At 32.5% G+C, this 71,750-nt stretch overlaps 5 protein-coding genes, 1 long non-coding RNA gene and 1 pseudogene across 7 annotated transcripts in view; 5 read left to right on the plus strand and 2 right to left on the minus strand.

The window, feature by feature from the left end:
* The first annotated feature begins 2,302 nt into the window (after positions 1–2,302).
* Positions 2,303–5,656, plus strand: LOC114164119 (uncharacterized). The gene is made up of 6 exons (XM_028048647.2): positions 2,303–2,579; positions 2,865–3,128; positions 3,219–3,392; positions 3,498–3,604; positions 3,996–4,327; positions 4,714–5,656. The coding sequence occupies exons 1-6, from the start codon at positions 2,430–2,432 to the stop codon at positions 5,268–5,270; spliced, it is 1,584 nt and encodes a 527-aa protein (XP_027904448.1). The 5' UTR covers positions 2,303–2,429; the 3' UTR covers positions 5,271–5,656.
* A 2,174-nt stretch (positions 5,657–7,830) lies between these two features.
* SCPL29 (serine carboxypeptidase-like 29) lies at positions 7,831–15,000 on the minus strand. The gene is made up of 10 exons (XM_028048147.2): positions 14,658–15,000; positions 14,426–14,533; positions 14,122–14,217; positions 13,794–13,886; positions 13,448–13,533; positions 13,099–13,362; positions 12,865–13,004; positions 8,896–8,991; positions 8,319–8,424; positions 7,831–8,202 (listed from the first exon to the last, which is right to left on the minus strand). The coding sequence occupies exons 1-10, from the start codon at positions 14,926–14,928 to the stop codon at positions 8,041–8,043; spliced, it is 1,422 nt and encodes a 473-aa protein (XP_027903948.1). The 5' UTR covers positions 14,929–15,000; the 3' UTR covers positions 7,831–8,040.
* A 4,575-nt stretch (positions 15,001–19,575) lies between these two features.
* On the plus strand, positions 19,576–22,445 carry LOC114163809 (putative LRR receptor-like serine/threonine-protein kinase At2g24230 pseudogene; annotated as a pseudogene).
* Positions 22,446–28,219: 5,774 nt separating this feature from the next.
* On the plus strand, positions 28,220–45,688 carry LOC114162307 (Tetratricopeptide repeat (TPR)-like superfamily protein). Of its 2 annotated transcripts, XM_028046151.2 has the most exons (24): positions 28,220–28,797; positions 28,957–28,983; positions 29,076–29,137; positions 29,873–29,965; positions 32,445–32,517; positions 32,593–32,892; positions 33,649–33,713; positions 34,017–34,148; positions 34,387–34,428; positions 34,508–35,020; positions 35,102–35,259; positions 35,571–36,090; positions 36,266–36,328; positions 36,413–36,514; positions 37,734–38,054; positions 38,140–38,232; positions 38,324–38,425; positions 38,512–38,616; positions 39,015–39,148; positions 39,805–39,988; positions 41,643–41,774; positions 41,862–41,974; positions 42,851–42,929; positions 43,059–45,688. In XM_028046151.2, exons 1-24 carry the CDS (start codon positions 28,728–28,730, stop codon positions 45,150–45,152), a joined length of 5,577 nt encoding a protein of 1,858 aa, XP_027901952.2. In that variant the 5' UTR covers positions 28,220–28,727; the 3' UTR covers positions 45,153–45,688. The 2 variants fall into 2 exon arrangements, with proteins under 2 accessions (XP_027901952.2, XP_027901953.2); XM_028046152.2 differs by lacking the exon at positions 28,957–28,983 and having other exon boundaries at positions 28,221–28,797.
* A 65-nt stretch (positions 45,689–45,753) lies between these two features.
* On the minus strand, positions 45,754–48,374 carry LOC114162309 (heptahelical transmembrane protein 2-like). Its single transcript, XM_028046153.2, has 4 exons — positions 48,021–48,374; positions 47,847–47,915; positions 47,691–47,769; positions 45,754–46,602 (listed from the first exon to the last, which is right to left on the minus strand). Exons 1-4 carry the CDS (start codon positions 48,170–48,172, stop codon positions 45,922–45,924), a joined length of 981 nt encoding a protein of 326 aa, XP_027901954.1. The 5' UTR covers positions 48,173–48,374; the 3' UTR covers positions 45,754–45,921.
* A 4,272-nt stretch (positions 48,375–52,646) lies between these two features.
* Positions 52,647–53,926, plus strand: LOC146883487 (uncharacterized). The gene is made up of 5 exons (XR_014984411.1): positions 52,647–52,979; positions 53,051–53,143; positions 53,229–53,329; positions 53,412–53,630; positions 53,816–53,926. It is a non-coding gene; the product is annotated as an uncharacterized LOC146883487 (long non-coding RNA).
* A 4,670-nt stretch (positions 53,927–58,596) lies between these two features.
* SDG4 (SET domain group 4) overlaps positions 58,597–71,750 on the plus strand; it is a 15,555-nt gene continuing 2,401 nt past the window's right edge. The window contains exons 1-10 of the mRNA XM_028046475.2: positions 58,597–59,004; positions 59,083–59,229; positions 59,606–59,770; positions 60,201–60,227; positions 60,422–60,539; positions 60,720–60,813; positions 61,252–61,345; positions 61,493–61,571; positions 61,773–61,944; positions 64,174–64,254. Of these exons, the coding sequence (XP_027902276.2) occupies positions 58,741–59,004; positions 59,083–59,229; positions 59,606–59,770; positions 60,201–60,227; positions 60,422–60,539; positions 60,720–60,813; positions 61,252–61,345; positions 61,493–61,571; positions 61,773–61,944; positions 64,174–64,254 (1,241 nt within the window). The 5' untranslated portion in view covers positions 58,597–58,740. The remainder of the gene's footprint in view (positions 59,005–59,082; positions 59,230–59,605; positions 59,771–60,200; positions 60,228–60,421; positions 60,540–60,719; positions 60,814–61,251; positions 61,346–61,492; positions 61,572–61,772; positions 61,945–64,173; positions 64,255–71,750) is intronic.

The following is a 71,750-nucleotide window of genomic DNA, read 5'->3' on the forward strand; positions in this document are numbered from 1 at the left end:
AATTAATATATAATAAACTCTATTTTAAATAATATTTTTTTAAATAAAGTTCATACAAAATCTACCTCAAAATAATATTTTTGTTCATTGTATGGATAAGAATATTTATTTGTAGTTCTTGATAAGACCTTCACACTAAACTAGTTTTCACTACATTTAATGTTGATGAAGTATGATGATTGACCCAGTCACAAAAATAATAAAAGCAAATCAAATAACCAACACGTAAATTAAAACTTAACATATATCAAACCAAGTACAATATAAGGTTATAACTTACATTCAATCTCAACTAGGAAGAAGTTAGTTGCTCATAATGATCTTTACGAGAAGTACATGAAGTAGTTTTCCTCCTTCCATAACTACAAAAGACATAAAAGGGCCTATTGGAATTTAAATTACAATTAGAGCCTATCGGAACCTAGGTAGTGCCCAACGTCAACCACCTTTAGAGTTCACTGTCAAGTGAGCGCCTAACTATCTCAGGGTGGCGCCCATCCCTATAACCACTGAAGTTCACTGACTTCAAATTTCAAGGTAGTGTCTAACGGTACCAACTCACTGTCTAGTACCATATTGAAAAAATCAGTGAACATAAACATCTCAACTTGTTCAAAAAGTTTACTCTAATTGGTACTTTTATCCCTTTTATAAATCCTAATTAGTGCCAAAACAATTTTAAATGTACCATTAGAAGCCAATTACACAAACTCAAATACTCACATTCAAACATTTCATGATTTCAAACAACAATTAAGAACATATATAATTTAGCATAATTTTCCTTTACCAAAAATTCATTCAACATAATTCTTCACAAATTAGATCTATCAAGCAACTCAAACCAAATCAACATACAATCTAATCAAGTATAAACCTACAATCCAACAACAAGCACAACAAGCAAACACTAGTACCAGTTTCCCATACCTATAAGGTAGATAACTCTTTAGCTTAAAGTTACTTCTTATAACTTTAGTCCTTGCGAGATGATCTAACTATACATACAAAACTGTAATTAGAAATCTAAACATATCTTTATGATCATAGACAAATAAAAATGCACTTTGAGTCACATAAGTTAATAACAACTCACATGCAATTAAAAATGCAAATTGACTTAAAAAAGGAACAAAAAGTAAACTTACTCTTCTTCACTCTTATCAGATGGATGTGTACAACTTTTTTGTTAGGATCAATCATATGGTCTTTGATCTTTAAAAGAATGACAAATAAGATTAGAAATTTAAAGATAAGATAGAGAGGAACTTTAGAGAGAAGTTATAGAGAAGTGACCATTTTTATGAATTAAATCTCAATTCATTGAAATTTTATTTATAACTTTGACCTTTTATTAATTAAATAATAGAGTGTTAAATTTTAAAGTTACAACTAAAGGAAGTATTTCCTTAAGTCTGCATTTTGATCTTGAAAGTTTGATGAGGACTTAATTAGGATGTAGAATTATGAAATTTTAAGTGTCATATTACACTATGAAATATTATGAATGTTAAAATTTTGTAAAGATTGTAAAAATATGAGAGATATGATAAATATGAGAGATATGTTACAATAAATACTTGTTATTTTATTTTATTCATATACTTACTCTATATATATATATAACAAAATGTAAGGGAATATAAAGTCAAATAACTTTAGATCATCTTTTACTAAATAAAGTCACAAAATTATTGATTCGAAAAATTTTTCTTTTCAAATGTGAATAAGTGTGGACTTAAGCGAATGTTTACTATAGTCTACACTATTTTTTACATCTTACAATTTTGAATAATAATAATAATAATAATAATATATTTTTTATATTATTATTTAATTATAAATGGTGATAGTTAAATTCTATAATAATAATAATTATTATTTTAAAAATTATATTTTGTTTCTTCATAAATACCTATTAAACTCCTTTAGTAAGTCTATTTCTCTCTCTACGTATAAATTAAAATAAGTATTTTGGAATATGATCTTTTAAAAAACCAAAATATTAATATTTTTCTTCAAAATTTTATTTAGAAAATTTTTCCATCCATTTTTTTTATTTTGTTTACAAATTAAAATTTTATTATTTTAAAAAATAATTAAATTATCAATAACCAACTTTTTTTTATTCCACAATATTAGTTATTAGCAATCTATTACAAATTTATAATCTAATATTCTATATTTAAAAACACAAACAATTTTTAATTATTATAATATAATACATATACTTAAAATATTTATTTTTTGTTTGTAAAACTTTATTTAAATAGAAAAGGAAATAAATATTACGTGGATACAGATACCCTTTTCTTCTTCAACGAACAACCATTTGGAAGCCCAGCCCATCGCTACTCTTCGTTTGCAATTAGGGTTTCCGGTATCTCCAACACCTTCTTCTCAGTCTTCGATTGCATTCGTTAGTGTTAATGGTTCAGCTCATGAAGAATTCTGGGAAGGCTGAAACCATTTCGTGCGGTGATGCGAAGAACAAGAACACCGTCAAGTTGGAGATCGTCGAGGACCCACTGGAAGAAGAGCATGCCCCCCTCAACAAGCGCCACAAACCCTCCTCTCAGGTATTTCCTAACCTATTTATCTAACTATCTATCTCCCTTTCAATCGCAAGATCGCGTTTTTAGTGACCTTACTTGGGTTCAAAAGATTTGTTTTTTTCATTGTTCTCTCATGTTGAAATCCCTCTTTTGCGTTGCCAATTGCTATTTCCAGACTCAGAAGCTGCATTAATTTACATGTTATCTCAATTGCCTAACTGTATTTTCCCAAATCATAGAGCAAGCGCTTTGTATTGTTTAGCTGGAGAGGTTGAAATTTTTGTGTTGTTTGTGTGACCAATCGTGTAGCAATGGAGTGCTTCCAGCGATGCTTCTGTCAGTTCTCCTTCCAATCTGAATATTCTCGACGAGCCGAGCCCTTTGGGTTTGCGCCTGAGAAAGAGCCCTTCTCTGTTGGATTTGATTCAGATGAAGCTTTCTCAGGGAACTGCGCAGCAAAACGAGAATTTAAGCTCTGCAGTGAAAAGGGAGAGCAGGGCTGCTACTGCTGCTGCTGACAAGCTTAAGGCTTCAAATTTTCCGGCTTCGCTTCTGAGGATTGGTTCATGGGAGGTATATTTTGAGATTCGTTGTGGCTGTTATGTTTTGGAACTGTATTTTTGTTGTTCAACTTTGACTGGCTGAAGGTTCTACTTTTGGCAGTATAAATCGAGATATGAGGGTGACTTGGTTGCGAAGTGTTACTTTGCTAAACATAAACTTGTCTGGGAAGTTCTTGAAGGTGGTCTAAAGAGTAAAATAGAAATTCAATGGTCGGATATCGCGGCACTTAAGGCACATTGTCCTGATAATGGGCCTAGTACATTGACTGTTGTGGTAATTTATTTATCTGTTTTAGCTGCTGGAATAGTTCTTTATGAATCATTTGTGTATATGTATGGGCTTGAGATTAGTGTATAATTTTTGTAATTATTGTCTCAGCTTGCTAGACCGCCTCTTTACTTCAGGGAGACTAATCCTCAGCCTAGAAAGCATACACTATGGCAGGCAACGGCGGATTTTACTGATGGACAGTGTGGCAAACATAGGTATATTCTTTAAAACTGTTTTCTTCTGATATGTGGGTGTGGGTTAAGCTTTTGCCCTTTGAAAAGTTTGATGGTTTTATTCATTTATCATAAGTTGTGATGAAAAAATAGCTTTTCGATAAACCCATTCTTCACATTTACTGCTGTGAAATTTGAAAAGGCAGTGTGAAGTGTTCTGAAGTAATTTAGTGAATGAGGTCAAGTGCCTGTTTTGTATTTTGTTGAATCCAGACTACTCAATATGCATATAATGGAGCACTTTTAATCTTTGATCTGATTTATTTTTCGGAGCAGGGAATGATTTAAGTTTGGCAGAAATTTAATTTTCGGTAAAGTTTTAACAAGTTTAGGACTTTGGGGATGATCGAAAATATGATATTGTGGTTTGTAGGCTGCACTTTTTGCAATGTCCACAAGGGCTCTTGGCAAAACATTTTGAAAAGCTTATCCAGTGCGACATGCGCCTTAATTTCTTAAGCCAACAGCCAGAGATAATTTTGGAGTCACCACATTTTGACCCACAACCTTCTGCATTTGAGGACCCAGAAAATTCAAAAGATCGTGATCAGCTTCAAGTCAGTGGTAAAGGATCCTCCGCATCTTGTTTTCAAGACAGTGGATCACCTGTGGCGTCCCTGTCATCGTCACTTAAAATTGAACACAATGATCCACCTGGAATCACGATGGATAGTCTCCCGCAAGATGCACATTCACCCAGTTCAGGTATTAATACAAGAACTAAGTTCAGTCTGCCTTCGTTTCATGACCTACCCACTTTCCTCAGAAAATGTACAAATAAAAAGGAAACAGATGTTTAAAGATGAAAGACACACTTCCATACAAATGAACTAATGTGTTATATCCCGGAACATTCAGCTTTGATTTTCCATTTTTGGCTCTCCGTATTATTCCATTCGAATATGATGAGGATTTCCTGAGTAAAATATCTGTCTCTATAGTTGAGTTTGATTGATTAGTCATTTCTGTAGCTTGTTTGCCAGTCCATGTTTTTTCATGTTTAGATATTATTTTAGTGTATTTGTCAGTGTCATGATTTTTCTGGTGCTGTTTGGCTTAATTGTTTTATTTGTTTGCATTTTACACACAAGTCATGGACTGTAGCTCAATTGAAGGGAGTACAAGCTCTGAAACCGATTCGAAGGCCCCAAGAAATAGGGATCAGATAAAACTTCCTGGACTTCGACCTTCCATGTCAGTTAGTGATTTTATTGGCCAAATTGAACTTTGTCTATCAGAGCAAATATCCTCTGGGAATCCACCGTTCTCTGATGGAGGAGCAGAGTACAAGGAGATGCTGGAAGACATTGCACAACATCTTCTTAATGACAATCAGGTTGCAGCAACTTCTGATGAAAAGTCACTCATGTCAAGGGTTAATTCTCTCTGCTGTCTTCTGCAGAAGGAACCTGTAACTGTGCAGAATTCTCATTTTGCTGAAGATAGTACTATTGAAGGAGCTGATGAAGGAAAAGATCTCAAACCTGCCGAGGAGGAATTAAGGGATGTTTCTGGTGGCAAGCAAGCACTAGGCATGTCTAGGAAAGACTCGTTTAGTGATCTGCTTCTCCACTTACCTAGAATCGCTTCTCTTCCAAAGTTCTTGTTTAACATATCAGAAGAGGATGGCGACAGTCATGCCAGTTAAGATGTTCTCTTATTCCAACTTTCAAATTTGGCAAGTACGGAGCTACCTAGCAGTGTTTAGCTGCATAGGGAGTATGTTGTGTCTTTGTAGCAGTGCAGGTTTAATTTCTACCCTGGGAACCACTGGGATTTGGAAAAGTTGTTTTAATGAAGAATCCAAGTGGTGCCCATGTAAAAAATTGTGAAGTAGATGTTTAGCTCTGTATTTGTTTTTTTGAAAGATTTATTTGTGGGTTGTAAGTAAAATCATGTGTTGCCTGTTCAATCAGGCTATTATTCATGGTTGGTATCCCTGTCTTTCCATGGAATGGAGATAAGCTTGAGCTGACACTATCGCACTGGCAATCTCAGTCTGTAAATTCAAAATAGTAGTCTCATTATTCATCAGTCTCTGGAGTTTCTAGCTTTAAAAATTCTTTACCTTGGTTTTTGTTTGCCACTTTGTCGTTCATTTCTGATTCTTTAGCGCAAACAGATAGTGGAAAATTAAATGAATGATTTGTTGGAGCTAGGACTTTGAACTGAAGGATTAATAAAATCAGGAGTCAGATAGCTCAAAAATAATGATCTAAATAAGTATTTATTCTTTAATAAGCACTTTTTAAAATCATTATTTTTGGAAGCAGTTAGAATTTTCTTATTTATAAATGCAAAATATTATATATTTTTAAAATAAGCATATTTGATAAGCACCAATGAATAAAAAATTGCTCATTTTATTAAAAAGGTTGTTTTTAAAAATAAGCACTAAAATCGCGGGATTAAAATTTGGCACTAAATTAAGTTTAACAGCTATGACTGGTTTAATTGGTTGGAATCAGTATGATTGTCCCGAAAATTTTAAATTAAAATAATTGATTTATTCCGATTTAACTTGTTCTTGTTCTATTGAAGGTGTTGATTCAATATTAAGCCCACTAAGAGGTGATTCATCTAAATATATTTTTGGACTTGAGAAAAAAAAAAAGACTTTGAAAATACTCAATTTTATTTCAAAACACTCACACAGCTCTTATTCATGAGATTTTTGCCATTCAAACCTTATTTGCAAATGTAAGACTTGAATTCCCAGCTAAGGTATTAGCACACCATATTCTTATTCAAACTTAAGATGAGTTATTATGAGTTAATAGTTTATGCTTATTTTTAAGCTATTTGTTTTATGTGATAATTTTTTTTCTAATTTTTATACATATTTATTTTCTACGACTTACCTTCTTGAGATATCTTCTCCATTTTTTTTTAAATTGAAAACTCTATTTTTTGGTTCTTATAATCTTATTTCCTTCTTTGATAATTAATATTTTTCTAAGAGCCTCATTTTTTATATTAGATCGTTTAATTTTAAAATTTGACCTTCATAGGTTTTGTTTTCTAAAACTCTAATTTCACAAACAAGATATTTTCATCTCTTCTTTTGGAAATTTGAACTAAAATTATCAAATTTCTCTTCTAATCCATTATGTTAATACTTCAATCACTACAAGAAAAACCTAAATGATGACCAAAATTAATTAATCACTATAGTTACCAATTTAGATACTAATCTATAAACTAAAAATTATTAGTAACTAAATTAATTTTAAAAAATTCTAATTGATATCTAAATTGGTCATTTATATTAACTACTTAGGTTTTGACTATCATTACCAATGAAATGAATTGGTGACGAAATTAGTCTTTAGTTAATTATTTAGAGACCAATCTAAAAATAAATTTTTTTAGTAACCATTACTAGTAATTTAAAGTAGTTATGTGCAAACTAATTAGTTAAACTTAAAAAAATATAAATATAAAAAATAATTAAAAAAATTATGAAGTAAACAAACTTAACAAAAATTGAGATTTATTTGAATAAAATAACAAAATTAGAACAAATTTGAGAAAATTTTAACAAAAAAATTGAAAAAAAAAAGAGTATTTTAACCTATTAAAAAAGACTTATCATGTATAGACAAACATTCATTTCTTTCATATATATATATATATATATATATATATATATATATATATATATATATATATATATATATATATATATATATATATATATATATATATATATATATTACCAAGTCACTCTTTTTGCATGAGATTTATTAGTTTAAATTATTATGTCTTTATACCTATGCTTATTTATTCATAACAAATTATTTTGTTATTGTGAGAACGAATATAAAATTTGAATGTTTTAAAAGTAAAGATAAATTTACCAATTCACGTATTAATAATCTTTCGTACCTTCATTAAATTACTTCAATGCAGAGTTTATTTTCAATGATATTTAAATTGTATGCTGATGATATTCTTTTAATGTAGTATGTGAGAATTATTTTATTTAAATAGAATAATACTAAATCATATAGCTTAACAACAATTAAGGACATTACAATATGTATCACTAATATATTTTCATAATTTCATCAAACTGCCGACCTTTTTCATTTCCTTTTCTATTCATCTAATTTTTTCTTAACTTTTCCTAGTTGATCATTTTTCTCAAAAATTTTCTTGAATAAATCCATCATACCTACATAATAACTCTCTCAAGTCTATGGACATATATAAAACTTCCTCCATTTTATTTCCATCATTATATATATATGATGCTTTAAAAAAAAAAAAATAACACAGTGAACAGCACAAGTCTGACTTATGCAATATTAAAAAGAAAAAAGAAAAAATAGAAAAAATAGAGTCAATAGAGAACATTTTTAAACAGAAAATAATGCAACAGAGGAGGATCCCGTGGTAACAGCAAAGGGTAAATTTCAAGAGGCACTGAGAAGGTCAAGATTAGGCATTGATGTTCCTGCTAAGAAGGCCTGGAACATTGTGAGAGCAAGTTTTGGTTTATGCAAAGGAACTTCATGGCCTGCACCCCTTACAACCACAAACGTAAGTCCAGAATATTCTTGGGTCCATCCTCCTACCTGTTCCATTTATATAACGTAGCAGTGCACAAGAGTCGCAAGAACAGAAAATAAACTGAGAAACCAAGTTACAAGAAATTCAAGACAAAAAAATCAGTCATTGTGGAATGACTTACCTCCCCATCATCATACCATGCACGCCAAGGACTCACGGTAGGGAGCTTCAAAGCATTTATGCTATAGCGAGTAGACGTGACAGGTATAACCGTGTCCGTATTACCACTGATATAATCAAGGACATTGAAATGATTTTGTACGTTTAGATTATGTGAAATCATGAATTTCATCAAGAGAGGGTTTCAGACAAAATGTAATTAGCAAATTGTACAAGGCAACGTAACAGATGCTGAGAATCAGTTTCAAGCTCTTCTTGGCTCACTTTACATATATATGTATTACATCAAACAAACGAGTAAACCCAGGTATTAGGTTTAATTAACCATTTGATCCTTCTTACAAAACTTGTCCTTTTAGTCCCTACACTTAAAAAACTCCTTTTAGTCTGTACCTATATCATTTTTAATTCCTTTTATTCCTTTTCATAGGGACTAAAAGACATAAAAAAAATATGTATAGAGAGAGATTTAAAATGGTATGTGTAAGAATAAGAGGGATGCCTTTACCTATATAGACTAAAAGGGAATGATTTTGTAACTATAGGTTTAAATCTAGATATAAGAAAATAAGACTAACCTGAACACCCATATCTTCAGACCCACGTCAATAAGTTCTTGATAAATATCGAGCACTGATATTGGAGAATCATTCCAGTTTGTATTTACCACGTCACTGCAAAAAATGAGAATAAGAGGATTGTGTTGTCTGTAAGTTTGGTAAAAGAAACCAAACAGGTGCAAATAGAGAGAGATATAGACAAAAGGTACGACAATACATTCTACGTTGTGCCTACAATCCCTAAAGTTGCAACCAATTATCAAAATCTCCAAATGATGTAGTTGCAGGGATTCTTAAATTATTAAAGCGATAGTAAAAATAAGAAGAAATGAGAATATCAAGACATGTGTGGCCATATGAAAAGTGCCAAGACAAGATACATTTGTACATGAGGAGATATGGGTTTGGCACCGATTGAGAAAAAGATTAACAAAAAATCAGTTAAAATGACTTGGACACAGATGAGAACCTTTAGAGAACCACCTATGGTAGTTGGAGAGACCAAAGCCCTATAAACCCCATACTAGAGTCTTACATTTGGAAAAAAGAGCAAGAGAAAAATTCTTATAAAGGTCGTCTTTATCTCGAAGATGAAACTAGGTGGCATTCAACTTACCTAATGTTATAGGCATCCTTGACTTTTAAAGATGCCTTTGATTTGTTGGATATGCAAGACAAGAAAATTGGTATTGAATTGTCCAAAAATTATGTTAGTGTGCCAATAGAAGAAGATTGGAACCATGTTAGGTCAATTATAGTATTTTAAAGATGTTTTATGACTCTACAATACATACTTGTGGTTCTTCCTACATGATTAGTCACATGTATGCGAAGGAGGTGTTTGGCATTGGGGAAAAAATTTGACAATACTCCCAAAGTAATGAAGAAAAGATAAAGTCAATGGCACTGAATATGAAGGGTAACTATATAACAAATACCGGGGAAATGTTGATGGAATTAATATGTAACTCATCGTTGTTGTGCTTGATCCTAGGAACAAGTTAGATTTTATTAATTACCTCATTGTGTATATATTTAAACTTGATAAGGCAAGTCAATTGAAGTCAAAATTAATGTCATCTTTGATCTTTGAAAACATTTTATGAGCAATATCTAGGTATTGAGGAGGGTTCACCAGGTCGCCAACAAGAATTACAGTTAGATGATGAAGATTATGATTCTTTGAACTCAATTGTCCAAGTGATTCAGTTCTGAATTGCGCTCTCTTGATCAAGGTGATCAAGGTTTGCTTGTGGAAGGGTTTCACAAGTTTGTGTTGGGATCTTGTAGGGTTAAAGATCTGGTGTAAAGTGTTGCTCTTCTTGTTTTTCGTGTAAGGTGTTTATACAAAGTAGAGGTTAATGGATTAGGATGATTACACAACTAGATGTAGCCTCTTTGGGAGGTGAACCAGTACAAATTTTTATGTTCCTCTTATTGACACTATTTGTCTTATATTAGTGACTTGATAATTATTGCTTACCCATCTTGGATATAAAGAAATTGATATTGATAATTGTTAGATATCGTTTGATATTATTAAGATATTGTTAGATATTGTTAATCAAAATATCAAACAATATCTTTTATTTACTCTATTTATTTTCCCTTCATCGTCTCTGGCAGCGATCACCTGTGTCGGAATCGTCTCGTCCTGCTCTTTCTAGATATGGTCTTGTTGATTCAATCGGACCTCTTTGGTATTTTAAGGTTTTCTTTTTTCCTCTCTTCTCTTCTTCCATGGTGTCTTCCGCTACCTCTTCCAACTCAGCCAGGATAACCATAGCCAGTGATAATCCTGATGCAGAGGAAGATCAGGTAAGAGATGATAAGTACCACAACTTGTTGGAGACCAAAGCCAACAATGATGAATGGTTGCTGGTCACCTTTTTGGTTCTTAGAGCAAACTCATTTATGCAGGAAATTAAAAATACTTAATTGAAAAGCTTTTTTGCATGATAAACAAGACCATCATTCCTCCTTATCTTACTTTGTGTGTTCTTTGTTTGCATCTCCAATTTGTATGCGTCACAATCAGTATAGCATTGCTTCTTTTGTTCTTTGAACTCATTTCAATACTAAGTGTAGAATAAACATGTATTAGAGCCAGTTTTTCAATCCTGTTTTGCATTTGTGGTACGTTCTTGCAAGAAAATGCATATGACATCCGTGATCAAGAAGTTCAATGCGAAGAATAGATTCAACCATAGGACAATTAACATACGAGTTTTGGTCAAGAAGCAAGGGGGAGCAAGGGGTGTATGCACCACCTTCTCAAAACAAGTCAAACATAGAGAGGCAAGTTTTGGCACAAATGGAGGAAAAGGCTCATTCAACGTTAAGGCTAAAGCTAGAGAAGCTCTTCAGCAAGCTTTTGTCGAAGAGGAAATTGATGGGTCTTTTGAGAGAGGATCACCGGAGAAATATAACATCAATGAGGCATGAGTCTGGAATTAGCACCACCTCCAACCCAAAACCTTAAGGCAGTGGGTTTATAAAGCTTCATCCTTATATGGTGTTCAACTTTTTCATTTTCATTCAATTGGGACTTAGACTCACTTAAATTCTCAATAATCTCCCTTCAAGTGTGAGTCTCTTCACATTGGCACTTCCCCCTTAAGCTTTCACATCACACAAACCACGAGTACCCCTTAATTGTATCGCCGATCACATAACGGGACATGCATGCCTAACCCTCCATTAGGAAGACTTTCGATACAAAGACTCGTCTGAACTGGTCACGAAGGCAAACCTTCAACTTTGATGATAGGTCTTCTGAGAGAGGATCACCGGGAGATACAACATCAATGAAAAATTAGTCCACCCACACATAAAGGATTGTCACCACCTACAACCTAAAACCTTAAAGTAATGAGTTTATGGATCTTCATCCTTATATGATGCTTAAATTTTTCATTTTTACTCAATGAGGTACTTAGACTCACATTTTGATTCCCAACAGGAGGGTGTGTCACTCAAGGCTCATCTTGATGAATTCAATTCAATCTTGATGGAGCAACTTCAAGACATTGATATCAAGGTAGAAGATGAAGATGGAATGATGATTTTGCTCGCCTCTGTCCCATCGTCCTACGAGAACTTGGCAAGTTCTTTGAGCGTAGGAAAGGATTGCATTACGCATGAAGAGGTGAAGTCTAGCCTCTAGACAAGGCAGTTTCGCCTCAACATTTGAGTGTAGAAAATTTGTCGTCTTTTGGGTTGGTGTTCTTCAAGAAAAACCCAACGTCCAAAAGTTGAGGAAGACAAAGATTGATCCTAAAGATGCTTATAGGTATTGCAAGCAGTCAGAGCATTATAGGATAGATTGTCCAATATTGGGGAAATAGGATTAGGTGGCAGCTATAGCTAGAAAGTGGAATCATTTGTGATGATCATGTGTTGAGCATTGTCTTAAGACAACAGTAATTTGATAGGTGGGCATTGAATCCACATGAGTCCTCAAAGGGACTAGTTTACCATATTTGATGAGTTGAAAGGTTATAACGTTTTGATAGGCAGAGATACTTCTTGTAAGACAATTGGTGTGGCATAAAAAGTATCATCAGAAATCATACCAGGTGACGGAGAATGAGTTAAGAAATGTAGTCAAAGAGTAGGGCAAAGTTATCCAAGAGAAATGTCCCATTGTGTCTCAAACAAACACTTGGCGGCAATGAAATGATGAAGAAATTGCATGAATATGGAAGAGAAGGTGAATATGAGATATGTCCAGTGTGGTGGAGACGGTAAGGGATCATTAGTGTAATTTAGGGTGGATGTTGCCATCGGAGAGAAAGTGAGACAGAATATTTTCACCTGTGACATTCTAAACACTTTCTCATCCCAGTTCACCTAAACCTTATTTGGAGCTTACACCTTACTGTTTTTCCTTCTATATTTTTATTTTAAATTGAAACCTTTTACATTCGCATCAAATACTGTGGATGCAAATAGAAAATTTTCAAGTGCTTCTCAAGTGATCATTACCTGCAGGTCTCCCATGCAGCAGGCTTATGATCTAGATCAACATGAAGAACTGTTTGGACCTCAGGTCGATTGAAGTATGCAGTGGAGTGACTTTCGGTGCATGGATCATACTGTGCACTGAGACGGCGTCTACCAATTTTCTGTAGCATGACATAACACATCAATAATAATGATATGTAGTACAAATCTGTCACGTGCACTGTATAATCGTATTTAAAATATATTCACACTTACATTCTTTCTTCTCACCAGCCCACTTAGCTGACTAACATTGCCATGGCACGGTGGTGTATACAGACTGTATGGGTCTATATTTCCAAGTTCGTCGTAAGCAATGTCCCAAATTTTTTCACATGAATTTGATGGGTGTTCAACTGATTGAAAATCACAAAGTTGGTTCAAAAGCTTGTATGTTTGATCCGAAATCAAACCACTTGACCACATAAACTCGAACATCCCTAATTGATCATTATAATCATCCGTCAGAGCATTTCCTACCTGCAGCAGAGATATATGGATTAAACTAATAATAAGAAGTGACACAAATCAAATATTTATTTTTATGCAAAATTAGAACCCATACCATGAAACCTTTCAGATTTATAGCATTTTCTTTAGTAGCTGAGTTGTACTTAACAATAACTTGGCTAAGTTGAGGAACGTAATGTCCTGATACATGAGATTAATGATTGAACAATATCAATTAGGACATGTTAAAATCTATAAGACCATAATCAAAGAACTCGAACATCTACTCAAAACAAACAGAGCAGTATTGAAGTGCCAAATCTATTTCAGCTGACAACATAACCACTACTAGCAAACAATGACTTTAAAAAGAAAACAATGAAACAAAAAAACAGAAAAATCTAAAGAACAGAATATCAGTTACTTTCAATTTTAAACTTACGCTGAGCAATATTGTTTACCTGCATAGCTCTCACCACTAATTAAAAAGTCGCTTCTTCTGTATTGAGGAAAACGCTCAAACCACTTTAACAGAAATGATAAATTGTCCTCAGCTGCACATAAAGCTTTATTAATTTAGCTTGCACAAATTTACATATAGCAATATAAGGTGAGAGCTTTAGGGCAGTTAACCTTAACCACTCAGTCTTCTTTGATTCAAGCAAAACCAATATTAATCATCAATGTAAGACTGAACGGTAAAGATCCCTGCTATCACCTAATACGCGTGTGTGTACATGTGCAAATGTGAACCTGAAAAAACGGAAGCTGAATGAAAAATTGTACTACCTGTCCTCTTATCGCCATTGTTCAGCAGGTCGGATCCGTTAATTGAATATGAAAATCCAACTCCAACAGGAGTGTCAAGAAAAAGAAGGTTGGCATCTGAAAAAAAAATTAAAAAAAAGTGGTAAAATATAACTTTTCATATAACCTCTTCAACTTTCATCTTCAATGTTTTCTTCTCAAATAAGTTTTCCGATAACTTTTCCAAACAAATTTTTTTCTTCATATTTTCTCTCCTAAAAATTGTACGGAAAAATTTCTCCAAACACGACCTGAAAGTGGAAAGGAAGGTTGTGGTTCACCTCACCTCGGTTCCAAGCATAGGGATTAGGATGAAGAGTCTTGCCATCTGAATTTATATGAAAGGGTCCAATTTCCTCTGACTGTCCGTAAGCAATGGATGAACAACCAGGTCCTGCGCGCATGCACACCAAATATTTGATTTCGTGTCAATCGATCGTTAACAATGTTATACGTAGCAGCAGAAGAACTAAAACAAAAATGAATTGTTAGCTAGTGAAGAGCAAATTTGAACTCGCCTCCATTGAGCCATAAAACAAGGGGCTTGGAATGAGGATCTTCAAGAGCCTCGATGAACCAGTAGAAGAGTGCTCTCTCAGCATTCTCATCGACGGTGATGTACCCAGCGTAGTGTGCGAAGCTAACGTTGAAGGTTTGACCCGGGAGCGTACCGACCCGGTCCTTCTGTTGTTGGAGCAACGGAGGGTCCGTGGAGAAGGAGGTTGCAACACCGCTGCATAACAATAGAGTGGCTATGCACAAAATTTCAGACCACCCGCGTTGCGCCATTTGCCACTCGATGCAGGAGCTCCCAGGATCTGTTACTGGTTAGTTACAGATAAGTCACGCCCTTTACATTGATAGCATTCGTATGGGATTTTATATAAATAAAAAAATAAAAAAATATATATTATAGTTTTTAATTAAATCTTATTTTTTATATTTTTAAAAAATTAATTTAGCTTTTTCTTTAAGTGGGTTTGTACAACAAGGCAGTGAACGTTTTAATTTTATACAATTTCACTTCATCTAGTTCTCCTTCGCAACCATTTTACTAATTACAAATTATTATTTATTAAGAGTAACCAGAGTCTCTCTGACATATTTACTAATAATCACGTGGGTATACAACGTTTCTTAAGGACTAAACAAGTTATTTGGTGTTTACGAGGAAATTCTCATTGAGAGGATGTTACAAACAAACATTCTTTCTATCTAAAAATTTAACTTTATTGAGTGAAGAATTTATAAATATAAATTATCTCTAAAAAATTCTTTATAACATGCAATGATCCTACTTAGGAGTTGAATGATCCTACTTAGGAGTTGAAGCTTTATAACTTTCTTTATCTAAGAAAGAATTTACATAGAATATGTGTATGTATTATACATTTTTTATTGATTTTCCATGAAAAGACTTCCTTTTATGAACTTTCTAAATTGGGCCATTGATGTTTGTCTTATGGTATTGTTTTTTAAACATGTTTGTCTTTTATGTAACACATTTTATTGCCACGAATTGTGATAGGGACATGTTTTTTCTTTTAAAACTCCTTGCTTCTTCTAGTAACTCCATATTGAACATATAATCTCATATGATTAGTATGTTGTGTCAAAATCATTCTTAGGATGAGTTCCAATTTAACTTTTTACAACCCTTAGATGTATCACATATTGTAATGTGTCTTTGATTATTTCATATTAGATAAAGATAGGTCAAAACATAAAGAAGGAAAAGTTGAATTATATTTTAAAAAATTTAGAATCTTTTCATAATACATCCTCTCATGAAGCTTGAGTTGGTTGGCACTTGGATCAAGCCTAGTGTCATGAAGGCAAAGAGGAAAATTTGTCATTAGTTGTTGGGAATTTTTAGGGCTTTTGAAAATATGAGAGATATGAGATATATGAGAGATATATGTGATATGTTATACGGAGGAACATGTTTTTGTATTTTATTGATATACTCTATATATAGAGCAAAATATAACAAATATCAAGTATAAAATATTTATAATATCTCACTCCTAATCTAAAATAATAACAAATTTCTAAAACTGACACATATCTCTAAAACTGAAATATTTTCTAAAAACTAATTTAAATAAAAAAGATATTAAGTAATATTCTCAACATTAGTACTTGTCGCCACTCACCTCAAGTTCGACATCAACTCCCAATGACGATCTGAGTTAAGCAACATAGAACTTGCACTGAGTGTCATTTTACTCGTGTTAAGCACCACTTTCTTTTTAGTGCAGGCGCTCAGCTTGTAACATGTGACATTGGGCACTGATTATGATGACATGACAAATTTGACTAATTTCTCCTGATATTTTAAAGAAAAAGGGAATTTTTTTGATAATTTTAAAGTGAGAAACACGGTTTTGAAGATCTATAAGGTCGCTAGGGTATTTTGGAGTCATTTACTCTCCTATTTGATTATTCATCCTCTTTCATTTTTCATTTTTTTTTCTTTTTAGGCTCTTCATGACAATGAAGAGATATCTCATTTTGTTGAGGTCAGATGTAATCAACTAAATTTTTGTGTAACATGTATTGTTTTTATATCAAACTCTCGTTCGACTCTAGTATTTAGTTTTTATGTTTAATGTTTGTTGTGGTTTGATCATCCATAATTTAATAATTGATTCATTAAGTATTGAAAAATATTTTTTCTAATTTAGAAGTGAAATAAAATACCTAATAAAACTTTTGCTATGAAAGCAATAAATATGCTTATTAAGTGCTGAAAGAATTTATTCTTAATAAATAAACCTAGACACGTTCTATGGAATTAGGATGCCATATATTTTCCTATTCATTTAGTCTTGAAAGTGTTTGATACAATCCTGGGAAAAGTTTTATTTGTCTTTGCATAATTTTAATTATTTTAAATATTTATATAATTTTTTAATTTTCTTTTGTCTAAATTAACTATATATTACAATTATTGTCATGTATTACACAGTTCCTTTTAAATAACAATAATTAATTATTACTTATTATTATGCAATTGATACACTTGCTATTTAAATCTTGCTAAGAGTATTATATGTCTTTTCCTAATCTTAACAAACCACTTGTGTGCTACGATTAATTAGGAATTAACTTAGTGTCAAACATAAAATTAGTTGAGTTAACTTTTAAGTTAAGTAGTCTTATATTTACATTTGGATTTTGGATTTGATAATGTTTCTAAACACTTAAGAGATATTTTTTTCCTCTTTAAACCAGTCGCATGCTCCTTATAAAAGATAATCCACGCTTTTTATAAAATCAATTTGATATTTTGAGTTCATTTTGGAAGTTTTGAGAGTTCTTTACTCTTGGTTTAATTCTTATTTTGATAAACTTTTTTGAGGTTAGGGATTATTTTTCACTTATCCTTTAAAATTCATTACAAAGAGAACATGTTTTTTTCTATTTTTAAGTCTCCATCAATTTTCTAATTTCTTTCGCAAAATATTTTTGTTTTACATGTTATTTTTCATAGGTTTTTGGTGAGATATGAAATGGGATTACTATGAGGCATGCTTTTACAAGTTTTTCCTTCTACAACACCTTCTGAGTTAATCAAAATCCCATTAGCCTCCTAAACTCCTCATTAAGGCAAGGACTATCAAGTGATGTTTGTTTCTTAACTCAGTAATTAAACTTGTTGGTATGAAAAAGAAAATTATAGGAAGAAAGCAATAAAATTAATCTCCAGCAACTCTTTTACTATATACCATCCTTATTTTTATTAGGTTTAATTAGTCAGATGATACCCACTTTCGTTTAGATGTATCAGTTTGGTACTCGTTTTTAAAAGTGTGTCTATCGAGTTCTAACTTATGAAGAAGTATCTCCATCAGGTTCCTTTCAAGCAAAAATTACTAAAACTATTAATTTAATTAATGACTTTTACCACTAAATTTTAATATAAATATCAATACTTAATTTTGTAAATCATTTTAAATTTTTAAATATCAAATATCATTAACAGTGTTAATAATTTGTTGCTGAAAATGACCTAATTGAAGCGTCTTTTCAAAAGTTAAGACTTAATTAAAATATTTTTAAAAGTGGATATCAAACTGACACATCTGAATGAAAGTGGTACCGGTCGACTAATTAAACTTTTTATTACTAATACGTGAGTGGTTTGAATATTCTTCCCCTTGTGACCGGTTTTCATGATTTTTCTTGTTTCCCTCTATACTTGAGAGGAATGAATGATCATGATGCCCTTACAAAGAAGGACTTGCTTTATTGTATTCTTACTTTGAACCGTAACGGAGAAACAACAGCTTAATGGACCCAAAAAAAGTGATAAATACTCAATGAAGAATCATTGAATTCCCACCAATATTTCTTGATACATTCACCAACCTCTCCTCAACGCTATTCCCATTCAATTCCCTCTCATTTATGACCCGACCAGACCCCCACCTTGCTCTTTACTTTTCTTTACTCATTCATATTGTCCTGCATGTTTCACTGTCTCTACCTTGCTCATTCACTGAGTCAAAATATTAAAAATCAAATAAAAAGTCTTGTTTTGTTTCTTAAAGATCTAGCTTTGCTCCGTATGCTCAGCCACAGAAATAAAGTACCCTAGCTTTAAGCTTAAGACAAAGACAATAATAGTTTGTTTCTTAGTATCACATACTCACGTAACCTAAAGATTTAGTGGGTTCAATTTTCATTTTACAAATCAGTTTTGTGGAGTTGAATTATGTATAAAGTTTACTTCTTAAAATGGTATTAGAGTTATAGATTTGAGTTTATCCTAATGAGATATGATGTTTGTGAGTGCCCATTGTGCCATCCACTATATGTAGATTTGTTGTTTATTGAATCTATTATCCACCCGCTATCGAACACTTATCAGACTACCCATTAATATTTAGTCAACACACATCAGTTGTATATGTCTTGGCATGAATGGGTGTGTTGGAAGTTCAATCAACTAAATAAAAGGTCAATTTACAATAAGTGAGTGCAAACCTCATCTTACAAGTCCAGTTTGATAAATTTGAATTAAACTTAAAATTTACTTATTAGCATACTATCAGAGTCATGTTTGGACTATATTATAAATAAATCTGTTGTTTATTAGAATCTATTGAATCATTCGCTATCAGGATATTTGTTGTTTGTTGGATTTATTGTCCGTCCACCGTCGAGTCGTCGTCCTTAAATACCGATTTTATAAAGTTGAGCAAGGCATTACTTTAAACTCTACGAATCGAGTCAAAGAAGGCTCTCTCAGATGTTTTTTCGTAGAAGTCCACAACCTTTGTGTTATGTTACATCAGAGCTACTTCATTTTTTCCTTAAAAGATCTTGGTACTAGTAATTGCAAGTTGCAACCCTGTTGTAAGTTAACCCTTCTACTCTATTCTCCGCTACAGAAAAAACATAAAGCATAATTTTTTTTCTTTTTTCATCAGTATTTTCCTTCGAATACTCTGTGTTACAGATAGTGCATGGAGATATGGGATGTAGAAAAGCACTGGAGTATGCATAATTATTCTGGTGTTGAAGTTCTGAGAGGGGCATTTTCCAAGTTTGCCGTGAGTGACTAACTATCTTGCATCATTTCTCAGTAACCGACATCTCTCCTTGCTGATGGCTTTGGGAGTGTTCGGTTCAGTTCTAGTTCTGACACTCTTCTTCAAGCACTTATCATCCCAGCAACCAAACACTGATGATTTCTTTGTGTCTGAGTTCTTGAAGAAGATGGACTTAGCATCCTCCCAGGTTTACAACTTTTCTGCTTCTGTCTGTTCATTTCAAGGAGTTTCATGTGATGCCAAGAAAGAACATGTTATTGGGTTAGTCTTTTCTGGCATGAAACTTTCTGGTCCTATTCCAGACACCACCATAGGTAAGCTCACAAAGCTTCGATCTTTGGACCTTAGTCACAACAAAATCACTGACTTGCCTCCTGATTTCTGGAGTTTTAGCATGCTCAAGAACCTTAACCTCTCCGGCAATCAGATTTCTGGTTCATTGACTAACAACATAGGAAACTTTGGTTTGCTGGAAGTGTTGGACTTGTCCAACAACAATTTCTCTGGGCAAATTCCTGAAGCTATTAGTTCCCTCATGAGTCTGAAAGTCATCAAACTTGACCACAACTGGTTTGAGCAAAGAATCCCTTCTGGGATTCTTAAGTGTCGTTCTCTTGTTTCAATTGATCTTTCTTCAAATCAGCTAAGTGGGACAGTTCCTGATGATTTTGGTGCTGCTTTTCCTAATCTCACTACCTTGAACCTTGCTGGGAATAGTATTAATGGCAGTGATTCTGATATTTCTGGGTTGAAATCCATTGTGAGTCTCAACATATCTGGAAATTCCTTTCAGGGTTCTGTGATGAAGTTATTTCAGGGAAGGGTTGAGGTCATGGATCTTAGAAGAAACCATTTTGAAGGTCCCATTTCTCAGGTACATTCCATCTCTAATTACAATTGGTCTCATTTAGTTTATCTGGATTTGTCAGAGAATCAGATGCATGGAGAGATTTCCAAAAATTTGATTGAATCCAAGAACCTAAAACACCTTAACCTTGCCAACAATAGATTTAGCAGACAGAAATTCCCCAAGGTTGAAATCATATCAGGATTGGAATATCTGAACTTGTCCAAAACTAGTCTCATTGGTTACATTCCTGCTGAAATCTCTCAACTTCGTAATTTGAGTACACTTGATATTTCTATGAATCATCTAACAGGGAAAATCCCTTCACTAAACAACACAAACCTCCAAGTTCTTGACCTTTCAAACAACAATCTGAGTGGAGATATCCCATCATCAATCATAGAGAAACTCCCTTTAATGAAAAAGTACAACTTCTCTTATAACAACTTAACCTTCTGTGCTTTGGAAATCAAATCAGCCATCATCCAAAGAGCATTCTATGGATCATTGAACAGTTGCCCCATTGCTGCAAACCCAAGTTTTCTGAGAAAAAGAGCCACTGAAAATAAGGGAATGAAGCTAGCCCTAGCATTGACCCTCTCAATGATCTTCTTGATTGCTGGGCTTATGCTTCTAGCTTTTGGTTGCCTTAAGAAAACAAAACCATGGCCTGTGAAACAAACCTCGTACAAAGAAGAACATCATAACATGTCTGGTCCCTTTTCATTCCACACTGATTCAACCACATGGGTGGCTGATGTGAAACAAGCAACATCAGTCCCAGTAGTGATCTTTGACAAGCCACTATTAAACATCACATTTGCAGACCTTTTGGCTGCAACTTCAAATTTTGATAGAGGTACCCTTTTGGCTGAAGGGAAATTTGGCCCTGTTTATAGAGGATTTCTACCAGGTGGTATTCATGTAGCAGTAAAAGTTCTGGTGGTTGGATCCACTCTTACAGACAAAGAAGCTGCAAGAGAACTTGAGTATCTTGGAAGAATAAAGCATCCCAATCTTGTTCCTCTAACAGGATATTGTGTAGCTGGGGATCAGAGGATTGCTATATATGACTACATGGAGAATGGAAACTTGCAAAATTTGCTTTATGATTTGCCACTTGGTGTACTTCAAAGCACAGATGATTGGAGCACAGATACATGGGAAGAAGATGTGAGTAATGGGATTCAAAACGCTGCATCAGAAGGAGGCATCACAACATGGAGATTTCGGCATAAAATCGCACTTGGCACTGCTCGAGCATTGGCTTTTCTGCATCATGGATGCTCCCCACCAATCATTCACAGAGATGTTAAAGCTAGCAGTGTGTATTTGGATTACAACTTGGAGCCAAGACTCTCTGATTTTGGGCTGGCTAAGATTTTGGATGAAGAGAGTGCACTTTGTTCACCTGGGTATGTTCCACCAGAGTTTTCTCAACAAGAATTCTGCACCTCAACTCCAAAATCTGATGTGTATTGTTTCGGGGTTGTGCTGTTTGAGCTGCTATCTGGGAAGAAACCAGTTGCAGATGATTATGGTGATGTAAAAGAAGCAACTTTGGTTAGCTGGGTGAGAGGGTTAGTGAGAGAGAACAAAGGTTCGAGAGCCATTGATCCGAAAATTCGTTGCACTGGAGCAGAAGAACAAATGGAAGAGGCCCTTAAGATTGGTTATCTCTGCACTGCTGATCTTCCTTCCAAGCGACCAAGCATGCAGCAGGTTGTTGGACTTCTTAAAGACATCGAACCTTCTAATTAGCATGACAATAAACAAATGTTGTCGTTTTTCTTCTAGTTTTATCACTTTGACTTTTGCTGCTGTAGGAGAGTTCCATGAAGTAAATGTAAATCACTTCAAATATTCAAAAGTATGTTCATGTTTTACCACACTCTTAATATGGCAGTTATGCAACGCGTTTAGTCAATCATTTATTATAGGGTTTTTTTTACAAAAAGCATGCAATTTTTTTTAAAAATATCAATATGGATAGATCTAACAAAAATTACAAAAACGGATAAGTTGTATCATGTTGTCACAACTTTAGTGCAAAACACTTTTAAATTGAAATGTGTTAAAGTGACATAATTTTAATTTAGTGCACTTTATAATGAAATGGTGACAGGTAGACACAACTTTCAGCTTTGTAGAAGTCGTATTAGGATGACATACTTCAATTTAAAATGTTTTGAAGTAAAGTTGGATCATGTGTTACTTTGACACGACACGACTTTAATTTTAAAAGTATTTTGAACTAAAGTTATGACATATTAACACAGTTTCTTGATAATTGTTATGGTATCGAACAATGCAGAAACATAAGATTGTGACAATTAGAATCAAAGAGAAATAAGTAAAAGAGCAAGAAAAATAACATGCAACTCTTTTAAATGTAAGAGGAAAAATCACAGGACGATAATGAACAAAGTTCCTCTATAAAAAAAAAAGAGTACAAAGCTCTTGAATGAGAACAAGAATCTCACCAAAATACACTTAGGTGTATATTACAAAGTGTGTCTCTCTAAATGTTTTTCTATCTCTTTTTTTATTTATAGGTTTCAAAACTGAACCTATAAATAAGTCATATGAAAAGTCTTCTGAACTCGTAAATAGGTTATATGAAAAGTCTTCAAAACTTAACTGGTAAATAGGTCATATGAAAAGTCTTGAAAACTTAAGCAGAATAATGATTATGATTATTGCTTAATATAACGTGTGGTATTAGGAGTTGAATGAGAACCACGTATCATCTCTCACATTTATGTTCATCTCATGACTTCATCTTCTTCCCTTCTCACTATTCATCCTCTTCAAATATCTTTTTACTTTGTATTATGCGGTTCTATTAGTTCATTATCATCTTCTCTACTGTTCATTCTCTCCACTATTTATCTTTTTTCCTGAATTTTCATCTTCTTTGAGTTTCTTTTTGATTTTTTCAATTTTTTTTCTTCATCATGAATCGTATGTGAGTAACGCAAACCAAATCGTGAATCACATGATTCACAATCGATTCAGCGATTCATGTTTCGATTCAGGTTACAAAACGATTGATCAAACAATATGTATCGCTGGGAGAGAATTTTGCGGTTTATTTGTCCTATAGGAGTGAAATGTAAAAGCTCTCTTTTATGTCAGTTCTTTACATATTAACGTAAATATTGACCATTTATTTACAAAATTATGCACTATGCATTTTTTACGTCTGTTGCTTACATATTGTACATAAATTCAGTAAATTAGAAGATTGTTTTTATGTTAGTGCTTGTCATTAGGGATGGCAACGGGGCGGTGCGGGGACGGGTTTCGCTATCCCATACCCATCCCCGCATAAAAAATTCATCCTCATCCCCATACCCAAACCCAACGGGTATCAAACTTTTTTTCCATCCCCATCCCCATCCCCACCGGGTAACGGGTATAATCTCGTACCCATACCCGTACCCGTGTTCTAACTACTTCAATATTAATTTTTATAAAAGAAAAAAAATTAAAAAACATAATATTATGAAATATTCAATATTAGGAGGATTTTCTTCGATGCCAAATACCTTAAAATAAATTATAATTGTTTACATTTTATATTAGAATACCAAATAAAATGTCATGTGAACCAAAACATTTATTAAATTTGCAAACTACAACATTGATGAACTTAGTTGATAAAATTAAAAAAATATTTCAAAAACATATAAAAGGAAAACAAATATTCAAATTAAAATATATTTTAAATGTTTGTTTACTTCAATTTTTTAAATTCTAATGAATCTCTTTTTTATACACTAATAAAAGTTATAATATATCACTTGATCAAAATGACACAAAGAACAAATAATAAACATAATAATAAAAGGAAAACAAATATTCAAATTAAAATATATTTTAAATGTTTGTTTACTTCAATTTTTTAAATTATAATAAATCTCTTTTTTATACACTAATAAAAGTTATAATACATCACTTGATCAAAATGACACAAAGAACAAATAATAAACATAATAATAAAATTTTGACATAGATTTTGTATCTTTTGAACTTAATATATGTTGGATAGTGACAAAAAAATATTCATAGCAATTACATTAAATTTTTATATTGTAGTAAATAAAAGTTATTTATAATTAAAGTGAAAAAAATCACAGTATGATTAATAGTGAGTTATAAAATAACAAATAATTAGATAGAATATATCGAAATATTATTCTACATGATGAAAATAAACAATAAATAAAAATATTAAAAAACTAACAAATGTGTGTTTTAGAAATAATTTGAGAGACTATCGAAAGAAATCGCACAAAGGAAATCAAATGTATAATTAAGGTATAATAAAATGAAAAATACCTTAGAGAACTAATTATTAAATTACGTTTGAAGTGGTTAAAATTAAATAGAAATATCATTAGTGACCAAAAAATTTGTCATTAAATTACAAATAAATTAGTAATTAAATTGGTCACTAAATCAAGTATCGATTCGATCATTGAATCAGTCACTAATTTAGTCATTGATTCAGACAATAAATCAACTACTACCACCAATGACGAAAAATAGTGACTGATATGGGTTACTGACTAAATTAGTCACCATTTCATGTTTTTCTTGTAGTGAATTATCATATACTATTCCTAAATATCATTATATATATATATATATATATATATATATATATATATATAATTTTAACCACTTCAAACAGAATTTAAAGTGAAAAAATTGCATTATGATTAATAATGAGTTATAAAATAAAAAATCATTAGATAGAATATATCGAAATATTATTCTACATGATAAAAATAAAAACAATAAATAAAAATATTAAAAAACTAACAAATGTGTGTTTTAGAAATAATTTGAGAGACTATCGAAAAAAATCACACAAAGGAAATCAAATGTATAACTAAGGTATGATAAGACGAAAAATATCTTAGAGAACTAAGAAAACTTTTCAAATATCAACATATATACTTAATGGTTGAAAAATAACGAAAATTATTTTAATGAAACAAAAGAGTTCTTCAAATTAAACAAAAATTAATAATAATAATAATAAGTAAAGAATTTTTTTTATATTACCTTAAATTGAGAGTATAAACATTCTCATGCGAAAGGAAAATTTATAATAAATAAAAATATTAAAAAATAATATAAATATTCAAATGTGAGGCATAATATTTTTTTATTAACATACATCATTTTAACATAATTACATAAAGGTTATGATAAGATAAAAAATATATTGGAGATGAGAATGAGTTTTATGACAAATGAAATAATTAAAAGAAAAAAAAATATATATATATAGGAGTTACTTGATTAATTGTGAATATTTTAATAATTTAAACGAGAATGGAGATATGGCGGGAACGGGTATTATGGCGGGTATATGTACATCCCCATACCCATCCCCATACCCAACTGAAAAAGTCGGGGATTCCCCATACCCATACCCATACCCAGTCAATGCGGGGATTCCCCGTCAAAACGGGGACGGGTTCGGACAATACCCACGGGGACGGGTTTATTTGCCATCTCTACTTGTCATTCAAAGATAAATAACAATCTTACATAAATGTACACATTGTTATATATGCATATCCGAAAGTGCTAAAAATATGTTAGATCCTCATCAAACAAATGCAAAATTGACAACGTACCCCTTTTACGAATCATTCATTTATGTGAAGGTATCTCAACCAAGGAGAGGTTAGAATACATATATGCTTAGAGAGAGTTATCCTTATAATTAAACAATATTCTTTATTTAGTGTAGTGCAGGCTCAAGTTATAGAATGCTCATGGAAGACAAAATGACTTAGTAACAAAGATTATTTGTATTTTATGTAAAAAAAAATAATCCCAAAAGCTATAAACATTTAAATGGATTAAAATAAAGTTTTAACTAGATAACTAATTTGACATTCATTTAAATCAATTTGGTTAATATTTTAAAACATGAAATATATATCAAGATCAAACATTATATGCTTGTTCAGGCTAGAGCCTAAGGATTACAATTTAGACAAAACAAATGAACTCGTAGAATCTTCATCGGGACATTTGTTTGAAAAGGTTGGAAACATCAAATAAACTATTCAAGTTCAATACTATTCAACATGATAAAAAATAAAAATACACAAAAAAAATGCTTTGCATATTTCATATCATAATGGGTAAGTGTATCATATGTACCAATGTCCTAGAAGAGTCAAACCATCTCATTGAACAAAATAGAGAAGTCCCACAAGATCTTGTTCCTCATAACCCCATAATTGTTACACGGTTTAGCATACTACAATGAAATATAATGATTATATCATTGCGTAACTACACGGTGCAACATCCTTTCTATGGTTCCCTTACGATTTTGTAGACCAAACAGTATCGCTCATATTGTTATCTTGAGAACCGAACGGTTGGGTCGGCTCCAAGGCCAAGATTGCCTAATTAAGTAAGTGAATTATACTAAGTATGATAATAAATATGATTAGGAGAGGTTGGATCGTTATTAGGTTGTCCCTAATCAAAACTCATTGAAAAATACTATAAATAGAGGTCAAAGATACGATTGTTGGTATCTTTTAATACAAATTTAAGACTATGTTAACTTGTTTGACCATTCAATATTGAACTAATTTGTTTGAATGTTCGAGCATCTTTAACAAGTACCAAGGACGAGTTTGGATGAACATGATACCTTGCAAGGAAAATATTATGAAGTAAAGACAAATAAATTGTGTTAAAGAATGCCCATTCCTTTTTACCTGAAACCGTGAGCTTTGTTGTATAGGTAAACATTATGATAATAATAATCATATTGGTAAATCTTAAAACATTTGACTAAATAGAAGTGATGAGATCTAATAAAAAAGGTCTATGTTATAAGAGAATGAAATTGTTATCGAAAAGAAATAAAATAAGAGTTTAAAACACAAGATCGAAACTATTAAAGAAGACATACAACACAAATGCATACAAGATTACAATAAAATACTTGTCTCGATTTTTCCTCAAACATCTTCATAAATAAAAATCTATAAAATACATTTTCTTTTCTTTTTTCAAATAGAATTTTAGTTATTAGTTCATAATTTAGAAACAAAGATGTTGTTCAAAATTACAAGTGCATCAACCGAGATTCTGCGTATTTAATCATGACGATATCTTTTCAAAAAGTAATAAAACTTCTACACATCAACATTTTTTCTCTCTTAAAATCTAAACATACATCACTATAGCTATTAGAAGCAGCTAGATAAAACTATACTTAGTAACTTTTCATCGCACTTGATGGAGAGAAGCAACACTATAAAAGTTCCACTCGTGTTGTTGTGTGTATAACTTTGCAAGCAGAGAAAGACACAAAAACCATAATTATTATCCCTAAGAAACTATAGAAAACGCAAAGCCAAAAAAAAAATGAAAACTTTTTTGGACAATTATATATATAGATAGATAAAGGCAGTGTTTGTGATTTGTGAGGGTGCCACTGAACGGTGGCATAGCAGCCCAATCCAAAGAGTGTGGAAGAGGACAAAGAAAAGCCTCTAATGAGACTCTTATGCGTGTCAACAAGGGTGAAAGGTTGTTATAGCGAGATCGAGAACGATGAGGTGTAAAAGAACAAAATTATATATGAGGCCCCAAATCGCTACCCTTACATTCTCTCTTAACCTGCGTAGCCCAGGCTTCGCTTACCTTATCCTATCCTCACTCACTCTATTTCTTTTTCTATCTCTCTCTCACTCGCAATCTATATTCTCTCCCTAACCACTCTTTCTCTTCTCTCTTAATTTCCCCACCACCTCTCTTCTTTCTCATTCATTTCCCACACTATCAAAATCTTCCTCCACAGCAGCTTCGTCGGCGGTTTAATTTTCTCTTGCGCCATCATCCCAATAATAACAATTTTTTTTCTCTCTCTCGATTGTTACTCTCTGTTTAAATATAAAGAAAAATTCGAGAGCTCTGAACGACGCACAGATATTTGTTACTTTCTATTTCACATGCAGAGATATATATATTTGTGTTTTGTGTTGTGTGCTCGATGAATCCAACTATTGTTGCTTAGTAATTTCCGTCCACGAGAAGCTAGCGGCCGAAGCTGTATAAATTTTCCGAAACGTCTAATCACTACTAATTCAACGGATTGATTGATTCCTTCCTTCCGTTCGAGTGCAATGGCTCCCAAAACTGGCAAAACCAAACCGCACAAGGCCAAGGGAGACAAGAAGAAAAGAGAAGAGAAAGGTTAATTATTCGTAATCTGTAATCTACCTCCTCTCTGCAATTCTAGTTCTTATATTATTCCTTTTCCGTGGCTTTCAATCCAAACGGAAGAAAATCAGTTTCGTTTTTTTTTTGTTTTGTTCGGTTTTTGTTGTTGCATTACCATTTACGTGTTCACAGAATCAACATTCAAACGCCGTCGTTCTGGTATCCAATGCATTGCTTATCTTTTATTCTCATTGGTTCGCGATATTCTCCACCTTATCCGCTCCTCATATAAATTACATTTCCCTCTGCAGTTTTGCCCACCGTCATCGAAATTACAGTAGAAACACCAGACGAATCGCAAGTTACTCTCAAGGTACCGGTGGAGTCGTTTCAAACTTGATTTTCTGATGTTTTAGTCAGATCGATATAATATATATTATTATTATTATAATATATAATAGTGATTTGTTATTATTATTTTTTTCTGGACTGTGATTATTCCTTTTGATTTCACCTTTCAAACTAAATATCAAAATGTCAACATTTGTTTTCAAAAGTTTGAGAAATAAGTTTTGGCTTGCCTACACTCTATCAACTTGGTGGTAGTGGTAGTGATAATAATGTCTATTTTCTGAGATGTATTTGTGATTTAAATTTCATGAATACCTAGTTTTGATGTTGACACATTCACCGTCTAACTCGGGTTTTGAGTTTTTGCAAATTTTAGGAAGTTGTAAATAAAAATAATCCTTTAAATCACTCTTAAATAATAAAATTATTTTTTAATTACTGCATCAAGCACTTGTATTTTTTTTTTCTCTTTTTATATGACGTAAAACGCAACTGTTTCGTGTTTTTTCTTTAAAAAAAATCTAACTGAATTACTTTTTTTTGTTATTAAATTTTCCTTCTATATATTATGTTTTCATATTTAAATTGTTTTTTATTTTAAATTTAAATTATTTAGATAAATTAGATTCATATATTTAAATTTATCATGCAAAATTTCACATGTTAAAATTATTCACGTATATGGTATGCTTATTTATTTTAAATCCTGTGTTATTTAATTTTTTTCAATAACAACTTCGCGTTTGTTGCGAGGCAGGGCATATCCACGGATAGGATCCTAGATGTGAGAAAGCTGTTAGCGGTACACGTTGAGACTTGTTCCTTGACCAATTTTTCCTTATCTCATGAGGTAATGTACTTCTTTTTAAAATATTTTTTAAAATTAATTTAAAAAAATGTAAATATAATTATTATAATTTCTGACTTTACAAACTTTTTTTTTTTACTTATACCTTACAAATTTTTATTTAAAAAAAAAAGCCATTTTAAAATCTTGTCATATTTTTTTATTTATTAATGGGTAGAGTTAAAATGAATGGTCTTTTACAAATTAAAACTTAATGGACATATAAAAAAAGTAATTAACATTTTTACTTCTGAGAAATGCGTTTATTCTATCCCAGATCTGATAAATGTTGTCCTACCTTAGGAAGAAATAAATTGTGTGAACATAAAAGTATAACTGCTCTATTGAACATAGAGAAAACTACATTGCTTTGCATAATAGTTAAATAATTTTGTTATTTCAGTTTTTAATATTAAATGTAATTATCAAAATAATAAAACTTTTTATATCTTTTTAATATGAAGATTTCTAATTCTTCTGAAATATATTTGCTTTTTGTTTTTTCTATTCTATTTGACTGATAATATATATTTTTCACACTTATTTGTACCAGAATTAAATACATTTATTTTAAAAAAGCAAGTTTAGGTATTTTAGTTTAATTTTTTATTGAAAAAAAATGGTAAAATAATGAATGGACCAGGACAACGTGCAGTTGCATTAATTGGTGTCTTACCATTCTCCACCTATTGCTAGTGACCAGTCCAGGATCTGGTGAGTGGGGCAGTTTTCTCTCCACTGTTTGCATACATTACTCGTGTCAAGTTATTTTAGCATGTCCCTTAAATCACAGTCAGGATTTTAATGATTACAGTAATATAAACATGTTTTCCTTCTGATTTTATTTTGGTTTCTCACTGGAAACTGCATGTGTCAGGACTTTGAAAATGGAATGATATCTTTATACATAATAAGAAAGTATCTTATACTGTTAAAATATCTTCAACAAAATATTTACATAAACTTGAATTATTTTTATCCTTCTATTTTATTCTTAAAAAATCAAATTAAATAATAGTAAATAATTATAATATATATATATATATATATAAATATAAATACACCTCTTTACAATTAGCTTTCTTATTCTATCTTTTGTAATATAGCTGTTTATGTGTAACTTTGACATTTATTTTATAAAACTCTTACAAATGTTAAGTTTTTGTTTTTTTTTTCAATTATTCTTTCTTTATTATATTAGCTGTTTTGACTGCTCATATCCACATATTTCATTTTTTTTCTTATGGAAACTTTACAATACTTTTATTATGTTTTTTTTTTTAAGTGAAGATTTAATTTTTGATACTGTGGAAAATTGAAAGCAGATCCTAAAGCTTTTCGATGTTTACAATTACAATTTTGTTAAAGGTTTTAGAAAATGCTTAGTGACAACAATATTTGTTTAAGTATATGGGTTTTCACAAGTGTAATTGCGAGTGAACTTCTATGCAATTCCATTGTCAAATACACACGATGATTATATATTTTAAATTATATTCTTTTATTTTTAATTAATTATTCATAAAATTATAAAAATAATAAAATTAGATATATATATATATATAGCATTAATATTTAATTTTTTTAAAATAAAAATAATTATGTTATCCTTTTATTTTTTTAAGAATTACTTATTTGTATTTAGGCTTTTTTAAACTAATTATAACAGAAGAAAAGAAACAAATGCATGAAACATATGTGTTTTTCCTAGTGCGACAATTAACATTTTTTTTTTCAGTAAATATGTATAACATGGACGGCGCAGCAATAACTTTCTCCTACTTTATCAGATTAGGTCAAAATAGGTCATAGATAGATAATCTCAATTACATCCTTATTTATTTACAAATTTTATATACAATACTTTTTTTTCATAATTAAGAAATTTGATTGAGTGAGTGAAATTTTTGAGGAAAAGTTTGTATGCAAACAGTATACATGTAATAAAATATTATTATAGACAATGAATTCATTTACTTTTACGTACAAAAGCTATTTAAAAATTCATACATTCGATAATTGGTGATTATTATCAATTTAACAATTTTACTCAGTAATCTTTTAAAATAAAAGAGAATTCTGTATAGAATTTCTACAAATTTGGAACCTTCAGTTAATTTCATAAGATACTAATGTTATTTAATACATTATTTTACATTAAAAATATAACTATTGAAATGTAAACTAATGATCAGTAATATAAAAACAAAGAAGAAAACGCGATGCAATTATTGGGAAATTGTAAATAAATTATCTATGTCGACTAACTGTAGTGATAATGCTAATAAATAATCTAATTAAAAATAGAAATATATTTTATTCATTTGTTTTTAAATCATACAAATTTGTAATTTATGTAACCAGCATTAATATAAGAGTTACGTTGGTTATATGTGAACATCCCGGATTATTTTAACCCTTCCTGAAAGAATAAAATAACTACAATAAATAATAATAACGGCTAACAGAATAAGTTGGACAGGTGCGAGGCGCGAGGCTGAAAGACACGGTCGAGATCGTTTCCTTGAAACCCTGCCATCTGACCATCGTCCAAGGTAACGAACAGCACTAAACCGGAGCCCACTGTAGACTATCACTGCCCACTGACAGTTATTTGATTCTTTTGTCAGAGGACTACACGGAAGAGCTTGCCGTCGCACACATTCGGCGACTCCTTGACATCGTGGCCTGCACCACGTCCTTTGCCTCCGCCACAAAACCTCCCGCCTGCAAGTCCAAAGACCCCACCGAGCCGGGTTCAGAAAATGGATCGGAAACAAGCCCAAGACTCAAACCCGTGGATCCGAATTCGGACTCGGGCAATGCCAAAGCTGACAAAGTGGACGGTGACATCTCCATGTGTCCACCTCCCAGGCTTGGACAGTTCTACGATTTCTTTTCGTTTTCGCACCTTACGCCGCCGTTTCAGTGTAAGTTATATATTTGAGTGTGTGTGTGTATATATATAATGTATGTATAACAGTATGCATGATGTGTATTCCGTATTTTAAATGTCTACTGTGTTTTCCTTTTAGTGTGTCGCCTTTTCATCTTATTTTAGCCCGATGCAATTTGCTTGGGGAAATGTATGTGCTTTGCAATACTAAACTGGAAAAGCCATAGTTATAAAGTTTAAAAGTTTTAATTCAATTGCTGTGGAAATCTGTGTTGAGTTTAATTTTAAAGCATTCAGTGTATTTTTTTTTTTTTTTCTTGCCCCTTTTGAACTGGTTGTTTTGAGTGAGGGTGCATATTATCTGCGTATTTTAATTATCTCTATTTATGCTTTTGGTTATTTTCCTCTGCTTCGGTGAAATAATCTTCTTCTGTGAAAACAATTGGGTAAAATTTATACTACGAACTCTAACCATGCTGTTGGAATTTTTTTTTTTCCTTTTGTATTTTGTTTTAGTGGTGAACGATCTTTTGGTCAACAAACTAGAAACACGATCTTGTGCCAAGCTCCTAGCTTCAACTACTTTACGACCGTGTATATTTTTTGTTAAATTATGTTTCCTCTTTAATGGATATGTTACACTGCAATTAGATACATGAATAGTGGTTTGTGCAAGTGGATTTCGGTTAGCTTGGATATAATTCGAATTATTTAAGCAATATGAATATGCTTGATAGTAAATTAAGCCGGAAACCTTGTTTTTATTAATGTAATTTTGGTTTTGATGCAGACATACGGAAATCAAATAGACCTTTCCTTGAGGAGAAAACAGAAGATGATTTCTTTCAGATTGATGTGAGATTTATTCTTTTACTAACTTTTGTCTCGTGTTTTCTAAATTTTTTTAACCCAAAAGGAATTTCCCCAACTACTGGTGGTGAATGTGATATACCTTTGGAGGAAAGAGAATAATCAATAGTAGATGTGTTAGGTAATGTTAAAAGGAGGATCTAGGAGAGGAACCTACAAGGGTATTGTAAATTTGAGTTGTGAAAAAATAAAGGTTTATGCACATACTGTTTTTCTCCTTTCTCTTCAATGAGCTTTAGCAAATAATCTATCTTTGAAGTGAGACTTTTGTGCATTTCGCGAATGCAGGTTAGAGTTTGTAGTGGAAAACCTACTACAATTGTTGCTTCTAGAATAGGATTCTATCCTGCTGGAAAACATCCGCTTGTGAGTCATACATTGGTGGGTCTGCTTCAGCAGATAAGCAGGGTTTTTGATGTTGTAAGTTCTAACTCATTGATGTTTCGTTACTGTTGCTGCTTTAAACAATTCCAATTCCAGAACATTTTTTCTCATGGGAACCGTTTATAAAAAAGTCAGATTCAAACCCATGACCAACCGGTCACAAGGACACAAATTTACTGCTATGCTGGGGTCATCCTCCAATATATAATGTTGTATATAATTTCCATGTTTATATTGCATGATTGAAAATAATAAATAATAATCCTTCTTGCAGGCTTACAAGGCACTTATGAAGGCGTTCACGGAACACAATAAAGTAAGTACTTCCCACAATTTTTCACATTACTATTCTAACTGTACCAGATTATTTTACTGTTACAGTGTTCTCCTTTCAGTTTGGTAATCTTCCTTATGGTTTTCGTGAAAACACATGGGTTGTTCCTCCGGTTGTTTCTGATAATCCATCCATTTTTCCACCACTTCCCATGGAAGATGAAACTTGGGGAGGAAATGGGGGTGGACAAGGCAGAAGTGTTAGTCACGAAAATAGACAGTGGGCGAGAGACTTTGCAATTCTAGCTGCAATGCCATGTCAAACTGCAGAGGAGAGACAGATTCGGGATAGGAAAGCTTTTCTACTTCATAGTTTATTTGTTGATGTATCGGTCTTCAAAGCTGTTTCTGTAATAAAAAATTTAGTGGATATTAAGCAAAACTCTTCTTTGCCAACTTCCTATGAAGAAAGAGTTGGAGATTTAACTATTAAAGTGACAAGAGATGTATCCGATGCAAGTTTGAAGTTGGACTGCAAAAATGATGGAAATCGAGTTCTTGGATTGTCTGAAGAAGAACTAGCTCAGAGAAACCTTCTCAAAGGCATAACTGCTGATGAGAGTGCAACTGTTCATGTAAGTTAACTAAGTGTCATGAACCTATTGTAGCACTAAATGGTTTTTGTTTTGATAAATTGTCCTTGCCTTTTGTTGTAGGATACTCCTACTCTTGGTGCAGTACTTATAAAACACTGTGGCTACACAGCTGTTGTAAAGGTCTCCGCTGACAGAGATTTGGAAGGGAGTCCCACTTCGTCGGAAATTGATATTGAAGAGCAGCCTGAAGGAGGTGCAAACGCATTGAATGTTAACAGGTCATTTATTCTCTATCACCATTTAATTTATTTCAGTAATTGAGGATCATGAGGAGTACTTAATTCAAAATTAGTTCTTACGTTACTTTCTAATAATTTTTTGCATCATTAAAAATTATAAAATCCATAGACCAATAAGGGGGAAAACTTGTTGCATTTGGAACATATATGCTGTAGTACCAATCTATTTTGGTATTTTTTTTTGTATAATTAGCTTTAGCTTAACAGTGCTTTCACTTTCTTTTCTTTTTTTTGGGTAAATATGGTTTTATAAAGCTCCTGATACAACTTTCTTTTCAAAATTATCTCAGCTTAAGGATGATATTGCATAGGCCATCTACACTCCAATCATCAAATGCAATTCAACGAATCCAAGGCACAGACATTGAATATTCACGGTCAACTCAATCATTGGTAAGGAAAGTCCTTGAAGAAAGTTTACAAAATTTGAAGGAGGAAACCACTAGACCCAGAAAATCTATTAGATGGGAGCTTGGGGCATGTTGGGTACAACATTTACAAAATCAAGCTACTGGGAAATCTGAGCCAAAAAAGGCAGAAGAGGCTAAGATTGAGCCAGCTGTTAAAGGTCTTGGGAAGCAAGGTGGATTACTAAAGGAATTAAAGAAAAAAATTGATAACAAAAACTCCAAAGTTGAATTAGGAAAGGATATTTCCCCATCTAATAATGGCAATGACATAAACAAGCAAGAAGCCACGAAACAGGAATTAGAGAGACAAGGTGAAGAAAAGGAAACTATATGGAGAAAGCTACTTTCTGATGCTGCATTTACACGTCTTAAAGAATCTAAAACTGATCTTCATCTGAAGGTTCATCTCTGCTTTTTAACTTAAATGATGCTTTATTTTTCTGACGCTGTAACTGGAATATTATTCTAAATAGGAATATGTCAATTTTATGATTTCTAGTCAGCAATGTGCTTATTAATCTATGTACTTATTTTTATTAATATATTTTGATTTGATACCTTCTCCATCTTCACAGTCACCTGATGAATTGATGGACATGGCACATAAATATTATGTTGATACTGCACTTCCAAAGCTGGTGACTTTCCTAACATTGAACTTATTTATATTTAAACTGAGTTATTTTGGAATGTGTTTAGTGATTGTTATTTCAAATTCATAGGTGGCAGATTTTGCGTCCCTTGAACTCTCACCTGTTGATGGAAGGACGTTGACCGATTTCATGCATACCAGGGGCTTGCAAATGTCTTCGTTAGGCCAAGTGGTAATATTCTTACGAGAATATTGACTAGTGTCCTAAGGCATTGGTCAAGGAATCAAAAGTGGAAAGTTTTTATAAGAAAGTGTAATATTTAATGGTACAAATGCTGGTCCAAACAGACCTGTGAAAACCCCTACTTATATTTTTTAACCTAATGCTGCACAAAAAATAATATTAAAAAATAAAAAGTATTATTCTTTAGTATCCTAAGGCATTGGTCAAGGAATCAAAAGTGGAAAGTTTTTATAAGAAAGTGTAATATTTAATAGTACAAATGCACCTGCACATTGATTCCTTACCCATTCCCTAGGATACTAAAGAATAATACTTTTTATTTTTTAATATTATTTTTTGTGCAGCATTAGGTTAAAAAATATAAGTAGGGGTTTTCACAGGTCTGTTTGGACCAGATTTAGGTGAAAGTAAAATCTGAACCAATTAATTTTCATTGGTTTGAATTGTTTTCAATTTTTCGAAAAAAACAAATTCAAAATCGAAATCTAACCAGCACATTCTTGATCGTCTCGATTTGGTTCAGACCAATTGGATCCAACTAAATGTAAATATACAAAATTTTGTTTTTGCGAAGAAGTCAAGATACAAAATTTTGTCCAAAGTTCACCTATAATTCTATCATTAAAAGAGATAAACAACATTTTTGAACTGTAATTGACTTACATCAACTAAATGAAAACAAAAATTACATAATTAAAATCTGATATATAACAACTAATAATAGAAAAATTCATCCTTGGTTTGGTTGTGGTTCATCATGCTTGGACCAATTAACATTGGATTTGATTTCTTTTGTTAGAATGAGATGCGATTAGCTAAAATGCTAAATAAATTTAATTGGTTTGATTTGGATTCTTGAGTTGGTCCGGTTGATCCAAATGGATGAGCACCCTTAAATATAATAATGAACTATATGTTCTCTTTCCCATATGCATGTGTTATGAAGTCTAGGTTGAATGTTTTTAAGTATACAGAGGTGTAATATTGTTTCATTGTGTCTAAAAGGAGAACACACATAGCTGTATTTATACTAACCTTGTTGACAAAAACAGAATCAGACGTAAAACGATAGTACGATCAAATCCCCGACTATTAGCAACTCATATCAACATGTGATGTTCTAATGTTAATATTAAGCATGCCATTTAACAATAGGAAATTTCACTGATAATCCAATGCTATTTTTCATTTAAATTCTGTCTGCCAGGTTGAGCTTGCAGATAAACTTCCTCATGTGCAATCTCTATGTATACATGAGATGGTTGTTCGAGCCTACAAGCACATTTTACAGGCAGTTGTTGCTGCAGTTGATAATGTTTCTGAATTGGCTTCATCTATTGCATCATGCCTAAATATATTGTTGGGAACACCAACATCTGAAACTAGTGATGAAGATATTATTACTAGTTATGAACTGAAATGGAAATGGGTAGAAAACTTTCTTCTGAAGAGATTTGGATGGCAATGGAAGGATGAAAATGGTCAAGATTTAAGAAAGTTTGCCATTCTTCGGGGACTCTGCCATAAGGTAAAATAAAAGGCCCACTCTCTAATGGATTGATACTGATCACTTTATACCATTGTTATTTCAATTAAGAAAAATCCTCTAACAGGTAGGGCTTGAACTGGTTCCTAGGGACTATGATATAGATTCATCATGTCCTTTTAGAAAGACGGATATTGTAAGCATGGTCCCCATATATAAGGTGAAATACACAACACCTTGACTTTTTATGCCGGAAATTAATACTTCCTAAAGCCCTAATGACTAAATTGCAACTTGAATTATCTTCGCAGCATGTAGCTTGCTCATCTGCTGATGGCCGCACACTTTTGGAATCATCCAAGACTTCCTTGGATAAAGGTAAATTGGAGGATGCTGTCAATTATGGCACAAAGGTATGAATAATTTATTCCATCTCAGAATAGATCTGTTCCTGAAGCCAACAACTATATTTACCAACATTTTGCATTGAATCTTGAAGGCACTCTCAAAATTAGTGTCGGTATGTGGCCCTTACCATAGAATGACAGCAGGAGCATATAGTCTCTTGGCTGTTGTGCTGTACCACACTGGAGATTTCAATCAGGTGTGTGTTTTTATATCCTTAAGTGCTCTCTGTTAATTTATCAATACTAGTTACATATTGTCTTTCTTATGTGAATCATACATAAAAGTGTTAAAAGAAGTTTTGCGAACTATATATTCCAATAGTTGCTGCATCCTTCTTTTTTCTTTTTTTTTTGTAGTTATTTTGCTTAGTTTTGATGGAACATCACATTAGTGAATAAAGAAAATCAATATTAGGTCAGTGCGGAGAATCCCTTGGAAACGGCATCAATTTTCTGAAGTACATTTTAGTTATTGCAAACACTTTCAAAGAATAAAAAAGGCTTCACATAATCAAGAAACATTTTTGAAAAAGGTTCCGAGTTAATTCTAGTCCAATTAGTATCATTGTAATAACTTTATCTGTGCTTTTGCTAGGCAACTATCTATCAGCAAAAGGCACTAGATATTAACGAAAGAGAGCTTGGACTGGACCATCCTGATACGATGAAAAGTTATGGGGATCTTGCTGTTTTCTATTATCGACTCCAACATACGGAGTTGGCTTTAAAGTATGCTTCTTTACATCATATTCGTAAGATAAACTCTTTGATTGTAATGAGGAAATAGCTTACATGGTTCTTCATTTGAGAATTTGGTACCCTTTCTACTTCTGATGATAGAAATTTTGTTACAATTGATAGTTAGTCGAGGCTTTGATGTTACCGCTTATTTTAGTAGGGTTACATAGAGATCATAATTGATTGAAGTATTCTATGTATTTCAGAAATTCCTGAAGGCTTTACTATGAAAATGCTTTCTTCAAAATTGCAACACAACTGTAAATTAATATTAGTAAAAAGCAACAAAACTATATCATTGGATAAAAATGAGTATCTAGGCAAATATCCTCGAAAAGTCAACAGAACTGGGCCAGTTTCCTATGTTATATTGTCTCATGAAAGAATATTAAGAAAATTCCAAATATAGCTGGTGATGATGATCTATAATGGCGTTCATCTTAGATCATTATAGGGCTGTATTAAGGTATAAAGCAGGTGAATTGGGTCTCATCCATTATGAATTTGTTGACGGACACATGAATTTGTTGACTGACACATACTATACTGTTCGGGTTCAGTAAAATTTTCCTCTTGTCTAGTTATATAACAAATAAGAAAACTCCTGTGAATAATTACATTAATCTTCTTATCTTATTTGTTTCTAGGTATGTTAATCGTGCTTTGTATCTTCTGCACTTAACTTGCGGACCTTCACATCCAAACACTGCTGCCACCTACATTAACGTAGCAATGATGGAAGAAGGATTAGGAAATGTCCATGTTGCTCTCAGATACCTTCACGAGGCTTTAAAATGTAACAAAAGATTACTTGGAGCTGATCATATTCAGGTTCTCTCCTATTCCTTGCACGAATTTTACAGGTTACTATCGCATGAGACTTCATGTTCTTAAGCTGGTCTGGTAATATGATGAGTTATGGCTAGATCATAAGTTATATTTAAAAGAAAAACTCAATTGACTTGAGACTCTAAGGCAAAAACTTACTTATCCATTTTACGTACCAGTCATTGCAGTTCAAATTTATATTCAACTTGATTTGTAATTCTTTAGAACAATTCACTGTTTCAGAATTCATCTTGACCTGAGCTCTTAGGCTGATTGAACTACAAGTGGCTGGAATAGTGAATCAGTTATCCCATGCATTATTTCAAGATTCAAAGCTAGAAGGCCCAATTAACCTAGTGGTGGCGGTGGTTTTACATAACGAACCAGGATTCTGACATCTGGTCTTTCCTTTGCAGGGCGACCATAGGCTAAATCATTTAGTACTAGTAGTAGCAGAAAACTGGCTATACATACACCACTACCAATACAACCTAATATGTCTTGTACATGCCATTACTCTTTGCCGTTGTCATATTTCATCTTAAAACCAATTGTCATTAAATGAAATTGTCCAATAGACATATAAGTCTCATCCCAAAAGTTCACGCAGGCAATATGGAACTTTCCAATACCCCTCCCTCCACAGATTCCTGTCAAACTAGGCAAACCTACTAGAATAGGCAATTATCAAGATAAGCAATGGATTCCGATACTATATCCAATTTCATATTTAAACTAATTTACATTGAGTGAAGTTGTCCAAGAAATATGTAAATCACACTTCAAGAATCGAGGTAGATTATATGGAACTTTTTCATTGGTTTTTGTATGTGTCTCACTTCTTGGAATGCATCTTATATATCTACCGGGAAACTTCCTGTAATGTAAATTAGTTTTAGGATGAAATCTAACATTATTTAACATCTGCTCTCCCAACTTCAAATAGCTGATGTATTCTACTTTTTAAACCAGTCTTTTGTACGGTTGGCCTTTCATGAAGGAAACATATGCTTTGGAAATTTTTGAAGAATTTCACTTGACAATTTTAATTTTATAGTTCTGTCACCAGTTGAACTATTTAACTCACAACAGCAAATTATCAACATTTGAGTGTCCCCTGACCTGATCATATGTAGGTTAACCTTATCGTGTGAATTTTCTATTCAGTTCCTAGTGTCAATTTTTTCTCAGTGGCTAAAAAAATACCAGTAAAGCATTGTAGCAACCCCATACAAACAATTTAAACTGTGGAGATTACATGTTTAAAAACAATTGGAAAATTTAAAAAAAAATAAAAAACTATTTAGTCTCAAACCTATTGACTGACTTAACGTAATTTTTGCCTAGTAATGACGTAATGTAGTGCTTGATTGCAATGAGTGATTGTGTTGGAGTCACTAAAGCAGTGGCCCAGTGGGTATCATTGGAAATTTCAAAAGAGGACATTGGCATCAAGGGTAGTGTAAAATTTGACAAATATAGTGGTTTTCATTCTATAAAATGCAATTTCGTATGAGTACTAGTTATGTTATGTAAGGTGCACGCTAAATATTAAGTTCATAAATGCACTTGTTCATGCTCAGTTTCTTCACAGATATGCATCAGACGAGGGTAGTTTGCATTTTTAACTTGTTTTATACATTTTTGGTTTTTTCAGACGGCTGCAAGCTATCATGCAATAGCTATTGCTCTTTCTTTGATGGAAGCATACTCTCTAAGTGTTCAGCATGAACAGACTACCCTTCAGATCCTGCAGGCTAAACTTGGTTCTGATGATCTAAGGACACAGGTAGTCTTACTTATGCCTTTTGATGATGGATTAAATTACATAAATAGTAATCCTTGTTACTTATGCAAATATATGAATTCATTACAGGATGCGGCAGCATGGCTGGAATACTTCGAGTCAAAGGCTCTGGAGCAACAGGAGGCTGCACGGAATGGTACACCTAAGCCAGATGCCTCAATCTCCAGCAAAGGTCATTTAAGGTAGTGATTACAATTAGAACAAGCTCCACTTATGTCAATATCTGGTTCACTTTATGCATTTTGATGGTCTATACACATAAGAGCCGATCTGTGTTTGTTGTCCTCCACTAGATATTTCATTTTTTATAAAATCACCAATTGGAATGTATTTACACTTTCTGTTGAGTAAGCATATGCATTTATCAGTATCACAGGCCAAAGCTAAAGGTTAATAAGTTGGCGGAACTATAAGCAAGCTTATTTCTTATAATTTGTAAAAAAACAAAGTAAAAAGATAATGTTGTGGAGTGCTTGAGCATTTAAATGAATAAAGTAAAGATGGACAATGCAGTTGTTCAATCACAGTTTCTCCTGTGTTTTGATTTTTCAACAAAATTTTGAATTACAGGATTGCATTATGTTGAGAAAACATGCGAACTTTATCTAATTCATTAATTCCTCTTCAAAGATGCCAACTTTATCTAATTTCAGAAGAGCATAGTTTTCAGCATCCAACAGATTTTTATAGGATCAAGTTTGGCAATGTTTTGCTGAATCTGGTCAACTGTATCATTGCCAAAAGAACACACTTTTCATCCCCTATCCTGCAGTTCGTCGTTTATACAAATAACATAATAACTGCCATAAAACTTGATAACTTCCTACCATTAGATCCTATATAAAATAATTGCTCCTAAACCTAATAAATTAATACACAAATGATAATAAGTAACTGCTCCTAATTTTTTCCAATAACTGTCATAACTTCTAATCCCATCATTAATGTCTGCTGAAAAATTTAACCACTGTTTACTTCTAGTCCTATATGAATTTGGTTTTATTGAATGTGTTCATTTCCTTTCAAAGTTCATGACAATAAAAAATGCCTTCTACCAGTGTGTCAGACCTCTTGGACTACATAACACCGGACGCAGATCAGAAAGCGCGGGAAGCACAGAAAAAGGCTCGTGCCAAGGTAATACATATCTTCTTTTTACCCAGGATATACCTGCAAATGAATTTTCATTTCTTTATTACTTAATACTTGTAAAATTAATTTTGTATTTCGTTGTGAAACAAACTAAATTATCAATCTATTTTACAGTTAAAGGGAAAACCAGGCCAAAACTGGGAAACAGCTTCAGATGAAAATCAGAAGGATGAAGACATGTCTAAAGGTTATTCATTTACAGAGACTACTAGTGATAAAGAAAATAAATCTGAAGCTCAAATTAAAGACAACGGGATTGATAAAGCTGAGTCCATTCACATAGATCAAACGATGCCCAATGAAAGTAATAATAAACTGGCACAGGATGACAGCTCGGATGAAGGGTGGCAGGAAGCTGTTCCCAAAAGTCGGTCACTCACTGGGCGCAAGTCATCTTCATCTAGAAGGCCCACCCTAGCAAAACTAAACACTAACTTCATGAATGTTTCTCAGTCAAGATATCGAGCCAAGCCTAATAATTTCTCTTCTCCAAGAACAAATTCAAATGAGACCATTGTAGGACAATCCCCTTCTGTTCCAAAAAAGTTTGTTAAGAGTGCAAGCTTCAGTCCAAAGCTGAATAGCGGTAATGCCCCCGATGGTGGAGCAGTAATAGACTCTAAGTCAGCTCCAGCCACCCCTGCTCCAAGTGATCAAATTGCTAAACCAGCTCCCTCTAGCACGGGTGTCAGTGTTCAATCAGCAGGTAAACTTTATTCCTACAAAGAAGTAGCCTTAGCCCCACCTGGGACAATTGTGAAGGCGGTGGCTGAACAGTCACCAAAAGGAAATCCTATCCAACAAAATTCTGATATTAGTGCCGTGATAGTTGCAATAAAGGAGACTCAAAATATTGTGGCAACGAATGACGTGAACGATTTTGGTCAGAAATCAATTGATGAGAAAATACAAATCCCTGGCCATGAAGAAAAAACAGAAAAGGAAACCACGGTGGTGGACGGTAATACAGAAACAGTAAATAGCAAGGCCGACGACGAGGTTGCACTTAAAATCCAGGAAGCTAGCGTTGTTTCCGTGATAGAGAAGAAAAGTGAAGTTGGAAACATCACAGTTGTCGAGATTGAGAATTCTGGTCGCTTAGATAATATAGACAAGAGTGCCTCTAAAGGAGAATCCGAGGTACTACTGCAAGAAAGTTGTGAACCAACATCCGACAATTCAAATCCCCTAACCATTTTAGTTGAAGACGAAAAACAGTTACTTGACAATGATTCCTATTTGTTGGCAGATACGGGTAACGAGGGAAATGAGAAACATGAATCTAGTAGCAATGCAGTCTGTAAGTCACTACCATTAGAAGGAGAAAAGCAAGAAACAGAAACAGGAAAGGAACCAACCAAGAAACTTTCTGCAGCTGCACCACCCTTTAATCCATCCACAATTCCAGTTTTTGGCTCTGTTCCTGTACCAGGCTTCAAGGATCACGGAGGTATTTTGCCCCCACCAGTAAATATTGCTCCTTTGCTTCCAGTCAGTCCCCGAAGAACTCCGCATCAGTCAGCTACGGCTAGGGTTCCATACGGTCCACGAATATCTGGTGGCTATAACAGATATGGGAACCGTGTTCCGCGGAATAAAACTGTATTCATCTCAGGTGAACCCTCCCCTGATGGTAACCCCAACAGTCCTCCTAGAATAATGAATCCACATGCCACAGAGTTTGTACCAGGCCAACATTGGGTATCTAATGGCTATGTTGTTTCTCCTAACGGTTATATAACTTCTCCAAATGCCATTCCAGGGTCTCCTAATAATTTTCCCCCAGTGTCTCCCAATGGCATGCCAGTGTCACCTAGTGGATATCCTGCTACTCTGAACGGTATCCAAGTGAATCAAAACGGGTCTGTACCATCTCCAACCATTTCAACTGATTCATCACAAGTTGCGTGTGTTGAAACTGATATTGAAAACAAAAGTCAAACTCTGGATGAGGAAAGTAAAAATTCTATTCCAACAGATGTAAGTTCCGAAAAGAAACATGTTGAGCAAAATCCTCAAGAACTATCTGCCAGCAGTGAAAACTCTACTCCTAAAGTAGAAGAAAAGCAGGCAGATCTCAGCCCCCCATCTGATTTTAGTAACGAAGATACAGTAATCAAGAAGGATGCTGTGGATCAGAAAAAGCAAAGCAAGTGTTGGGGAGATTACAGTGACAGTGAAGCTGATATCATTGAGGTCACAAGCTAAGGAGTGGTAAGCTTTTCTTATTAAAATGATAAAAATAAAATAAAAAGAAACTGTTTCCTCTTAGCTAGGGGGGTTTTATGCCTATCGAGATACCAAAAAGTGATGCCAGAATTGACTGGACTGAGGAGGTCTTTGCGGCAGAACTGATTATTTGAGGATTTGTGAAAGGCCTCACGTTGCTTGGTACATACTTCTCTCTGGAGGTTCAAATTTAGAGCGTGATTTTGTGAAGGTCACCATGATAATGGGTGGGGAAGGCTTTCTTGATAGCTAATTGGCCATGTCTTGAATTGTTTTAATTTTTCCTGCTACTTTCTTTTTGCTTATCCAAAATGGAAATACTCTTACGGCTCATCACTAGGTTGCAATTGCCAGACAATTAAGGCTTCATTTGTCGGGCCTGTATTTGCTTTTTCAAGTTGTAGCAGCAACCCTTAGATCTTACGAACTTGTTCATAATTTTATTTTTAAACGGTGACAATGTTTTGCACTAAAATTCCGAGTTTGATAGTGACGGAGCGATGATTTACTTCAAATTCCTTCTTTTCAATAAACTGTTTTGAATTAGATTCACATCTTTAAACTACGTTATTGGCACTGGTTGTTTGAAAGGCTGTGTATTAAACTTTTCTGTTTCTAACATTACAGAATGATTGAATTAATATCTATATCAACTGGTGGCGGCTTATAATAAGCTGGCCATTTTTGGAAGGGTGATGATGATCCAATCGGAAACAATCACCAAAAAATAACAATGATGCCAACTTGTCTAAAATGCACATGTGGGCGATCTCCTTCGAAATTCCATGACTAGCAGTGTGGCTTGAGTGTGTGCAAGCGCCCCAAGAAGAACAAATACATGAAAAATCTGATGACTATGACCTGCAATATCAAATGCCCCAGGCTTCCATCGCTCTGGTATTCTAGTAACATAGAACACAGCTCCAATGCCATATAGAATGGCCATTAGAAGCTCGAATCCTAGTGCAACAACAACCTGTGGGTGCTCCCAATTGGTGACCAGAGCATGAACTGCAGGAATGACACCTGAAAATCCCATGGAGAGAAATAAACAAGCTCTGAAGGGTCGCAAGTGAGGGGAAGAAAGTGATGGGGCAAGAAGGGTGATAATGGCCAGGACTCCAAACACAGTTATTGTGGTCAAGTAGAATGTCCTTATGTGAGGATTGCAGAAAAAGACATAGTAAATTGGAGCATAGAAGGAGCACACTATCATGAGAGAAATTCCTACATAATCTAGACGCCAAAAAAACAGGTTGAAGCATTTTGAGTGGCATGCCATTAGATGGGAAATACTACTGAAAGCCAAACAGCTCATTCCTCCAGCTAAGAAAACAAACCACGGCCATCTGGGAATTATTTCTGCTTCTGCGCCATCTCCCAGGTCAGGAATTATAGATGGTACCAATAAGTACCTCAAATGCGAATCCTGCAAAAAAAAAAAAATAATAATAATAATCACCAACATGGAATGAATTACTAAGTTTATCATAAAAGTAATAAAACAATTTAGTACTGTTAGAAGATTCTCTAATACATCCATGCCAATCCACTACCATCATCCATTAAAATTTATTAAATTATGCATGAAAGTTTATCATGTAAAGAGTGACTGTCACAGTTTTATTATCTTTAATAAATTAATATACTCCTAATTTTATGTAGAGATATTGTTGAAAAAATGGCTTAAAAAACTAAAATTGTTTTAGAGCAGAGAAAATATATTTTAAAGAATATGTTAGAAAATCTAGTTACTATTCATTTTACCAAAACTATACAAGGTATCGAAGATATTAATTAAATTATTATAATAATGATGTATGAAATATAAAATCATAAATGTAAGATTTTAAAAATTTAAGTAAAAGATAAATTTACATGATTTTAACATTTAAAATACATATAAAAAATAAATATATCATCAAACTAAATTTAAATCTAAATAGTGTTTGTTAATAAGAAAAAAATCATTTTTTTTTGTAAAACATAATTTTCCTTTAAACTTTTGTGCACTTTCCAACACCAATTAAAAACTAATATTTTTCTTACTTTTGTAGTTGATTCATATTAAATTATTTTATACTTTAATATAAAATATTATTTTGTCGTTGTTGGATAGTGCCGAGGTAAAGATGGAGGATTTGTGTCTCACCAACCCCACATGTACATAACGATACATCATCCAATTGTAGTTTTCAAAAGGAAAAATTTATTGGATTTTATATTTATTTGAGACATTATCTCTCACTTTTTTATTATAAAAAACATGTAAGTGTGTCAACCTATTATTCCTTCTTCCAAAATCAGAAAATTAAAACATCTCTAGCCAATCATCTTAAAAAGCTTTTAACTGATTAAAATATTAATTTCACGTAAATTCTTTATTTGAAATTGGACAGACATGGAGATATTATTTTCAATCTCGAAAAAAAAACATACATAGGTTAAAATAACAAAACAAATTTATAATAAATTGCATTGTTCTAAACAAATAAATAAATAAATAGAAAAACAAACCACGAATCCAGTAGTGACCGGGAGAGAACCGTTGAATTCCTTTCCCATAATGAACAACTCCATCTCCATCGCCCCTACCCTACAATACGACGTAGCATCACATCACTTCATTCATTCATCTTCTCTCCAAACAAAAAACCCTTAAATCATTCATACCTGAAGATACCCGAAAAACAACCTCCCAGCACCATCAACGCCGCAAATATAAGAAACCCAACCAAATGCCTGCACCCAAAAACACACAAAAAACCAAACACGTTGAGTTCGCTGCAGAAGAAATCGAAAACAATACATAAACAAATGAATAACGTTTCGAATAACGTTGCTCACGTCCAAACGTTAAGGGTTTCGTTGTGCCACATGAAGACGCTCAACAACGCCTCCTTCACGGACCATTCCGACCGGTAATGATCCAAGATGAACTCGTTGTCTTTCAGGTACGTCGGCAACTCCTCGAACCTCACCAATCGCTTTCTTCCCATTCTCTTCCTCTTCTTTCCTCTTCTCCGGTGACCGTTCCTCCACGCTCGCCGGAAAATAACTAACCGTTCGCTTTCCGGCGAGTGGGTCAACAGCGCTTTGTTTTCGCTCTCACCCCTCACGCCTTAATCCATTTTCTTCCCCCCTCTTTCTATTTATGCGCAACGGATAAAACATTATGCTATCTGAAGTGTGAACCATTTTTCTTTGCTTAAAAAAATTGTTTGGTTGTGGACGCCAAGCAATAGAATTTGAAGGCAAATTGGTTGCGTGCGTGAAGGGATTGATTGGGGTTAACATAATAAGTGGAATACACTAAGATTACCGTAAATTCAAAATGTGGCTTTTTTTTTTTTTTTGGATTATGATTTTAGATTAAGGAAATGGGAATCACGTTTTGTGAGAAGGTGAAGAGTGAGATTTCTGTGAACCAAGAAATGAGATTTTTCAAACGATAAATTTACGAGATCGTTTCTAAAGCGTGACGAAATATATTGTAACCGCTCATGCAAAAATCACTTTTCATAATCGGTTCTTACTTTTTGCTTTTTGTCGAATTAAATTTGGTGTTAAGATTAAGGAAAATAAATGAATGTACACATGGTATAATATAAGTGACAGAAATAATAATTAAAAAATAAATAAACAAAAAACACATGTGTGGTGTTGTTAAAGATCTTGTCTTGATAAAAAGAATGTGGTTATTATAAATTAGTAGTAAATAGTAGGAAATTAAAAAATAATTATTGTAGGAAATTAAAAAATAATTATAAAATCTAAATCATAAAACGATTATATTGATAAAGATAAAATAAAAATTGTGTAATTATAAAATAATTACAGAAATAAATTATTTTATTAATGATTAAGTTATAGATGATTCCTGTTTATTGTACATCTTCTCATATGCAATAAGTTAAAAGATGAATATTCTTTTTGCTATATATTGATCGTCTATTTAGATGAAAATCCATCAACTTTTAATTGTTTTAACCTTTTTTTTTTTGTGAAATGATATACTTCCATAAAAATATTTGTGGGTAAAAGAATTATTATTATTATATCTAAGAATTTTATTGCAATTAAGTTATTAAGTGGCGAATGAAAATTTATTGTAGTATTGTTTTTTTTTTTTTCTGTTTAGTTCTAGTTACTTTTTCTTCCCTTTGTTACACAACAATTAGAGTTCTATCTTGTTCAACAATATATCTGTTTGCCAATTAATCTTATTTAGGTTGGATACTTTACAAATTAGTCAAACATGTACTAAAATGATGAAATATATGATGCTGATTATGAAAATAAGGATATTATGACAATTAATCTATTTTTAAAATATTAGAAGACATTAGGATTTATATATTAGTTTTTTAATTGATTTATATGTACATTGTAATTATATACATGTTTTAGTTTAAATATAGTGGTTAAAATATACTTTTCTTTTTTATTTTATGAAATTAATGACAGGGTTTCTTGTAAGAAATAATAGAAGATGATTTATAAATATTAGGGATTTATAAATTTATAAGAAAATGTTACTTCTAAATATAGAAAAGTTGACTAAAGCTTTAAAATACTTAACTTTTTTGTAATTAGGTATATTAGACAGCAGAAGGTCACAGATGTTTAATTTTTTATTTTAAATTATACTAATTCGCGTAAAAGTGAGAGATATATAAAACAAAATCCATTAATATCATAGAACCAACTAATTCAAAATCCATTTTTAAATTATATATATATATATATATATATATATATATATATATATATATATATATATATATATATATATATATATATGAGGTGGGTAAAAAAATTAATCTATATTTCTTATGTAAGACGGACTTACCTAACCAACTTTTTATCGAATTGAAAGACAAACTGATTTAGATTATCATCCCTAATTTCACCAAAAAATAATATGGCAAACTAATATTCCTAATGGATAAATTTACACATAAAGGAATCTGGCAAACCCTTACTTAATTTTCGCAACCATCTCCTCTAATAATGCAAGGTTAGTCATTAACTTTTATAGAAAACTATGTTTGTAACTTTACAATACCATAAGGATAAACACTAATCAGAAGAAAAAATATGTGTCATCCATGTGCACCAACCAATAAAGTTTTAGACTCTTTATACATATGCACCAACCAAACAGTCTTTTCATCTTTGTACCTTGTTGTTCTTGATTTGTTTTTATTATTCTTAAGGTGGCCAAAACATTCTAATCAAGAATCTAGGGGTACTATTTAATTAACTGATTGATGGTTGTTTTTGGATTTTAATGCATAACTTCACTTGTTTCTTTTCTCTAAATGATTCAAACTTAATATATTTATATGATCCAATGATTTTGAGTTCTAATTGTTCATACATCATTGGAATTTATGTTTGATATATTTTTATTTCAAAATATACATTGTAGATGAAAGCCTACAACCTAATGAGCAACATCTATTTATTAAAAAAATGTTCACAAAGGTTTCTAAAGTAAATAAAGAGAGCAATCAACATCACTTAATATAAGCTACATACATTTCTTTCTTAATAAACTCTTGAAAAGTTTCACTGTAATATAAATATCAAAAATGATATTTTGACCTCCTTATTCTTTTGTGTCATATTTACGGCAACTTATGTGCTGATATTTAATTATTTTGTTATTACATAGTTTTTCATTAAGTGGTCACCAAAGATACAAATTTTGCACAGAATGTATACTTATGCCACGCATTCATAGCATTCCTAAAGTTGTATTTATTCACATGTTGTCCATGACTAAACACACACAAAAGCTAACCATTCTAAAACAAAACAACCATTCATAACTTAATCACACGTCTTATATTTCCTACACTAAGAGAGGAATGAGTGTTATTTATTTACAGGTTTCCTCTCATATATTGGCTTTCAAACGGGTGGAGGGAAAAAGTTATGGATATGGTTCACTTGGACTATTGGAGGAAAATAAAAGGTAACTCCGATTTGTCCTTCGATGACAATCGGCGCATTGGGAGCAGAGAGGAAAGTAATAGTAGAGTTTCATGTTCTCTAAAATGTCACCGAATTATTCACTGCATTGGTTTGCCATGCATTCCTTGGGAGAACAGCCACAATGTCGGCGAAGAAGGGATCAGACATGTTGGGAGCCGCCATCTATGATAAGTTTATAAAATTGTTTTTCACACAATCATAAAATAGGGAAGTGAGACAATTATCACATAAAAATATAGCATATCTCAAGAAAATAAAATAAAATGAAAACTCTTTTAGATTCATGAAAACTGGGTTTTTATTATACTTTATAAAGATTTTGATTAATTTTGTAGTGACTAGTCAATATAAACGAGCCTCATCATGGCCAACAAACTAACTCAATAACATCTCATATTGAGTAATATCCACTCATTTAAATCCCCAAGGTCATACATCCAACTACAGTAATCAAATATTTATTTATCATAAATTTTATTTTGATATTAAACCATATAATTCTATAAATAAATAATTAGTGCTAGTGCATAATTGGAAACAATTATAGATAAATAACGAGGATCTGTGACTAAAGATAAACATAAATAATTAAAGAGAACTAGTACGTGACTGAAGGTAAATATAAATAAATGAGATAATATAAATTAAATAAATATGACCAGTGCAAAACTAGAAATGAATATAAATAAAATAAATAAGAATAGGACACCTCACTTGAAGGTAAATATAGAAATAAAAATAATTATGAAGAGATAGAAAAAATAAAAGTCAAAAGATAAAATGATAAATGTCTCCTCCTCTTATCTCAGAGATTGAAAAAGATCTTAACAAATGCACGATTCAACTCTTATTTCTCCTTTGAGTCTTAATTACGTTTCTCCTTTTATCTAATGTATTTCTCTCCTCCTTTTATCTAATGTGCTTCTCTCGCTCTCAGATTTTTTTTAGTTTTTCTGGTTACTTTGCCTCCTATTGCTTTCACTCACTACAAAAATATTTAATTTTAGAAGGGGTTAATTACTTGAGGTTATAATAACCTCCAGTAAAATACAATATACTAGAGGTATAAAAACCCCAGTTAAGTACTTGGGGTTTTTTTAAAGAACCCCCGTAAAATTTAAATTTTAATTAATTTTTTCATTTTCATTTTCTTTTGTAATTTTTAATGTTTTAGAAACACTAGTGTCTCAGGAGGTACAGTGTTGCTTTCCTTTGTCGCATAGTCATGTCTCAAAGGAGAAGATCGTTCTCCACTCTCCACCGTCCTTCACCACCGCTACATATCCTTCTCCACCGTTCTTCCTCATTGTCTCATGGAAACTTCTACGTAATGAAGCTCGAGGTAACGAAGATTGCTATCCCTTGCTTCCAATTTTGTTTTCATACTTCATCTCCCTATTTCGTCTTTCAATTTTTCTCTTTCGATCTCCCGATTTTTCATACTTCATCTTGAGATGATCAAGGAAAGAGAATTACAAAACAACTACGAACCAATGATGTGTGGCATTTACCTCCTAATGAAAGGATTGTAAAAGCTTAATGTATGATTTAATTATACTATAACTCTTGTTAATTTTAATTGTTTTATGTTTTGAAGGCTAGGTTTGATGTCCATTCCGATGTTCATATAAGCCACATCCTCAAATCACTTAACATAAAGTGGAGAGACCACTACAGGAATTGTGGCAACTTAGAAATGATGGAACACGTACTAGAGATGAATTGATCGCAATGGTCCCAGTAGGAATAGATATAGATCATTGGGCTTCTTTTGTGGATTATCGACTAAATTCAAAAACAAAGGTATATTGAAACTATTTTTCATCAACATCGTTCAAGTTAATGATTATTAATTTTTATACGTTGATGAGTAGGAGCATGCTCTGAAAAATAAAGATAATAGGACAAAACAAACCATTGTTCACACATGTGGATCTAAGAGCATTGCAAGGAAAAGAGATGAAATGGTGATAATACTACATATCTTGATGTGAACTTTTTGTTTAAATTTTTGGCTTTATGTGTCATATATTTTTTCTTTAATTTTATAAGAAAAAGAGTGTGGCCACAAGGTTAGTAGAGGAGAGGTGTGGATAGCAACACATAAACATGCCAATGGAGCCTTTGTGAGTGATGAAGCGAGGGAAATCAATGTAAGTTCAATTCTAATAAAGTCTATAATTGTCAATCATACTTTGTGTTATTTTAATTAGTTTCTTCTTATGTTCTTTGTAGGAAAAAATTCAAGTATATGAATCAACATCATCATCATCTGTATCAAAAGAAATATAAAGTATTGATTCCTTAGCTTTTGTTTTCGGAAGCCAAGAACATTGTGGACGTGTTAGGGGTTTGGGTTTGGGTCCTTGCCCATTTAAAGTGTTTGGCTCTAAGGGTCATTCATATAATGGAACATCTTCAAGTTATCCTTCTAATGCTCAGTTACAAAATCAGGTTAATTTTTTAGTTTTGATCATGATGCATTACTTTTATCAAATTTGACGTTTGAATATATTTAAAGTAATATGTTATGTAAACCAAGATTGTCAAAAGAGCTTCATTTTTTTTCTTCAAAAGTAGAAAATAAGAGTTATTTTCTCTATTTTGATTATTTTGATTAATTTTGTGTTTTAAAATAGGTTTCTACATTGACAATCCAACTCAATGAAATGAAGGCAATGGTTAATTTTTTGGTACAAAATTATCAAGGAGAGTTGCCTCGTGATTTTACTATGCATCATGCACCAACGGTAATATTTAAATCTTGATTAAATTAATATATGTTTGATATTATTATTTGGAAAGTTATTAATTATCATTATTTTTTATATGTTAGGTATCTAATCAAGGAAGTGTTCCTAAACGAAGAAACAAATGATCAACATCCAACACCGCATTAGATGATATTTTTGGTTTACTTTTGGAATTTCTCAACAAATATGCTTCTAGGAAACTTTTGGTTAATTGTGCTAATGGGGAACAACTCTAATTTCCTTTTACATTTTGGTTTATTGTAGGTAGATAGTGCACTGCTTATTATGTCATTATCATTCAAATGTTACCTTTCCAACACTTATTATATTAAGAGCATTATGACTACTAATCCACTGTTGGTATCATTTGAATGAATATTTGTATTGGTATCGTTTGAATGAATATTTGTATTGATTGCTTATTTTAAAGTGGCCTTGAAGTTTTTGCTTATTTGTATTGATTGGTACCAAAATGCTAAGCAATAAATAGGAAATTCCATAGAATAAGGTTCTTTTCGTACTCAAATAATTAACTAAACAAATCAATTATCAGGAAAGTACAATTTTAACATCATAGCAATGTCATAATAACATGAGCACTAAATTTTTGGTATTAACATCGAGGAATTAATGGAAGTTTTTGGAACCTCAAGCATTAACAGTGATTTTTGGAACCCCAAGCATTACCGAGGATTTTCGGAACCACATGCATTACTGGAGATTTTCAGAACCCCACGCATTACTGGGAGTTTTTAGAATCCCATGCATTACTGGGGGTTTTCAAAACCCCAAGCATTTTCGAAACCCCAAGCATTAACGTGGGTTTTCGAAACTCCGGGTATTAACGGGGGTTTTTGAAACCTCTTGTAAGTTGCGCCACTTCCAAGGGTTGTTAAAAATCTCAGTAATTCGTTAGTCACGCTTGTTCTTCCGAGAGAATTTCAAACACCTGGTAAAACCATTAGTGGAGGTTAAAACCTTCAAAAACACCAAATATAACCGTTAAAAACAATTATTTTTATAGTGACTGCACTATAAATAGGCATTAAAGATTCCATCATTAAATTCACTCAATCCTATCTTAAATTTTGCAGTACAAAAATAAAATTTTTATTAATTGAAGTTCTGTCTATTAGTAAACGTTGATCCTGCATCATTTCTTCTGAGAGATAAACTTGTATATATATACATTTATTTTAAAACGTAAACGTAATATATTATATAATGTTTATAATATTATGATATTAATATATATATATATATATATATATATATATATATATATATAAATAAATATTATACGTACGTATATTCTGATATTTTATTTATTTATTTATTATTTTTTTACAATATCAATATCTTATTATTTTTAATAAACTTATTTTATTTTGTTTTCTATTTTCTTAAATTTATTATATATATATATATATATATATATATATATTAGATATGATTATAACTTTAATACATTGTATATAAAAATGTATTTTAAAATGTTTATGTATTATGATATTAAAATCATTGTAATGTATATCTGGGATGTTATAATTTGCACCAGATTCACATATATGTGGCAGATAACTCTTCATTGAGTGATCACCCAAGATACACTCTTGCAGATAATGTATACCTATGCCAAACATTGATAGCATTTTTAAAATTTATTTTATTCATGTGTTACTCGTTACTTAATACACACAAAACTTATCCATTCATAAATAAATAAATAAAAACATTCATAACTTAATCACACGTATCACAAAAGACTTTGTTCATCTGTAATCTTGACCAAAGTTCATAACACAAACAACAACACAGTACATTCCTCGTACATGTTTTATATATATGTGTGTTTAGGGTAATGATAAAAAAAATATTTGAAAAAAATAAAAATACAATCATAGAAGATTAATTGAAATGTACAAATAATTTCTAATGAAGTAAAAACATATATACAATCATGTGATAGAACTTTAATTTGATTATCTGTACATACAAAAATCATTAAATATCATCACATATTATTTAAGGAAAAGTAAAATCTAATTGGAAAATAGAATAATAAAAGATAAATGTGAATTGGTTGGTTGATTCTACATCGCGTCCCATGAACTGCAAAATGCAAGAAAAACTCACATATTGTTGTTCCAATACCTTTTTTAAACTTTAGTAAGCAAACTCAACCCTCTACAAATGAAATCAACAATATCATATAACATCTAACAAAACTAACAAAAATAAGTAAATTAAAACAATGTAAACATACTTATTTGATGATATGTTTCTAAATACATTCCTCTGTTTGTCCACAACTTCACCAAATATTCTTGATAAGAAATGATTCATGAGTAAATGACATATTAAAACAAATAAAGGCCATGAATTACAAATACGTTAAAGGCGATCAACACAATGGATTTACTGCATGTGGAAAAATTCAAAATTGGATTTCGAAATCCAAGAAAATTTAGAATTCAATTTTAAAATTTGAGATATTTCAAAATCAAATTTTGAAATTCCAAAGACTCCAAAACTAGATTTCAAAATCGAAGAGACTCCAAAATTGGATTGAGAATCCAAAACTGAATTCCGAAAATCTAGAAGTATATTTTCAAATTTAGGGAAAATCTATAATCAAATCTCGTTATTTGTAAAATTCCCGAATCAGATTTTGAGATCCGAAATACTCCAAAATTGGATTTCTCCAAAATCGAATTTTGAAATCTAAGAGACTCTAAAATTGAATTTTAAAATCCGAACAAATCACAAACTAGATTTCTAAATCTATTTTTCAAAAATTCATAATTGAATTTTGAAATTCGTAAAAATCTAGAGTTGGATTTTGAAATTCAGGAAACTCCTGACAATCACAAGAAAAAAATAAAGTTTGTTATCAAGATGACTTGAAGTGTTGAGTAAAAATAGTATAGTATGACCGTAAATACAGATAGCTAAATAATTATTGTTTACCTAATTACTTTGATATATATATATATATATATATATATATATATATATATATAAAATAACTAATGAACATTACATTGAAATTTGAGAGTGTAGGAAAAGAAACGTAGAGCCAAAAAAAAAAAGGACAAAGAACACTATTGTTTATATCATTTACCTCTCTAAGACAAAGGACCTGACATTATTTATCACAAATACATTTATAACTTTCATAAATATTATTCAACTATCACTCTTAATTACACAAACAAATGACATAAGGAGAACAACTCGAGAATGTGTAAACAAATTTTCTTTTTATGAAAAAATTTCACAACAATGAAACAAATTATAAATAAAGATATATCTCATCAAATGGCTAATAAAACATTCAAACATTTTTTTTTTCATTGTTGGCTTCAATATCACATAGCAACTAAGTATATATTAGACATTTAAGCTCATAGCTTCAACACTATCCAAATAAAACATTTGAAATAAGATAAAAACTAATATATTTAAATTACATAAAATTCTAAAAATCATCTTTACTCAAATCCAAGGTTACAATAAGGAACACGATATGAAAAATTTAAGTTTATTAAAACTTAAGGAGTTTTTTTCTTAATCATCAAATGCTAACATTAAATATAATATAAAAAATTGTTCTTCCAACTTTGTTGAACACGTGTGAGCCTGTTCATAAGTTTATAATATTGACAAATATACAATAAACAATATATAATACTCACCAAGTTTTACATGGATTAATCCATTTCAACCTAACATACAAATATAAACACATAAACATATATTAGATTAACTTATTATATATAATTATTTTAATATAAATATATAAGCAAAATAATAACTTTGTGTCATAGTATAATAATCAAAAGAGAGGACTTTGCTCTAAAAACATTTTGTAACCATCATAATATTTCAATGCACATAATTTATCGTTAATTTTATTTTTATTAATGTATTTTATTTTTTTATTTTACCTTTTAAATTCTGTAATTATGTATTTCAATCTTATTTAATTATTTATGATACAAATTTATTTATAATAAAATTATAAAAAAAATTTATATTTTATAATTATTTTGATGAACATGTTCTCTTTCTCAAAATTTAGTACTATTCTTCTTATATGATACTACTATTTTATTTTTGATTATCATAAGTAAAAAGTTGATACTTGTATTATCAGATTATGTGTTTAAACTGTTATAATTAAATAAAAACTTAAACATTTTTTTTTTCAAAACTATTTTATTTTATTTTTCTAAATTTAATATGTTCTATGTAAAATGTCCCATTATACAAATGACATGTTTCAAACTGTATTAGTTCATCATAAAATTCATATTATATCATAATTATAAACACTCCTCATTATTTATTGAGAACATATTTTACATTGCTTTTATAAAATAAAAAACGTGACAACTATGCATATATTAATTTAAGGACAAAACATAATTTTCAAAAGTAATTTTTAGAAAAAAAAAATTTTCGATCAACTATTTCCCTAATAAAAAAACACAAGTTAAATAAAAATTAATTTAATTTTTATACATAAAACTGTGGAATAGTCACTTTTGTCCTTGGTCACCAAAATTCAAATCGCGGTCCCACGTACGAAGGTGCAAAGAAGGATCTGACAAAATCGTAAATATAGATTTCGTGACACGCATGCTTTGGTATTTCACTGCTTCCTCCGAAAATTCACACTTTCCCGCTCATTTTTTTCGTCTTCCTCTTCTTCTTCATCCATCTTTCGCTCCTTCTCTCTCTGTATTTTTTCTCCTTCACTCTTCCTTCGCTTCTCTCTTAAAGTTTCTCCCAAAAGTGTTTCGGCAATGCCAGATTTAGGGAACCTCGTTCTCTCTTCCACTCTCACACTCTCTCACTGCTCCTCCGATGTTGATGTTGCCGCGGCCGCCGACGCTCCCGCCAAAACCCTACCCAATGCCTTCGCTTCGGGGCCTGCTTTCGAGCCTCGGGTTTTGAAGCGCACCCGCGGCTCAGTGGATCGGGTCAAGAAGTCCGCTTCCGACAAAGCTTTTCAGGATCGCCTCAAAGATCCCTTCTCTTATCCTTTTCTGGTTGGAGCTCCCAAATTGGTATTTTCTTTTTACTGTCTTTTCAGTATTTTTGATTAATTGATTTTGCATGCAACTGATTGTCATGTGTGGGTTCAGCGGGAGTGTTGTTTTTGCCGCCATTTTATCTACCCTGGGGAGGAGCTGTTGTGTTCCGTTCGCGGATGCGACGCGTGGTGCCATTCTGAATGTGCAAAAGATTCTGTCGGAGCTACCGGTCTGAAAAAGTACAAGTGTCCACAGCATGTAGGTTTTTAGTAATGCAGCATTGATTTTCTCTGATTAATGAAATTTATGGAAGATTAATTGGATGTATGATTTATATTTTGCTGATATTTAATTTAACAGACTTGGTGAATGTTAGAGTATTTGTGTCTTGTGATGAACTTGTGGTGGTATGAACATACGTGCAAATGGAGATTGATGACAAGTTCTAAAATGTTGACGTGTGTTTCAAAACTCTTCCATAAATACACAGTCAAACTTATGAATAATTCTCATTTAACAAGAGCTTAATGAATAGTTATTGAATTAAGCTGTTTACTGAACCTCATCTGCAGTCTTTTTCCTTATTTTGTCTTCCTTGTCTTGCAATTCTCTTATCAAGTCCTCCAATGAACAGGTATGCTTCATTTGCAAGCAAAAGAAGCACTTGAGGTGTGTACGTTGTAAAATTGCATTCCATAGTAAATGTGCGCCGTGGCCAGATGCAGTGTTGCCACTAAAAGATCATCCTGGGCTAGCTGTTTGCTGGAGGCATCCTTCTGATTGGCGCTTGGATAGGAAGGTCAATTTTTTCTTTTCACCAGAATCTTTTACTGTTTCTACTTATTGTTTATACTGCAATCTGGTGTATCTCTTTCTGCTAGATTTCCGGCCTTCAAATTCAGTTATTTGTTCTACTTAGAATATCTAACTTTGCGTTTCTTTCTTTACCTACTCGAATATTTCCTTTTATAAATATCTCACTGTGATGATTAGGTAGTGCATATGGTTCCAGTAGCTCTACACAGTCATAAGCTTTCTTGATGTTTAAATTGACTTAGTTGGCACATGTGCAAAAATATACTTTTTAAGGTTTTGTGCTTCAGCTTGGATTGATATATTTGTAGAGCCTTACTTGATTTAGATATATCTTTTCAAAGTTTTATTTTTTTATTGGTATTTTTCATTGATTAGGCTGGCTGACAGGAATGTTGTATTTGTTGGATGAGCAGCCTGATACTTCAACAAGTGACATTTCGGTAAGTTTTGTGAAAAATATTTTACATCTAATGCACTTACGTGTGTGTATAAATATACTGTTGTGACCTTTTTGTGATATTTATGAATGTAATATGCTGGTTTCTTTTGAATGAGTGAAGTCAGCTACTTGCATAATACTTTTTGTATTATTGCTAATATAGGTTTTGAAAATTTCCACTTACCTTTTTTCCAGGAAGTATTCTGTCGCTTGCCTCTTCCGTATATCAGTGAGGAGTTTAAGATTGATTCCTCCTGGAAAGACATGGACAGTAAGATGGAGCAGCCACCACCATATGTACACATAAGACGCAGTATCCTACTTGTTTTATTGTATGCTATAGTGAAGCAGCTATTATATTCAATAAAGTTAGAATTTGTGTAGCCCTTTTAGAATGTTAAGTCAGAGAACTTGATTTTACACTTGGTATAATTAATAGTTTTCAAGTTAAGTACTGCACTGCTATTTTTTTGCTAGCCTGAATTAATATCAGATGTATACTTAGTAAAGAAGAAACGTAGTAATGTGGATGATGGTGCAGGGTGCACCAGCTGCAGCTCTACATGTTCTGATGATTGTGTGTGCAGGTACATACATGTATTCTTTTGGATGAAACTTCTTTTGTAAATGTGGATGTAGAGATTGTGTAGGTCTTTTAGTTTTAGTTGACAATGAATTATTTTTCTATTGCTTATTCGACATAAATGATTTTTTACAGTTGAAAATTTGTTGATCCCAGATATGATGGTATATTGATGCCTGCTACTCCTATTGAGTTTACAAACTACCGAGAAATATTATTTGTCTGGTCTATAAAATTATGATCACCTTCTCCCTTTTAATTGAAAAGGTTGTACTGTTGTACACTGACAATTATACACTTATAATTTGTAAACACTTAATATAACGTGGCACATTATATGACATGTCACTGTAATTGGTTGTGAACATGTAAGAATAATATAATTGTTTAGTAAGATTTAATCAACAGGGTTATACATTAATTATTGCATATCATCCATCAGGGTTCAATGCATAAGTTGCTCAAAAGCTTGTCGCTGCTCTGAAAATTGCAACAATCGTCCATTTCGCAAGGAGAAAAAGATCAAGATAGTCAAGGTGTGAAATTTTACTGCATCAAGATAGACACATTATATTTTTATTTTGAAGCATGTTTGTATTATTTTTGTGGGTTTCTCTTCTATTAAGCTTAAGAATTAAAAAATATTGCTACAAATTATTAAACTTCTTTTTTTTTTTTTATAGACTGAACATTGTGGATGGGGAGTGGAGGCCGCTGAAACCATTGATAAAGGTGGATTTATAGTTGAGTATATTGGAGAAGGTAGTTCATATTTCTACATGGCTTCTAGTTTCATAATGTCAAGTATTGTTTGTGTTCCCTTTCTTTGGTAACCATAATTGAGTATGCCCTTTATTCAGGAAAGTTTTAAAAGCACATGATCTTCTATACCACATGTTTTCTGTAGCTTATGTCTTTATGCTACGTCTTTAATCTATTTAACTAGAAAAATTTATGCTGCAGTCATTGACGATGCTTTATGTGAGAAGAGGCTCTGGGACATGAAATACATGGGTGTACAAAATTTTTACATGTGTGAGATTCGGAAAGACTTCACAATTGATGCAACTTTCAAAGGAAATACTTCACGCTTTCTGAACCATAGCTGTGATCCCAACTGTGTTTTGGAAAAATGGTTAGTGTCAATACCATCACACTCATCCTAGACTGTATTATTTTCTCATTCTTCAGAGACTAATCAACAGATATGCTGTTTCCTAGTGGACCAAATTTTTATTAAAAACTTGTGAGATGTATAACCTGATTTCCTTGATGTAATCAAATGTTATTTTATAGGCAAACTGAATATTAATAGAAAACTCAACCCTTAGCATGAGATGTGCTGACATTTGAAAAAAAAAAAGTTCACTATAATGGTGTGCTCATCGCCTTATTGCCTCCCAAAGAAAGCCCTAAACAATCCCAGACATGGCCATTGCAACCAAAGAGAGATTTCCCACTCCCTTCCCACGTTTTTCCTTTTCCACCTTGATAATGAAAACTCAATTAGGTTCTTGATATGAGTGTCCGCTAATGTGTTGTGTATCTTATTACCTCGTAATGTCCTTAACATTATTGTTGCAAGATCTTTCCAAGAAGTGTTGCTAGAGTTTAGTTGCCAGAATTTGAACCAATGGCCTGCATTCTTTCTGTGCTAATGAAGGCTAGGTGTAATTTTTTCCTGATCTTTTGATGTTTTGAACTTCAATTTTATTTTATTTTTGGTGTCTTTGCTGTCCAACCTTATGGGTCACTTTGTTCAAACTTGGGCAACTCCACCCTTTTTACCTTAAGTTGATTGAATTTTCTCTTGTCCCCATTGACTAAATTTTCTCATTCATCCAACAATTTCTTTCCTTTCTTGATCCCAAGAAGCAATTCCTTTATTTCTCTCATGTATATTGTTGGAAATATCACATTGACTAGAGATAAGATCAATTTACACTATATAATGGGTGCTAACCTTACCTTACAAGCATGTTTTGTAAAGTTTAGTTAGGGTTTAAGTTTTCTTCTTAACATGGTATTACAACCATGGGTTAAAACCTATCCTAGTGAAATTTATTGTTTGTTGACTCTATTGTTCCATTTGCCATTAAGTTGCTATTGGACCACCTATTAACGTCTAGTTCCACGTTAAGGATTTATAGGTCTCAGTATAAGAGAGGTTTGTTGGAAGTCTCATTGATTGGAGATTCGACCAATTTACATTATATAAGTGGGTGTAAACTTCACTTTATAAGCCGATTTTGTAAGGTTGAGTTAGGCTTAAAGTCCCTTTCTTAGCATGCATGTTTTCTGTCACAAAGACATGTTTGTGCTCTGGTCTCCTTCCTCTATTTGTTGGCCTATTTCTCCAAGCATCCACTATGATTTCCATTATGCACTCAGATCTTGAAGGATAGACTAAATTGTTAGGAAGCATCACTATTTTTTGAGAAAAACAATGAATAGTAAATCTGATTCACCACATGTACAACAAAAGATATAAAAAAGCACTCTCATTCCACTAGATTATTCCAGTTACAAAACTCTTAAACTCCCAAAACTAACTCCTTTTCCCTCTAAGTTTCCCATAAAAGGGAACCTGTTTGCAAACAAAATCTTAGCTGTCAAAGCTATCTTACTACTGTATTCTTAGTTATTATTTTTAAACCTTTTCCTATTCTATAATAAACCTGTAATCTCGTGTTATTGTCAACTTGTTATATTTGGTTCTGCCTAACAGTTTGCATAGGCACAGTTTATGGAGGAAGGTTGGCCAAAGTTTATTATATGTGCAACATGGGAGGATTTGACATCCCAGTGCACAGGCGACTTAAATTAGTAGCTTGATAACCTGTAATATGAAGATAAATAGTTGCTTTAAACTTTTAGCAGGAAGTATAGAGGGAATGAGGCAGTCAATTTCCTGCACAAGTGAATTGTATGTTCCATATTGTTCTACAGGAGTTTGTTAATGCTGACGTATGAAACAGATCTTTCTTTTCTTATACTGTGTTCTTAATTTTGTATGTTCTCGGCTTATAATATGTATGGTTGCTAATAAAGAACTCGTGACTTAGGTGTTCATTAATTTTTAAGCACTAAGGACTATGTTCCCCTAAAATAATGTTTCTATCATAAGCCATTTACTGCTGTATAGATGAAGTGGTTTATACTTTTGTGCTTAAGTTATTGACATGTAACATTGTTAATTAGTAGGTTTTCTACTTTATAATTAGCTCCTTTGCAGCTGATTGATATGTTGTATAACTAGAATAATTTGGCATATTCACTGTCAATTAACAAAATGAATCTATTTATGTATTTCATGGCAACATCTCTTTTATATTTAGGTCTAAATTTATCTGGTTTCTTCTAGGCAAGTAGATGGTGAGACACGTGTGGGTGTTTTTGCTGCTCGTTCAATACAATCTGGAGAGCCATTAACATATGATTACAGGTAAATTTGATCCTACCTTTTATGCTTTGGTTGAGAGAGAGTTGACAATTCCCAAGAAGTGGACTTGAAAATGGTGACATATGTCAAGTTTGACTGAATGGCTCATCATTCAGAGAATCTTATTTAATAATAATAATCTTTAATGTTATAGAAGGAAACTTTACCTAATGCTCGACTAATTTACTGTTATTTAAATATGTCCATCAATGAAATAAAGCAATTAAACAAACTTCTCTAATTTGTGCCATTTTCTTTGAGTAAATGTTGCTGGTGGATCTTGAAGCATCAATTTGCCTACCAGACATTGATGGAGAAGTGAGACCTGACCTTAGTAAAAGACATCAACAATCTGAAGATTGTTGGAGACATGAGGAAGACAAATGAGGTGGGCATCGAATATAGTGACAATCAACTTTGAGTAAAATACCTTGACCAAGAGTACTTAGTGAATACCTAATTTATTCACTGAGCATCAGCCAAGTATAGAAGAGGAGAGTGCAATAATTGACTAGTTGAACAAAAAACTAGATCAATACGAGTAATGGTTAAATAATTGAGTATGCTAACCAGTTGACTATATAGGGAAGGATTAGACAAGGGTTTGCCTTCATCTTTATAGTGCTTTCAAATTCTCTTCCACAGGGGTCTGGGCAAAATTGGCATCTTACAATCTAGCCTAAGTGATTAACTCCTAAAAGTTGTGAAAAAATGTGAAGGTAGTCAGTAGTAATATGGAATTACTTTTATTGATATAAAAAAGAAGCAATACATTGGTATTTAAAAAAAATGAAATCCTTAATAAAAGGAAAGAAATCTGCTAAAATAAAGGAAATAAATATCCAGACGTAAAGACTCTGAATCTAGAGCAAATCTACAAATCCCAATCCCTTAACTTTAGGGATTTCTTACAAACAAATCTATCTATATTTATTGTACAGTAAATGTGCAATATTTACATCCATATTTCAACAAAAGTATATGTCATAATTGCTTATGTAAAACAGTTAACTTGTTAGAACAGGTCTTGTATTACCTATGTGTAGATAATCATATTATATTTGTGTCTCTATTGATGCAAGAATCCATATAAAAGAATGAATTAGCTTAGAGATCATTGAACTCCCTTGGTCATTTTTCATATTTTCTAGTCTTAAGTTGGTATCAAAGTAGGCTGATTTTGCTTTGCTTTGTTTGTCATTGTTTAGTGCATTTTTCACTTTCTGTTGCTGCCCATCATCACTAGCTGCCATGCCCTTCTGCTTTTGAGCAGTTGTATTCATCTTGCCAAGCAACACAAAACCCATTACATGTTCTTATCGGTTGCTGTTGCTAACCGACTTTTTTTTTTCTGAAAAAGAATTGGATTTGAAGTGTCTTTTTCATGCACAACCTTTTGGTCACCACAACAATTTCGCACCACCTTTGTTACTCTCATTGCTTTTGTTCCAACTTGTCTTTCTTCATTTTGTATTGGTTCACGCATAATCATAGTTGAATACCTTGTGGATTACTTTCTTTTTACTTGCTTTTTTTTTAAATGGCTATTGGCAGACCTGCCCAATCCTTTTTTGGTTCTCCAATAATTTCTTCAGACTTAGCGGCAAAAATTACTTGTCTTGGTCTGCATCAGTTGAGCTCCTGTTTCATGGCCAAGGCTTCCATAATCATTACCATTTTACAAGGTGGTTGAACAATGAAAGAATATGGATTTTCTGCTGTGTATCCTATTGTGACAACTTGTGCTATCTAATATATTGGGAACTCTTGGAGCATTTAAAATTTTGTGACTCCTTTTGGAAGAAGGTGGAGTATTTTTTTGCAAATGATTTCAACACCTTTATGATTATGCTCATAAACTGGAATCTTTGAAATAAATACATGATGACATGACCTCCTTGTTGCTAAAGCCTAGTCAATTGTTGAGGAATTGAACATATTTTTAGAAGTTGATTCTTTAGAAGAGATTAAGAAGTTGGATAAGTTCTACATGGTTATAGTTCTTCATGCTACACACCAGATTTTTATCTTTTATGGGACCAAATCTTGATTGGTGAAAAAATTCCATCAATGGTCTCATAAGATGACTGTTTTGTGTTCTCACTCTCATCACTAGAAATTTGCATGATTTTGTGGAATAATTTATCATGGTGTGTATTCACAGAAGGGTGGCAACGAAAATAGGAGGATGAAGTGGTTATGGTCTTCCCCAATGCTCTTATTGTAAGAGGATAGGAGATATTCAAGAAAACTTTTTCTCTTTACATTGCTTCCTTGACATGACAAATGTCTCCAAATCTAATGTGATTGGTGTTAAGTTTTCTTATGAGGAATATTAGGAATATCTTTGGTTAAAATCTAGTAGTCAAATACAATCTTTCACCCAATATGAACTATCAACCACTCATATTTTTCAAATCACGGAAAATAAAAATTCATGTATTCTTGATTTAGGTGCTTTTGATCATGTTTCTGGTAATACTTCTAAGCTTTCTTCTCTTGTAGAGTTCCACCTTTTATTACATTAGTCAATAGGTCCAAACTTGATTCTTAAGGAGTTGGTCAAGTCTCTTTTTCTCCTTCCTTGAACATAAATTATGTTCATCTTGTCAATGCTTGTCCTAGTAACCTCATTTCTTAGTCGATTAACTAGACCATTAAATTGTTCAGTAGATTTTGTAAAAAAATATTATTGACATCCATTCATAAGAAGGGTCATCCTTTTCTTATACATTTATAGCTAAATAGTAATCTTAAACTCTAGAACAAATATTTCCTCATAATCCCCTGTATATTCCTGTCGATTACCAAGAGCCACCAAATAAGCCTTATATATGTCTAATGAACCATCAAATTTTAGTTTGACGTGCGGACTCATTTAGATCCAATAGGCAAGAAATGACATCCAAGTTTGATTTTCCTTCTTCTTCCATATCTCTCACTAGTAGGTTTGGGTTGTTGCATGAGAATCAGAGGTAGGCACTGTGATATAAGCTAAAGTATCATTGAGAGATATGTGATCTAGTGCATGAATAGATTGTGAGGATTGTTGAAGATTAAACTGCAGGAACAAGAGTTTTTTAGGATTTGGGGAGGCTTTAATTTATAATTGCAAGCCCCTAAATATGAAAAACAAAGTTTGGATTGAAATGCTCAATGTGAAGAGGCATATAATTGAGTTGAGGAAGCAACACTTGATCAAAGTTAGGTGAAAGATGCTTTTGAAAGAAGCACTGTTCTTCAAAGAATCACATTGTTTGAAATATAGATGTAATCAACCATATCATGATTGCAAACTTGATCACAATAAGGTGAAAGATGCTTTTGAAAGAAGTATTGTTCTTTACAAAATCACATTTTCTGAAATATAGATGTGATCAACCATATCATGACTGCAAAAATGCATGCTCTTGACCAAAGCAATACTTGGGAGTTAGTTTCCCTTCTACTTGGGAAAAAGGTTGGTGGATGTCCATGGGTTTATACCATTAAAGTTTGTTGTCCTAATGGTGAAGTCAATTGTCTCATAACCTCGATTAGTTGCAAAAGGGTACACAATAGTTTATGGCTTCGATTATACTGATACTTTCTCTCAAGTGGCCAAGATGACTATTATTCACCTTTTCTTTGCTACGACAACAATTTGTCATTGACCACTACATCAATTGGATATCAAAAATGTTTTTCTACATTGCAATCTTGTAGAGGTGTACATGGAGAAACCTCTTGGGTTTGTTGCTCAGAGGAATTTGGTAAGGTTTGTAAGTTGCACTGCTCTCTCTATGGCCTCAAGCAATCTCCACATGTTTGGTTCGGTAAATTCAACCTAGTTGTTCAAATTTTGGGCTAAAATGTAATGAAGCAGATCATTCAGTTTTCTATTGTAATACCCCAATTGGGAAATGGATTTACCTAATTGTCTATGTTGAGATGTAATCATTACAGGAAATGATGTTCATGAAATTTCTTAATTGAAGGAGTATTAGTGCAAACATTTTCAAATGAAGGATCGTTGAAGTCTCAAATACTTTTTGGGCATTGAGGTAGCTCAATCAAAAGATGGGGTTGTAATCTTTAAGGAAGTACGCTCTTGACATTCTACAAGAGACATGTATGCTTAACTGTAAGCAAGTAGATAGTCCTATGGACCAAAATCAAAAACTAATGATGGAAGGTGAATCATTTCTTGATCTAGAAAGATATAGGCAACTAGTTGGAAAGCTAATTTATCTTACGAGGCCTGATCTATGTTTTGCAGTTGAAGTGGTTGGTTAGTTTATGTAGGCACCATGTATTGGCTGTTGGAATGCATTATCCTATTTTAAGGTACCTCAAAAAGGTTCCAGGACAAGGTTTGCTACATGAAGATAAAGGAAATGTTCTAGTCTTCATGTACTTTGATGTTGATTGGATAGGCCCCTCTAATGACATACACTACTACGTGAAATTGTGTCTTCCTTGGAGGAAATATTATCTTATGGAAAAGTCAGAAGCAAAATGTAGTGGCCTAATCAACTGTTGAAGTTGAATATTGGGCAATGGCATCTTTTGTGAACTTATATGGGTAAAATATTTTTTTCAAGAGCTTAATTGCTGTGAAATTAAGACGATGAAGATGTATTGTGATAACCAAGTTGCCCTCCTAATTGCATCAAATCCAGTGTTTCATGAGAGGACTAAACTCATAGAAATTAATTGTCATTTTGTTCAGGAAAAGTTGTTGTCCAAGGAAATTTGTACCGAGTTTGTTGGATCAAATGACCAATTTGTAGATATGTTGACTAAGTCCTTAAGGTACCTCAGATGGAGTTCATTTGTTCCAAGTTTGGTATATACAATTTATATGCTCCAATTTGATGAGGAGTGTTAAACCATTACATTTATGTATTATCATTAAGTCTAGGTATAAAGGGTAGAATGTTGGGAACATCTATCAGTTGTACCTATGGTCGTACCTATTTTTGCACCTAGCTATTTAGTGCAACCTTTTAATCTTTCATGAATTCTTGTATCAATTTCTCATTATAAATAGAAGATTGAGAGAGGGGTCCTTTAAGCCCTCTAAACATATATTTTCTCTCTAGTGGCCAAGGTGACTACAATTCGTCATTGACCACTCCATCAATTTGATATCAAAAATGCCTTTCTACATGATAATCTTGTAGAGGAGGTATACATGGAACAATTTCTTGGGTTTGTTGCTCAAGAGGAGTCTGGTAAGGTTTGTAAGTTGCATTGCGCTTTCTATTGCCTCAAGCAATTTTCACGTGCTTGTTTCAATTGTTCAACTTTTTTAGGGGGCACATGGCTTCCATCTTGCTAAAGGTGGTCATGATGAACTTTGCCTAGAAACCACATTTCAACAATTGAAGACCAAGAAAGATGAGTGTTCCATTTAGCTTCTCGGAAGTAATGGAAGGGCTTCTAGAGGATGAAATAGTAGTTCTAGTAGCAATTTCTTACAATGAAGACGAAAAACTGAGAGGTAAGGAAGAAAAAAAGTGAGATAGACGAAACCCTAGTGTAACTTCCAACAAGGATGACTTTGAACCACTTAGAATGAAAGTTTCGAAAGCAAAAACAAAGACAAGGTTCATTGAGACTGGCGACAACGACACGATAGAGTTTCGATGAGTGGAAGGCAACACATTGTAGTTGTGTGCCTAACAACATTGAACTGAAGAGGAGTGCGTGGCGGCTCGTGGCTGCTCGTGGAGAACAATTAGCTTTTGGTACTAGTGGGGTTGGCTGTTGCTGGCGAAAACTGCAGACGATGATTGGTGGCGAAGATAGTGTCGAAGATGACTGAAACAGGTAGAGCAAGATTGACCCGCTCCGATACCAACTTGAGAGGAAATATATGTTTACAGGGCTTAAAGGACCCCTCTCTCAATCTTCTATTTTATAATGAAAATTGATACAACAATCCATGGAAGATGAAGGGACTACACTAGACACCTAGGAGTAAAACTAGGTACAATTGTGGGTACATCTGATATATGTTCCCAACACTCTACCCCCTATACCTAGACTTAATAATAATACATAAATGTAATGGTTTAACATTCCTCCTCAAGTTGGAGCATACAAATTGTATATACCAAACATGGAACAAATGAACTCAATTTGAGGTACCCTTAAGGACTTAGTCAACATATCTACAAGCTGGTCATTTGATCCAACAAACTCAGAAAGCAAACCAACTACTGCAACATTAACCAAAAGTTTGTTCCTTTGTACAATTTGTGAGTGGATTAGCTTACTTTGCACACCAACCAAAAGCTTGTCTTTTTGGTTTTCCTTCGTTTAGTGTGTTTTTTGTAAATCCCTAGAAGCCATAGCAAATTCAGAAGGGTGTGCAATTCATCCTTCAGCTGTGAGTGTTGAGAAAAGAAAAGGGAGAAGCCACCAGAGAGTGCCTCTGGTACCTGAGAATGGTTCTCTCATCCATTTTATTGTTGAAGAGAATATTTTTTTCTGTTGATCCTTGGAAGTTCCAAGAAGAGTTATAGTGTATCCATTAATTATTATTAGTTGAAGATTTTTCTGGACTAGGTTCTGTAGGTTTTTCCATGTTAAAAGTTTTGGTGTTGTTTTCTCCCTTCTTTATTTTGTGCATCTTATCATTACACACACATATTATTTATTGAGGAAAGATATGATTTGGGTTTTTGCTTTTGTTGTTTGTTATTTGTTATTTTCTGTTATCTTCCCAACAATGGGGACACAAATTTCAAAAATTTAGATGGGAACGTAAGATAAACAACAATTTATAAAACTTCTTCCCAAAATTTAAAAGAAGCACAGTGCCTACATCATCCAAAAAATGATGATTCTTTTTCAGCCATTCCAAAGTGTTGAGGTGTACAAGGACGTGAATGTTGAAAAATTTATGAGACAATTTAGGATCATAAGTTTGGTCTTTATTTCAAAGAAAGGCATGTTGAAACACATATCTTAAATTTGAGGTGACATGTACTAGGTATCCAACTGCAATCAAATTAGTAGATGATCCAGGTGACAAACACATTCTGAAGCTTTGGTACCATATTAAATCTGATTGAAATTGAATACCTCGCATCATCGACAGACCCGTTTAGTGAGAATCCTTAATGTTATACAAAGAAACTTTGTGTATTTAGGTACAAGGAAACTTTGCCTAATTTACAACTATGCAAATCTGTCATTGAAATAAAACAGCTAGTAAATCAGCTGTTCAAATGGATGCAAATCTGTCCAAGTAAATAGAGAAATTTCAGGGCCATCAATAAGAAAGAAATAAATCAGGGGTATAGCTAATCCTGTTGACAACAAGACTTGGCAGATATTAAAAGTGACATTCTGTCCTGCATTTAGGTTAGGTGGCATTTAGCCTTCTGTTTCCTATCTCTTTCAGAGTAAATACTCTTTCAATTTGGTAAGCTTTTGTGGAAGCTCTTTTTCATGACTTTGCTTTCATTAAAGAAAGCTCTTCAAATTTTAGAGTTTCTTTCAAATAT

Source organism: Vigna unguiculata, chromosome 9 (genome assembly GCF_037176805.1).
Source record: "Vigna unguiculata cultivar grain cowpea cultivar isolate G323 ecotype 2 chromosome 9, ASM3717680v1, whole genome shotgun sequence".
NCBI lineage: Eukaryota > Viridiplantae > Streptophyta > Magnoliopsida > Fabales > Fabaceae > Vigna > Vigna unguiculata.

What these genes read in the sequence shown, in the direction of transcription:
- SCPL29 (XM_028048147.2), bottom strand. Translation starts at nt 14,928, where the DNA reads ATGGCGCAACGCGGGTGGTCTGAAATTTTGTGCATAGCCACTCTATTG. An exon ending in CAATGGCGATAAGAGGACAG is followed by an intron (nt 13,887 to 14,121) that starts GTAGTACAATTT and finishes CTTTATGTGCAG; the next exon opens with CTGAGGACAATTTATCATTT. An exon ending in CTGAAGATATGGGTGTTCAG is followed by an intron (nt 8,425 to 8,895) that starts GTTAGTCTTATT and finishes TGATTATATCAG; the next exon opens with TGGTAATACGGACACGGTTA.
- LOC114162307 (XM_028046151.2), top strand. Translation starts at nt 28,728, where the DNA reads ATGGCTCCCAAAACTGGCAAAACCAAACCGCACAAGGCCAAGGGAGAC. An exon ending in GAAGAAAAGAGAAGAGAAAG is followed by an intron (nt 28,798 to 28,956) that starts GTTAATTATTCG and finishes ACGTGTTCACAG; the next exon opens with AATCAACATTCAAACGCCGT. An exon ending in CTGATGATCTAAGGACACAG is followed by an intron (nt 41,775 to 41,861) that starts GTAGTCTTACTT and finishes AATTCATTACAG; the next exon opens with GATGCGGCAGCATGGCTGGA.
- LOC114162309 (XM_028046153.2), bottom strand. Translation starts at nt 48,172, where the DNA reads ATGGGAAGAAAGCGATTGGTGAGGTTCGAGGAGTTGCCGACGTACCTG. An exon ending in TGTTTTTCGGGTATCTTCAG is followed by an intron (nt 47,770 to 47,846) that starts GTATGAATGATT and finishes GTCGTATTGTAG; the next exon opens with GGTAGGGGCGATGGAGATGG. An exon ending in CGGTCACTACTGGATTCGTG is followed by an intron (nt 46,603 to 47,690) that starts GTTTGTTTTTCT and finishes TTTTTTTTGCAG; the next exon opens with GATTCGCATTTGAGGTACTT.
- LOC114164119 (XM_028048647.2), top strand. Translation starts at nt 2,430, where the DNA reads ATGGTTCAGCTCATGAAGAATTCTGGGAAGGCTGAAACCATTTCGTGC. An exon ending in CTAGTACATTGACTGTTGTG is followed by an intron (nt 3,393 to 3,497) that starts GTAATTTATTTA and finishes TTATTGTCTCAG; the next exon opens with CTTGCTAGACCGCCTCTTTA. An exon ending in GGACAGTGTGGCAAACATAG is followed by an intron (nt 3,605 to 3,995) that starts GTATATTCTTTA and finishes TGTGGTTTGTAG; the next exon opens with GCTGCACTTTTTGCAATGTC.